We start from the raw sequence: 72,089 nt of genomic DNA, 5'->3' as shown, positions 1-72,089 counted from the left end.
TTCTTAAGAGTTACTAATTCAGATCTATCTTCTTCAGCCTTAATTTCTATATCAATTTTCTCTTCTTAAGATGTAGTAACTCAGATCTGTCATTGTCAAACTTCATCAATGTTTCTTTTATCTCCATCATACAAGTCCTCCTATCATCTTTCATTTGCCTTAAGGCCTCATTAAATTCATTATCTTGTCTTTCCTTACATTTTCTTTGTTTCTCTCTTTCTTTTTCATCCTTCTTGCCTGGAGGCCTCTCACAATCCACGGGCACATTTTCCATGTCTTTCCATAAAAGTATTGAGTTTGGAGTAATACCTGAACATGACACATTGTCTATTCTTCTTACGAGTTCCATGTGTGCTTGCCATTTCGGTTGGTGCCTCAAAAGATTCCAACAATGATCCATATTGAAGTTGATTTTTTGGGTCTCTCGGTACAAAACTTTTGCCTTACCAATCTGAAAAATAGTGGAACAATCAATACGCTCCATCATTGCAAATACTTAATAATTAGAACAATAAAACATTGAAAAAAAATTATACCTTGTCTAGCTCGGTCGCACCGCTTGGATTCATTCCTTCAACTTGATAAAAGAGGGTACAGACCATTCTTGAGTGTTAGGTTTTTTATAGGTGTAGTAGTAATCATAAATTCTACTCCACAATTATGTGGAGGTTTTGTTAGTCTCCCGTATGGAGTCTATACTAATGTTAAGCTAAGCTGAAATGAGGAGAGTATCTTCCTTTGCAGTAAATGACACACCCCACTGAGATTTTTGTTTAGGTGCCTTTTTTCTTTCCGTTGGAGTTGTATTGCTTGGACATCAACATTTGCACTATCCATAGGGGTTGTTAAACCCACCCTCACCACTTTCCAACAGTGTGGTGAAGAAGGGATCCTCATCAATTAAAGTGTTCATCCTTCAACAAAATATTGAAGGACAAAATGTTACTAGAACAACACATTAAACAGTACCATTTGATTGAAGGACAAAATGCTCATCCTTCAACAGTATAAGAATGTACTCATAGTCATATTGGCAATTAAAACATGCCAAATAGTTTCCAAACAGCTCCCAAGTGGCATCCCAAGAACTGAAATGGTGCATACTTCCCATAGAGAGAGAGAGAGAGAGAGAGAGAGAGAGTGGCAACAAATACATATAAACAGCTAAAACTTGCTTAGGGTATTGTTGAAGGCAGGATTCAACTAGCACAGCTTGACGAAGACTGTAATGAAGCAAACTTATCAAGCTACGATAAATTGGCTGACCAGTTGAAAGAAATTGATGGATTTGGTCCTTTTACATGTGCCAATATGCTTATGTGCATGGGATTTTACCACATTATTCCAATTGATTATGAAACTATTAGGCATTTAAGACAAGTATCCTTTTGTTACTTCCTGATATTTTGTAAAAACTGTTGAAAATGTGCTAGATACGATTGAAGTTTTCTTAATAAACGTGCAGGTCCATGCAAGCAAATCCAATAGGCCAAACAATTCTTGGCATACTGGTATATGATTATAATACCAGTTCTTAGCACCATTGCAGTTCTTGGCACACTAGTATATGATTATAATACCACAAATCTAATGTCATTTTAACTATTATCTTCTTCAATTGCCAATAGGCCAAACGGTTTCCAAAAAGGTCTCTAATTACAATGCTAAGGAAAAGAAATAAGACATTACAACCACTTAAGCTTAGCTAACATTTTGATTTCTATATCATTTCACATCATTCTTTGCAGTATGGGATTTTGTGCATGGAGAACAACTTGGAGTAATTCATTAGAACATTCTCTTTATATAGTCACAAGTGTCTGAGGTAGAACAAATCACATTTCAAGGAGGACAGATTTGAACCCTGCCTAGAACTAGTTATGTGGTCAGGGAAAAAAAATGAAATAACATTTCCCCCCAACAAAGTGAGGCACAGGTGAGCTATCAAGAATTCAGCTCACATTTTATTTGATGCTTGTAGCACTTTGTGAGGTAACTATTGCCCTATACAACTAGAAAAATTGTTTAGGATATGAAGAATTGTATAGTTACTCCATATTGGTAGTACACTCATGGGCCACTCATGGATGCAACTTTACAGAGGTATATATTTGGGATCATGGTATTTATGGTGATAAGTACACACATATATAGAGTCAGATGTGTGCATCAAACCTTTGGGATGCTTTCACGTCCTTGTATCATTTCTGCATTCTCTAGGGCTCAAGTAGTGGTTCAATATCTTATTTATTAGGCCAATATTTTTTAGGGTTGCATCTACCTGTGAACACAAAGTGCGCACCCAATTTCCTCTAACTCTGTTTCCTACCAAATTTCCTCTAACTATGTTTCAACAAGTTTAGAAGGCGACGAACATATTTTGCTCCTAAATTCTTGAGAAAAGAACATGAGAAAAGAACTACCATAGCAAAAGACCACAAGTAATCTTTAGATAATACGAGCACATGTACATGAAAGCAAAAAAATAAACCCAAGAATTGTAGCCCTATCCTCCCCACGAAAACCAAATCTCTCGCGAAATTCGAAAATTCAAAACCATAAGAAAGGGTAAAGAATTACTTATCGGAATATGCTTGATAACTCGAGTGGAGGTCTCTGAACGATCGTCCAGGGAGCAAGATTTGGATTTTGCCCTAATATGTGGTATCAAAATGGGGAGAATTTGAGACTGGGAAGATGACAAAGCAGCACAAGTTTTTTATTTTTTTATTTTTTTATTTTTTTATTATATAAAAGAACTGATCTCATTAATCATAAGTCTCAATTACAGCAACTCAAGCTAGATACCGAGTAGTAAAGCTACATCATTTTTTTTGTGACTATAGGTAAGATACATGAGGGACATGTTTAAGATCATAGATATCCTCTGTGCATTCAAAAGCAGTTTTTGCTAGGTGATGTGCTGCCATATTAGCTTCTCGGTATGTATGTGCCACTGACCAACAAACATAGAAATTTAGAATCTCCCTTGCATCTTCTAGGCAGCCACCCAAGCTCCAATTCTGTGTAATGTTTCAATAAATCTACCACTTGCTTTGAATCACCCTCTAGACAAAGATGTGTTATGCCAACCTCTTTGCAAAAAATTGCTACTAAGAGCATACCATAGGCTTCAGCATCAAAAGGGGTTCCTTTGAGGGATCTATGTGCCTGTAAACCTCCAATAAAGTAACCATGCTGATCTCTGATAAGAACTCCAATTCCAATTTTCCCTTCCTTCTGGTTTACAGCCGCATCCCAGTTGACCTTATATGATCCCACATCAGACTTTGACCACCTTGGAGTCCTTACATGGTCTGTGAGCTTGACACCTAGATCCTCTGTTAGAGCTACCCTGTAAGATACCAGTTCTGCCTTGGCCAGTTGGTGAAGAGCATTTGGGTGTTTGAATTCTTTACCATGAATAGTGTTATTCCTTCTAGTCCATATGCCCCTCATGGTAGCTGCCACTTCTTTAAGTTCCTCTAAATTGAGTATCTCTACGAGTCTTGACCAGATATCAAAGATCAAATCACTTTGAAAGGATAGCTTTTGCACCTTTTTCACTCCCTGACCCCACACATCCTTTGCAGCAATACATCCCCACAGAATATGTCCAGATGTTTCTGGCTCCTGCTTACAAGTTAGACATGAGCAATGTTCCACGACTTTTCTCCTTCTCAGATTTGCTAGTGTTAGCAGGGCCTCATTGCATGCTCTCCATAAAAACATCTTGGTAGTAGGGGTTACTCTTAGCTTCCAAATAGCCTTCCAAACTTGTTTTTCTTTTGCTTTGCCTGAGGTCTCCCCTTCTAGACCACACTCCAAACCTTTGCTGAGGTGATATCCACTCTTGACAGTGTATATCTCATTTGTAGTAAATTGCCAAACTAACTTGTCTTCTCTCCCCCCAGACTAATTGGTATTGATTTAATGTCATCTATTTCTTGCTGGGTGAAAAGCTCTTGGAGGAAAGGTTCCTTCCACTGCTACATCTGGGGGTCAATCAGATCATAAACCTTTTCACACCAACAATTCACATCTCGGATGGACTGAATCTTATAGGGAGGGGAGAAAGGTAGCCATTTATCTGACCATATACTGACCTGTTGGCCATTCCCCACCCTCCATATGAGACATTCCTTTAACTGCCTTAGACCTGCATGGATACCTCTCCCCTTGCCTAAGGCCCCTTGAAGGCAAAAAAGACTTTTGAGACTCCCCATTTACAAGTATTGAGTAGGAAACAAAATGGAGACAGATCTGAATTAAGTTAATCCAATGTGGAGGGAATCCCATCTTGGTCATAATAGCTTCGACAAACTACCATTCCACCCTATCATATGCCTTACTCATATCTAATTTCATAGCCATAAAAACTCTTTTACCTTTCATTCTTGAGTTCATGGTATGTAGGATCTCATAGGCTACCAGCGTGTTATCAGAAATGAGTCTCCCGGGTACAAAGGCACTTTGTTTAAGGGAAATAAGCTTTGGCAGAATGACCTTCAGCCTGTTTGCAAGGGTTTTGGAGACTATTTTGTAAATAACATTACACAGGCTGATAGGTCTGTAGTCAGTAACTCTCTTGGGGTTTTTAACTTTGGGTATGAGGGTAATGAAGGTGTCATTAACCTCCTTAAGAGAACCACCCTGGTTTAGGACTTTGAGTGCAAAATTACACACTTGCTCACCCACCACCTCCTAGTGTTTTTGATAAAACTGAGCTGGAAATCCATCATTGCCAGGTGACCCTAGTGGATTCATCTGAAAAGTAGCCTCTGTTATATGTTCTTTGTTGAAAGGGATCATTAACCAAGCCTGCATCTACGAATCCAGTTTTGTTCCCAGAGCAAACAGACAGTTTTCAAAATTAGAGGGTTGTGTGGAAGCAAATAGTGAAGAGAAGTAACCTGTGAATACACCTCCAATCTCTGCCTGCTCAGTTACAATCCTTCCATGTGAGGCCTCGACCCTTTTGATAGTATTGGTCTTTCTTCTTTGACTTGCCTACATATGAAAATAGTGGGTGTTCCTATCTCCATACTTGAGCCAGTGTTGCTTTGCCCTTTGGCGCCACTTTAGATCATATTCTGTCATAGCAGACACCACATCCTCCTGAGCCTGCTTCATGGAAGCTAAATGACTGCCTGAGCTAGTTTCTTGGAGGTGACCAATGCTTTGTAGCCCCTGTGTGATGGTCATGTCCTGCTGCTTTTTTGTTTTCTGCTTCCAAACCAGAAACTCCTGTTGGCAGGCATCTAGTTTTTTCCTCAGAACACTAGCCTCACAACCTGATCTATTGTCCATCTTCCATGCCTCACTAATCACTTTTTGGCAGTCTTCCTTTAGCTCCCATGCCATCTCATATCTGAAACACACTCTTCTTCTCCTTTTCTTTTGACTTGTTCTGCATATTTCAATGAGAAGAGGAGAATGGTCAGATTTAACTGCTGCAAGGGCTGTGCACGAGCCATGATTGAAGAGGTAATTCGATTCCTTATTTCCAAGAGCTCTATCTATCTTTTCCTTTGTGAATTCCCTTCCAAACCTATTATTGGACCATGTAAAACTTAACCCCTGAGAGTGGATGTCATTAAGGCCATAGAAGTCTACTGCTTGCCTAAATTCCTCAATTTGTTTATAGGGTCTGCTTGCTCCTCCCATTTTCTCCTTTTGGTGAAGGATCTCATTGAAATCTCCAGAGCAAAGCCAGGCCATGGGGCTAGAAGGTTTAAGCATCTTCAAAAGTTGCCAACTGCTACTCCTTTTACCAGTATCTGGGTGACCGTAAAAGCCAGTAAATTGCCATGTTGGTCCACTGTCATATTCATGAATTAGTGCACTGATGTGCCATCTAGTGTAATTAATCACTTTGATATTCCATTTTTCTTTCCATAAAAGAGCAATACCACCACTTAGTCCCACACAGTCTACTGCAAAACAACCATCCATCTTTAAAGTTTTACTGATCTCTTCCATCCTTTTATTTCTACTTTTAGTTTCCACTAGGAAAACTAAAAAGGGACAGTTTCCTTAGATAAATTTCTAAGGACACTAACTGATCGAGGGTCTCAAGCCCTCGGTAGTTCCACACCAAAATACTCATTGATTATGGCAGGGCTGGAGACCAGCCTCTGCCTGAACAAGCAAAACTTCATTTGTGCCATCATCTTCCTTAATCTTCTTTGAAATAGAGTTACTATGTGTCTTCCTTCTCTTACATCCCCTTTGGTAAAGAACTCTAGCTGGCTGGTTGGAGATATCAGCCAGAGGTGCACTGCCATTGCCTTCCTCATGGATGGCTCTTTCACGGGCCTTCCTTTTCAACCTTCTGACAGTGCTTACCAAGTCAACCCTACTAGGATTCACATGATCATCTGTACTAGCCAACCTGCCTGTCCCTATACTTTTTCCCTAAACCTACTGCCTAGAAACATCAGGCCTCGTAGTAGGTGCCACGACTTCTGGTATGTCAGACCCATATCCCATGCTCTTTTGAGTCCCTTGTATGTACGTGGCTTCAATGGCTCCCTCAAAACTAAAAACCTCATGCACGTGCGTTGACTGCAGGGCTTCTGGGAGATGATCTCCTATCTGATCTTTTAACTGGTTCCCAAGATAACCATCCTGAACAGGACCATCGCCAACTATTGCTTCTTCTGTTGGTGGTTGAGATTGAACCCCTTGCTTTCTTTTTTCCTCATTTTCCGCTGGGGACGTATCCTGTTTTCCCGCCAAAACTTCCACTTTGAAAAATTTGCCATTGTACATTGAGTCCTCTTGGTCAACACGATCCCTATCTCCTTGTTGTTCACCATTGCGGTGGCTTCCACCTCTGCCACCACCGTACCTACGCCTGTAAAAAATGCTTGTGTTCCTGGGTTGTCCTCGTAACCAGGGGCCAAACTGGTACGAGGCCTGTTCATCTCCTTGTTGCTCAGCTCTCAGCCGTGTACAGTTTCTGCCCTTGTGAGATAGCACCCCACACTTGAAGCAAAAACTCTGTAAACGTTCATATTTGAAAGAAATCCAATGCTGTTTTTCACCTAGCATCAGCCATTTTCCTCTCAGCAAAGGTTTATGGAGATCTACCGCTACCCTTACTCTAAGGCACCTCCCCCAAGCACGTCCATCAGCCTTAGCTTCTACTCTGATAACGTGACCAATTGATCATGCAAATTGCTGACCAAACTCTTCTGTCATGGTTGCTAATGGAAGGTTATGCAGCTACACCCAAAAAGGTTCAAAACGAAACTATAAAGCATAGATAGATATTGTTTCATCCACTTCCATCATGGTCAGAAGGTGTCTATAAAAAAACCATGGACGTCCACTTAAGACTTTCTCTTTATCTATGAGCTTTTGGAATTCAATCAGGAAACATTGCTCTCCCAACTCCTTGAAAATAACCCACCCCTCCAACTTCCATATTTGAGACATTGTGACCCTAAAAGCCTCACTGTTAACACTCTTCTTAGTTAGGGCCTTCCCCACCAGACAGTTTTTGCCCCGTGCATATTCCTTAGTGTAATTTTTCGGATTGACATGGAAAAAAGAACTTTCTTCCTTGGAGAGGTGTAGCCTCTCCCATTGCGTTGCCAAGTCTTCTGCCTCCATTATGAAACTAAAAAACAAAACAAACCAACCACGATGCTCACATGAAGTGAGACGTAAACCTTTGAGAATAAACCCAAGGCAATGGAATCTCACACTTTCTCTCCAGAGAAAAGAAGGCACTCCTCCTCAGTGATTTGTTCGATAATGCAATCTAAAGGAGCATAAGTTGGTGGTATAGAAACTATAAAAAATAATCCCGTTGGTGTCAAGAGAGAGAGTGGGAGGAGAGAGAAAAATTATTAAAATAATATTTGTATAGTGAATAGTGCATCTGCAAACTTGTTAAAACACTGTTTATAATTATGTAAAATTTTAGATATACATAATTCAATACAGTCAAATTAAGAGTCACATTATGCAAATATATGTTAGCATTTTACATATGGAGACACTAATGCCAATGCTCTAAATATGCAAGCCTTTGAAAAAAAAAATATTCCCACTTTAATATAAGTAAATATTTTTTTTTTCAAGTAGATTTCACTTTTTTTTTTCTTTTTTTTTTTTCTAAAGGCTTGTGTCCAAAATTTATAGAAATCATTTTTCACTTAATTACTTAGAATTCAAATTAAATGCTCATTGATCATTTCTTCCTATTTATTCTCCATTTCAACCTTTTCAATAGCAATAAATGGCTTGACTGCCATGCATACCCATCCTCCACCGCGCACCGCCTATCTAGTTGGATTCTTTATCCTGAGATCTACCGTCAAAGCACATGGGCCACACAAGTTTTCACCCTGACTTTTTCAGTCCGTTCTCTCCTATGTCATATTTATTATAGGTGCTGCTGGTCAGCCCCATCATTTTACCCTCTCAAACTTATCACAAATTCAATTGCACTATTTTTTTGTAAATATTTTTTTAAACATCTTTAAATATTTTAAAAATATACATAATTTCAATAATAGTCACTTGTTAAACCATCAAGAAAAAAGAATTAAAATAAACGAATAGTAACTTTGAGAGGCCAAAATCATGGAGCCATGTATCATTTTCTATTTATTTATGTTTTTCAACTTTATTTACATGTTATTTTAGTTTTTCCTTTAAGAAGTATAAAACTAGCTCCAAATGATGATATGTTATTACAACTTTTTCAACTTATCTCATCTAATCATTACAATTTTCTCAAATTTCTACACAAAATATAATAAATAATTCAACTTTTTCAAATCACAAAACAATAATAATATTAAAAAATAATATTTTATTCAAATTTCAAATTTTATCTTAACTCATCACATCTCAAATCGCTATTCAAACGGCACCTTAGTGATTGGAAGTTTTTAGTTAGGTCTTAGGAACCCAATGTAATTCACTAAGCCATTACAACATTAAGAGGTTATTGTTAAATGTCCAACCATTGATTAAAAAATATTAAGACTCTTGGATATTAATTTAATTAAGTCTTTAATCCTTATGATCATAATATTTCATTATGCTTCCGAATCTAATGTTTACGGCAGCCCACTCTTATCGACACTTATCCAATGGTAGTCCTTTCCCTTTTAATGATGTTGCTCATCTATAAGTATTTAATGACTTAATATTATGACCATATATATTGCCAAGACATTTTAACCTAGCCTACAGATTGTCTCCTCCGTGATTTATTCTATTTTATTACTCGATACTCTCTCTCCATTCTCTCGAAGTGCCTGCTGCCATGCCATTGCCATTGAGGGAAACCAGTGAATCTTTCAATCCTTAGTCTCTTGTTCTCTCTCTTATTCTTCTTCTTCTTCTTCTTCTTCTCTCTCTCTCTCTCTCTCTCTCTCTCTCTCTCTCTCACTCTCTCTCCCCATCCGTTTCTCCTACTCTCTCTCGATTTCGCCCTAATTCTCTCTCTCAGTTTTGTCGCTGTATGTGGAGGATCTTGACCTGAGCAGTACAAAGGGCCATATTCGTGATTAGGGTTCGTCAAGGAGCTTATAAATCCTGTATGGATTTGGATGAGAACCAACAACTCGAACAGGAATTAGGTCTTCTTGATTAATTTTGAGGTTTTTTTTTTTGCTTTTTCCTAAATATTTCAGAATTTTAGGGTAAAACATAATGGTCTTTATGCTTATGATTTTGAGGTTTAGTGTTATGGTTTTAAGGTTTTTGTTGGACTACTATACTGGGCGCGGTTAGATGGGGTTTAGCATTTTTCGAGTCCTCAAGATACTGAAAGATTCTACAGTTCATGAAGAAAATGTAAAGGGCTTGCAAGCTTGATTTCAACACTAGGCTTCTGGTTTTGGGGTTTTTGTGCTTTGTACGCTCGTTGAAAATCTTAGGGGAGTAGTAACTTTCATTTAAAAGAATGAAAAACTTGTTTGATGATATCAGTTCATGTTGTAGTTGAGAATTTATCTCTTACAAAGTATGCTGAAACTTATTGTGTAGATAACCATGTTTGTAGTTTGAGAATGGATTGCTTTTAGAGAATGGGTTGACGTTTGAGAATGGGTTAATTTTAGACTTTGGTTTATATATATGCCATTATAGTTCTATGTGCAAACGACCTAGGCTTATATTTTATACTTATAATTTACTGATCAGGTGCATCATCATGTATATAGATATATATGTACGTACATCTTTCAATTATGCTTATGATAATTTCGATATATGTATTTAGGAACAGTTGATAATAGCAAAGAGGTAGCCGCTAAAATCTATGATCTCTCTCATTCTTTCTTCTCTATCTCTTTTTCTATTTTATTCTATTTTCTACAATTTTTTTACTCTTCAAAATCATAATATTTTACTTGAGAATATTTGCAGAAAGCTGTTAATTTTTTCCAGGAATCTTCAACATACGACCTGTTATAAATTCTCTGGCAGGTAACATGATTAATCGATGATAATTCTCAAACTGGATCTGACAACGTTAAAGGCCAGATTCATCCACACGCACCACGTGATGTCATAATTAACGCAACAACAATTTTTCTGTAGCATGATTCCCATAAAAATTTATTAAGTTTCTGATTTTGGGTTAGTTGTTTTTGCAAAATAAAACAAAAATAAGCTCAGATAGCGTTATAAGATCAACAGCGTAACGTACGTACTGCACTAACCAGAGCCAAGCCTTCAGGAAAAGAAACGACACCTGCAAACCAATGTATAATTTATATGTTAAGTGGCCAGCCATGATGCATGGGATTAATGAATCATGTTATCAATCAAATCTCCAAGGTCGACAACATCCAATATCGATGTTTTCATGAATTAGTTACTGTTTGAATGGGCATTCTGAATTAGAAAAGGGTTGTCTTTGGTAAAAAATAGATGATGTAAATCGTTGCATGGAGATAGCTGCATGCATATCCATTGAAACCACCGTACGGTTTAACTATGGAATTATATATTGACATGCATGCCTTGGTTTGGTCGGGCCATTGCTATTGATTATATATATATATATATATACACACACACACACACGTACGAATTAAGCTGCATGCAAGAGTACGTACGTGGTGTTCTATACACATAATTGTTGGCTATGATTTGGCTGGCCGGAGCTAGCTGCTGCTCATAAACTACTGTATTTCTTGCCACACACACACACACACACACACACTACTCTAAATAACCCATGCTAGCTTTATTATCAAATTGTGTTTTTGGATTTAACATGCGGATTATATATAATATGCTCATGATCAATTGGGAAAAAATAACAAACATGACTGAGCTGGTGGCCGTATCCTGCACTGTTTCACAGAAGTATACAGACATGTACTGATGTTCTTATCCTATGATCATATGATACGTACCATGTCAACTAAACTTTGTGCTTGAATAAATAATTTTAGTTATATTACATGTTATGGTAAGATGAGAATCATTCGTACGTACTTAATAATTTTTGTATTGACATATATAGGATTGTACTTCTAATTACAAGGGTACTTCATCTAATTTGGATTGGATAACTTTGAGGTTTGGGAGATTATATATTGAATATGGAGATCGATCGAACCACGCCATATTGGTTATGGTATGCATGATGCATGAGATCATACCCCATTTTTTATTATATACAAAATTATTTGGAAGTTTCAATATTCCCCAAAATTCGATACCTTCAACAATATTCAGGATTTCAACATATATAAAAATGTTGAAAATTAATTAAACACATGATGAATCTCTTCATTCAAGGAAATAATAGATCAAACTGTGAGGATAAAGTTTGACTAAATATAGAAGCCAATAGGACTGAATAATTGGTGGGCGGCGACATATATATATATATATATATATATATAGAAAGACCGATTCATATCATACAGGAGGAGGCTCAGTACCATGCGAAGGTTGAATCATTGAGAGACACGTACCAACTGACGGATATCAGAGCAGTTGATTGGCTGTTAGTTGAGCTGAAACCTACGTGGAGGAACATAGACACAACCTTGGTCCAGATTCATGTTTTCAACCCCTAATATTCACCCACACCTCTATACATATGGGCTCCCCTCTCTCCTTTGTCTCCCTTTCTAGGAGTACCAAACCACCTTTCATTCATCTCTCTCTTCTTTATGGTTGGTCTATGTGAAAGAAAACGCGCACAGTACACACGCAGAGAAATAACATGGAAGGAAGTTCAAAGAAGAGCTCAAAAGGGCAAAAAGAGAGAGGCAGTTTGTATCATATCATACACAAGGTTCCATGTGGCGATAGTCCTTATGTTAAAGCTAAGCATGCCCAGGTGATCTGTGCTTCCCAATTTCATTCTCTTTCGTCCAATCCATTATTGTTTTTGGCTTTCTGATCAGCAAAAAGAGTACTAAATGTGCACATTAATCAATGGTTTCCAGTTTCCCAGTACTAAAAGATCAATGTTAGCTAGAAACGGCAAGTAATTAATCAATGTTATAACAAGACCTTCAGATTACTTCTTACTTCATCATGAACCTGCCTTTGATATGATATATATATATATATATATATATATATATCTATAAGTTTTGCTACGCAGTATATATAAGATTTATGAAGTAATTGGCAAAATCAGCTTGAACAGTTGACCTTTAATTCCCAAAACTTTCCGAGAACAAGTAGAAAGATCTAATCAAGTTAATCTCCATCGGTATATATAGTAAGTGCATAAATTATATATAGTACGGATTATGGACATAGACATAATTATCATGCAAACCAACAATTAGAATAGTGATCTTCTGGTTTCTCGTCATTGTATTACATATACCTAGCTCGGATTCCTCATGACATGATCAACATCAGATCTATTCTTTGAAGATCAGATCCTCTTAGTTTTTAAGGATAATTCTACAGTATGGAATTCATAAATCTGAGTTGATCATGATCAGGAAGGTGTTTTGATCAGGAAGGTGTTTTTAAGGATAAACCACAGTACTGGCCAGTCCCTTCATTTTGTGGAACCTTCCTCTTTCACTGTCATTTTATGCTTGTATTGGTCTTGTAAGGGAGTTTTTCCCCTCATCGGCCCTTAAAGCAAACCCACAAGGGACCACCGGGGAAGTAAGTCAGGAAGCTCGGCCAAGTTCAATCTAGGCCAACAACCCTTCTCCAAATGAGTCAGTAGACCTTTGCAGAGTATTCGGCCCATGAGTAAAATCCACCCCCGAAGTAACCCACGCACAAAGAAAGCAGACGGTAGGGGCAGATGAGACTTGCCGCCCTGATACCATCCCGATGACACCCTGCCCTCTAGAACCTACACATGCAGGTAGACGGGAAATATGGAGAATCCTCGATTTCCTGACAGCAGACATGAAAAGGCTTAACGAGGAACTCCCGTAAGATAAAGTGAGTTAAGAAGCTATGCCGCATTAATGGCACCACTACTATCACTCAATGTCGCATTAATGACTCCGTCCTATAAGCCACGCCACATTAAAGAATTCTGACAAATGAACAGCGGAAATGATATAGGTTTCTCAAAGTGAGAGATGGGCTATCTCCACTCGAAACCTAGTATAAAATTTGATCTCCAGGTATGAAAAACTCTCTCTGATCCCTCTAAACTTACGCACAAACTAATAAGGAGATATCCTAACTTTGGTATCAGAGACTCCATAGCCACCACCAAGGACCCCCATTCTTTGTGTTTGCTTAAGTGTGCAGATTAAAGCCCAAAGACCTGAGTTGCTAGAACCTGACCCAAAGGTGTGCGAAACACGACATTAACAGTGGTGCTGTCTGTGGGATCTCGATAGACTTCACGTGTCTTGCATATGCCTATGACAACTTGTTCTCAGACAATTCAGGGACAAGAAGAAGTGATGTCGAAAAACATGGAAGCAAGGCTCGCCGCAATGGAATAACTGAAGGGAAAACTAACTACCGAGGTGGAGACCTTCCGGAAGGAGAACGAGATGCTCAAAGTAGCCACCAACGAGCCAAAAAATGAAGTAGAACCAAGCAACAACGAGCACGAGGGATCCAGGAATGCAGGAGAAAGAGGTGACACAGAGGAAGAAAGGAAAAACATGCACGATGAGCTACGTAACCTCAAAGGGAAGTACAAAGAGATGACGAGGAAGATGGGCACATCGTCATCAGTAGACCAATTGCTCATCAGTACGGGCCTACCTTACAGCAAGGAGGTGATAACCGTGCTCCTACCACCAAAGTCCCGAGTGCCTTTCATGGACATGTACGATGGGACTAGAGATCTCCTTGAACACCTGGAAACCTTCAGAGCCCACATGACTCTGTATGGTTTCTCGAGAGAAGTGGTCTGCAGGGCTTTCCCGCTGACCTTGAGGGGGCGGGCGAGAGTATGGTTTGAGTCTTTGGCACCCAGGTTCATAGACGACTTTGGGGAGTTGGCCCGCCTATTCCTCACACAATTTATGGAGATCCGGAGAAGGAGACACCTCGTAACGTACCTTCTCACCATCAAGCAGGGGGAAGACGAGAACCTGAAAGCATACATATCCAAGTTCAACGAAGAACGAATGACTACGAACGACCAGGACGAGAACATAACTTTGGTGGCGCTCCTGGGAGGAGTGTGGCCTCGATCTCAGTTCATAGCAGAATTGGTGAGGAGAACTCCCGCCACGCTACGAGAATTCATGGATCAAGCCTACAACCATATCAATGCCGAGGACACGCTTTGGGCCTTGACCGAGTTGATGAAGAAAGAACTATAACATACAGAGAAGAAAGGGAAGGCGCCAACCAGGGACAAGGCCCGCGAGAAGCTGGAGAAAGGGTCGCATGACAACAGGAGAGAAGAAGCCCCTATGAAGGGCCTGTGGCTTCAATTTGACCTATCGGCGCTCGCCATCCAGAAAGACCACTACCAACCTACCCAAGAAGACGATTACAAGAACACCAGCTGCTACTATTACACCTACCACCAGTCCCCCATTCTAACATTGAAGATTGTCTTTCCTTGAAAGAGGGAAGATAACAGGCTGGGCAGTCAAACCTGTGGTACCCTCCCACCCGGAGGCCAAAACGGGAGTGTAGGCAGAGATCCAGGGAAAGAAGTGCGGAGTGAGTTAGAAAGCCAAGGAGGGAAGGAAGCCCAAGGCAAAAGGTGGCTGTCCAGGGACCCCTACGCAATTGTCCCTGTGCACCACATCAAGAAGGGCCACTGCTGGGGGAAATCAGAACCATCGCGGGAGGGTTTGCCGGCGGGGGTGTAACCTTATCCAGGTGAAAGGCGCACGCCAGGCAAGCGAGATACCAATAAGTGTATTCAGCAGAGTGCCGCCCCACCAAGTACAAAAGAAACGATCCAGCCCCCATAATTTCCTTTGCAGAGGACGATGCCCTAGTAGTGACCTTGCTGGTCGCCAACTTCACCACTAAGAGGATCCTTATCGACAACAGTAACTCAGCAGACATCCTATTCTGGGAAGCCTTTACACAAATGAGGATAAATGCCTCTCGACTTAAACCAGCTCCCATGCCACTAAAGGGTTTCTCCAGGGACATGGTCCAGCCGATTGGAACCAACACACTGTCTGTCTTTGCACGCAGCCCCCCTCGACAGCCTCTGTCATGGTCAACTTCTTGGTGGTGAAGGCTCATTCGTCATATAACACCATAATTGGCAAACCCACCCTCAACAGCTTAAGGGCGGTAACATCGACCAATCACTTGAAGAAGAAGTTCCCAACCTCTCTGAGGGTGGGAGAAATTCGAGGAGAGAAGGTCCTAGAGTGGGTGTGTTACTGGCAAGAATTGAAACCGAGGGACGGCGGGGTGCACATTGTCCACGCCCGCAGGACGCCGAGCGTTTATGGGAGTTTTACTCCGAATGAGCCTTATGACTTGTAATTTATATTTCCATGTTGATAGTGTAAACCCCATTAATGAGAATATGGCTTTTTTAGGAATAAAATGTGTCTCGCCTATCTTGACTCCTAATCCATCAACGTAACCTCTATCAACGTTACCTCCATCAACACAATCTCTATCAACGTAATCTCCATCAACAAAATATCCATCAACGTAATCTCCATCAACCTAATCTCTACCGACGTATCTCCATCAATGGAATCTTCATCAACGACACTTACCTCCCTGCGAGATACAAAAGGGATGAGTTACGTTTATGGCTACTTTATCCTTCTTGCGGTAAAGAGCGGGATAGCCCTCGGTTGCCTGACACTTACCTTCCTTGTGAGCGTCAACATGCGGGAGCAGGTCCAGTTCCAAACTGTCAGGTAACTTACCTCCCCGTGGGAGGTAAAAGCCGAGACGCGCATTCAAGCCATCTCATCCTTCTAGTGACAGAGAGCGGGTTTAGCCCCTCAGCTGTTTGAAAACTTACCCCGACCTCTGCTACGATGAATAGTGGGATCAACACTAGCCTAACCCAACACTTACATTCCCTGTGGTGTCAACCAGTGATAGTGGGTCCAGTCCCAAACTACCTAGCTACCTACCTCTCCATTAGAGCTAAAGGGTGGGAAGGCAGCCCAACCACCCTCACGAGGAGAGTGGGTCTAGCTTCTAGGCTCCCCAAACAACTTACCCTGCCCTCATCACAGTGAAGAGCGGATTGGCTGCTTAGCCGTCTGACACTTACTTCCCCCTAAGGTACCAAAAGGATGAGTTACGCCTAAAGCTGCTTTATCCTCTTGCAGCGGAGAGTGGGCTAACCCTTGGCTACCTGACACTTGCCTTCCTTGTGGTCGTCAATAGGCGGAAGCGAGTCCAGTCCCAAATTGCCCGGTAGCTTACCTCCCTGCGGGAGGTAGAGGGCGAGATGCACCTTAAGGCTATCTCGTCCCTCCTGCAACTACAAGCGGGCCCAGTCCCTCGACTACCAGATAACTTATCCCGACCTCCACCATGACGAAGAGTGGGATCAGCGTCTGCTTGACCCAACACTTACCTTCTCTATGATGTCAATGGGTGGGAGCGATTCTAGTCTCAAAATATCCGACAACTTACCCCACCCTCACACCGTGAAGAGCATACCTGCTTCCTATCCATCCGACAAATCCTCCTTAGGGGACCAAAGGGGCAGACTTTGCCTAAGGCATCCCTCCCCCTCCCCCGATGAAGAGTGGGTTTAGTCTTTCGACTACCCGACATAACGCCATCTCCAACAATGGAACACCAAATGAGCGACGCCTCGGACTCTTCGCCTCGCTCCTTCTCCACCAAACAGGACGCCAAACGACTAACGCCTCACGTCTCCCACAAACAACCCAGGTTTACAAATTTTGCACTCATAGATCGAGGATGAATTTTACTAACTTATTTATTTTGTCCAGCGTTACATTAGACATCCTCACTCTCCTCACAACGAAGGGCAGACTAGCTTCTCAGCCATTTGACAAATTACCTCACTGGGGGACCAAAGGGGCGGGCTTGGCCTAAGGCATCCAAATCCCTATCCCGACGGAGAGCAGGTTTAGTCCTTTGACTACCCGACACAATGCCATCTCCAACAATAGAACGCCAAACGAGCGATGCCTCGAACTCCTCGCCTCTCTCCATCTCCACCAAATGAGATACCAACCAACTAATGCCTCACGTGTCTGACGAAACAACATATGTTTACAAATTTTGCACCCAGAGGATGAACTATACTAACTTATTTATTTTGTCCAGTGGTATATTAGACATCCCACTCGCCTCACAGTGAAGGATAGACCACATTCTCAACCGTCTGGCAAACTACCTCCTTGAGGGGACCAAAGAGGCAGGCTTGACCTAAGGCGTCTCGACCCCTCCCTCAATAAATGTGTCGATACAAGGATAGGAATGATCAGCTGGCAGGGTAGGTACTAGTGGGGTTGCCTGAGAGTGCGCTTGGCATAAGCTTCTTCCCTATTGAGGCCCCCCGCTCTAGCGCCGTCAAGTTTGGAGGAAGTACTTACACTCTCAGTACCCTTAAATTGCTTTAGGGATTTAGGAGCACGTAATCTCTCACTCTCGCAAAACCTTCTAGATAGCCGTGATTCCATGCGTTACCATGTCTCTGTGAACTTGTTAGTCTATGAGGTCGACAAGAAGATCAGGGGAGCCAAGCACCATGTTCCCACTGACTTGCCCCACCCTTTGCCTCGGTCTACATCGCCGGTGAAGAAGGCCGAGGAGCCAAGTATCGCATCCCTCCGAATTTGACTTATTCCTCACATCAAGCCTGCCAAGCCGACATAAGAAAAATCAAAGGAAAAAGAACATTGAGGAAGGAACAGAGCAAATGGAAGAAAGATAATTTTATTGACAAGTTAAACGTATAAAAAGCGCGAGCAAATGACCACAAGGACATCTAAAGATACTTGATCAGAATTTCCTACAAGAAAAGGAAATAATGTGTCTAACTTTACAAACAGAGCAATATGAATAAAAACTAATGATATGAATCTGTGGGAATGTAATTCCTTGAACCCAGAATCAATTTGAAAACATACCCAAAAAAGCCAAAATCAAGCCAATGAAAAATTTAGAATAGTTAAGGAACTTGTTTTAAGAACCTAGATTATATGAAAGTTTAGATCCATTGAAGAACTTGTCTCAAGAAACTAAATTATAAGGAAGAACGTCACAAAAGTTGTGATTTACTTTTTATAAGTTTAAAAGTTCATTTAAGAGCAAGAGTAGATAAACACAATTGACAATGAATAAATTCATCAAATTTCATAAACTAGTTAAAATGAGGTTACAAAGAGTATTTAAACCAAAACCTAATTAAAACTCTAGCCAAACTAAACCTCTTTATTCCAAAAATACCTCTAAATGAATAGTGCAGCGGCTACAGTAACTCGGGTGTAGTAACTTTTTGAAACCTTGGTTCAATAAAATAAAACATATGTGGGCCAAACATCTTCAAACCCAATTATTCTAAACTAATAAAATAAATCCTTTAAATGATTTAAACAAATTGAAAGCGTTCAATAACAATAGGCCCAAACAATAATTCTAAGTCATGTCTTCCACAGCTTGTATCAAGTTGATCAAAACTAGTTCTTCTTCTTTGAAGCCCATCTTGTGTGTTGGGCTCTTTCTAGTTTCATCCCAAGTGGATTGCACCAATTCTTGCATTGTTTTCTTGATCTTCTTAGTACTTGATCTTGTAATTGGCTCATCTGGAACTTGTAAAGGATCTTTAAGTCTAGGTCCATATTGGTGCCCATCATTCCCCCTCTTCTCAAAAGAATTCGACCTCAAATCTTTACCTACATCAAAAGCAAACACATTGTACTCACCTAGAAGATCCACTTTATATGCATTATCATTAATTTTCTCAAGAATTTGGAACGGTCTATCTCCTTGAGAATGCAACTTAGTCCGTCTGTGAGTTGGAAATTTTTCTTTGCGCATGTGAACCCAAACCTAGTCTCCTGGTTCAAAGATTCGCCCTTTATTGGCTTGGGAAGTAAACCTCTCATTTTTTTGGGCAATTTGAAGTTGTATCCTCTGATGAAGTGACTTCACTAACTCTGCCTTCTTTTGTCCATCCAAGCTACTCTTGCCATCAATAGGTAAATGCATCAAATCTAAAAGAGTAAGTGGATTAAACCATAAACAATTTCAAAAGGAAAATATGAAGTTGTTGTATGCATGGTCCTATTATATGCAAACTCTATAAATGACAAACAATCCTCCCAAGTTTTTAAATTCTTATGAACAACAGTGCGTAAAAGCTGAGTTAAAGTCCTATACTACTTCAGTATGACCGTCAGTCTTTAAATGACAAGTAGTGGAAAATAAGAGCTTAGTGCCCAATTTTCCCCACAACACCTTCCAAAAGTAGGTGAGGAATTTAACAACTCTATCAGAAACAATACTCCTACGCACACTATGGAGTCGCACTATCTCCCTGAAAAACAAGTCAGCTATGTTTGTGGCATCATCTATTTTATGGCATAGAATGAAATGTGTCATCTTACTAAATCTATCCACAACCACAAAAATAGAATGTCTACCCATTTTTTTCCTAGGCAGCCCTAAAGCAAAGTCCATAGATATATCTATTCATGGCTCACTAGGAACTGGTAAGGGTGTATACAACCTATGTAGCAAAACCTTATATTTGACCTTTTTACATGTAATGCATCTGCCACAAATGCGATTGACGTCTCTCTTCATCTTAGGCCAAAAGAAATGTTCATGCAAAATGTCTAAAGTTTTTTTGACACTAAATTGTCCCATTAATCCCCCACCATATGTCTCACGCACCAATAACTCACACATAGAACAACTTGGTACACAATATTTGCTTTCTGCTTTCTTTAAACAAATAACCATCATGCTTGTAAAACTTACCAATTGCCGCCTTATCACATGCCATATATACATTAGAAAAGTCAGCGTCATCGGCATACATGTCTTTCACATATTTAAACCCAAGCATTTTGGCACTCAAAGAAGTAAGAAGGACATACCTTTGGGATAATGTATTAGCAACAATGTTCTCCTTACCTTACTTGTAACGGATGACATATGAAAATGTCTCAATGTATTCCATCCATCTAGCATGCCTTTTATTCAACTTACCTTGACCATTGAGATGCTTCAATGATTCATGATCAGTGTGGACCACAAATTCCCCAGGCCACAGGTAGTGCTGCCAAGTCTCTAAAGCACGAACAAGAACATAAAGCTCTTTGTCATAAGTAGGGTACTTCAGGGACGCCCCACTTAGCTTCTCATTGAAGAAGGCTATAGGCCGCCTATCCTGCATCAAAACGGCTCCAATCCTTATTCCTGAGGCATCATATTCAATCTCAAAAGTTTTGTTAAAGTCAGGTAATGCTAACACAGGCGCAGAGCACAAACTTTCTTTGATAGTAGTAAAAACATTTTCTTGATCAACCCCCCAATGAAACCCAACATTATTTTTAATTACTTCTGTGAGTGGTGCAGTAATGGTGCTAAAGTCTTTAACAAAATGCCGATAAAAGCTAGCTAAGCCATGAAAGCTTTTTGCCTCAGTGATGCTTTTAGGCGTTGGCTATTCCTTGAGAGCCTTAACTTTCTCTTCGTCCACCTCAATACCTTTTATACTAACAACATAACCAAGAAAAAAAATTCCATGCAAAAGGTATATTTTTTAAAATTGGTATACAACTTTTCACATCTCAATACATAAAACACATATCTCAAATGCTCAATATGTTCATTTAAGTCCTTGTTGTATACTAGGATATCATCAAAGTGCACAACTACAAAGTTGCCTATGAACACACGTAGGACATGATTCATTAATCTCATGAAAATACTAGGTGAATTTGTAAGTCCAAATGGAATAACTAACCATTCATAAAGCCCACACTTTGTCTTAAAAGTAGTTTTCCATTCATCACCCTCTTTCATTCTAATTTGATGGTACCCACTTTTAAGATCAATTTTATAGAAAATACATGAGCCATGCAATTCATCAAGCATATAATATAATCTAGGAATGAGATGACGATACTTTACCGTGATATTGCTGACTGCTCTGCAATCAACGTACATCCTCCACGTCTCATCATTCTTTGCCACTTTTAGCACTAATATTGAACATGGGCTCATGCTCTCCTTCACGTACCCCTAGCTCATCAAATCCTCAACTTGCCTTTGAAGCCATTTGTCTCCTCTAGATTACTTATATAGGCTGGCCGGTTTGGAATAGTAGCTCCAGGTACAAAATCAATCTAATGCTCAATGTCTCTAATGGGTGGCAACTCATTTGACATCTCCTCTGGGAATACATCCTCAAACTCCCGCAACAAAGAAATAGTCAAACTAAGAAGAGACTGGTTAGTTTCATCAAGATTAAGATAAGACTCTTTATAGACTAGAAAAATCGTAGTGCAATCTGTTAAGAAAGTCCTCTTAACCTCACTCTCTTTTGCATAGAAACTCACTTTTGTCTTTCCTTTTCTCTCCGTAGGCTCTCTTTCTTTTTTCTCTCGTGGCTCCACTCTTTTTTCTTAACTCACAGCCACCTCTCTATCTTCTCTTTCACTCTTTATTTTTTGCTCATTTTCACTCTCATTCTTTATTTTTTGCTCAATCTCTTTCACTCTTTCTTTTTTTTTTATCACTCTTACTTCCACTCTTTCTTTTTTTTTTGTTTTTTTTTTTTTTTTTTATCACTCTCATTTTCACTCTTTTTTTTTTTTTTTAGCAACCTCACTTTTCAGTTTCAGTTGGTCCTTATGGACCTATCATGGAGTTAAAGGAGCAAGTTTGATTTCATCATGGGTCACCCTTCTATCATACTGCAATGACCTCCTCAACAAAATATGACCAACATGCATAGACACAACATCACAAAGCACCTCATCCTATTACTTCCCAATTGGAAAAGTAACTAGCACTTGTCTATCCACCTTAACCTTTGCACAATCATTCAACCACTGCAACTTGTATGGTTTAGAGTGTTTCAAGATAGGCAAATTCAATTTCTCAACTAAAGTAGTGCAAGCCACAGTAGTACAACTCTCCCCATTAATGATCATACTATATACCTTGATGTTGACGTGACATCTAGTATACCTTGATCATACTATATACCAATCTTGCATTGCTTCCTAGATCTTCTTCGCTTCTGATTTTGTAATTGGCCCATCTGGAACTTACAAATGATCTTTAAGATTAGGTCCATGTTGGTCCCCATCAACTAAGGTGCGGGAGCATCAGAGTTTTGCTCGAGATCATTAGGATCTGGGTTGGGAGCTCAAGAATAAAAAAAGAAGGTGTCAGGAATCATGTCCCTGCCTAGGGTGCAGCCATACTTGAGCGCGTCAGGGTCTGAAGGGAGGTCAGGGGGCAAGGACTCTTAAGTGTGCCTCTAGGGCTCCTGAATCTGCCTGAAGGTTCTCCAGGATGTGGTCCCACATCCTCTTGAGGCCATCAATGTATTCTTACTACCAAGCCTGGTCGCAGACTAGCACAGCCGACCTCAGCTGCCTTGCTAAGCAAGGAACAAGCTCCTAAACTTGAGACCGGTCGCTTCGCAGATCTTCAATGACCCCGTCTCGGTGGTAGCCTCTTCTGAGCTCCCTTTAAATCGTCGAATGGTTGGTCGGCCTTTATCTTCTCTTCGCAAGCAGCGGCTTGGGCGACCTTCAATGAGTCTTCCCGTCCTTTCAAAGCTACAGAAAGGGACTGTCAATCTTTATCCAACTGCTCAAGACGTGGGCCTGCAACTAGCTTAGTGACTCTTCAAGAGTCGCCATGTGGCGCCCTCAGCCCCTGCTTTTTGCTAGGGCTTTTTGCTGCTTGGTAATTTTTGAAATGAAACGGTTATTGAATTTCATCTTAAATCGATCCCATGAGAGTGCATCTAGATCTCCTAACTCTCAAATCCGCAACTGTTGTTTAGTGTCCCACCATATACTGGCTTTTCCATGGAGCAGGTGTCCAACATACTGGACTTTTTGTTCCTCCATGCATCCATTGATATTGAAGGTTCTCTCCAAGTCCACCAGCCACTAATTGACCTTCAAAGGTCCTTCTAATCCCATAAATTTAGGGTATTATAAACTAAAAATTTCTCATACAAACACCCTTGATTTCCTCCTCTGGGCAGTTATTGCCTAACGTTCTGCCCTTGTGTTATCTGACTGCGCAGTATCTCAGTTATTTGGCAACTAGCTTCTATAATTTCTTGTCCTCCTTCCAATGGAGGGTTTCTAGCCTTCTAGTCACTACGTCTCAGAGAAGTATCCTCACGCCGATTTCGTACCATAGTTCTTTCTTTCTCTTGAAACGTACAAAAACCAGCGTGGATCAACCTTCTTATTAGAGATAGGCTATTTTCTTCAATTGGCATTCACTATTCTACACGCACACTTTCCTTTTACTTCTACCTCCTCCAAGATTCAAGCCTATAACGATAAGATCCAAGCCTATAACTCCAGATCTCAAACCTAGTTAAGTGGTACCATGTATTCCTAAGGCAATGTGTGGGTTTACCCTGAGACGTTGTTGCTCTGATACCATGCTCTGTAGCCCCTCCAGTCCCTGCTTGGATTGGACGGTGACTGAAATGACGGGACATGCAACACATAGCTGCATACCCCATGTACATTAGAGATAATATGCAATGCTCCTAGGCACACTAGCAAAATGCAATAATTAATGCAGTGGAAAATATAAGATTCGTGTGAAACTAGGCAATGCCTAAAACAATTGCCTCAGCACATGGTACTGTAAAACTATGCATAACCCAAACATTACCTTCAACATAGAATTTCATATAAAAAATACTCAAATGAAGGATATGTTCATGTCTCCCAAAACAAGGGACCATCAAAAAATGTTTTCACAAAAGTAAAACCTTAAGTCATGTCTTTTCACCACAAAACATTTTAGGTTCCCAATCTCTACATTACTACAGCTCCATATTGAGTCAAGCACAAAAAGATCCAATGTGACTTTTGAGGCTTAGGTGCCAGAAGTCCTAAGTCCTTTGCTATCTCTTTTGCCTAAACCATAGTCTTAGAAGCTCGCTTAAGGAAACTTGACACTTGGTCCATGTTCTACCAAAATCTTAAATTCTTCGTTGGGCTAGTAAGCATAGTACCAATCTCGACCTCAGTAAGACTAGCTAATATTTTCTTGAGAAGCATGGCTGTGTACTTCAAGACGTCTGCAGTAAAGTCGTGACAAGCCTTTATGGTAAACTTGTCCTCTATCATTGAGCCATCTAGGTTCATGGTTCTATGGTGTCTGGGGCACCCATCACAACTTCTACCATTCCAGGTGGGCAATGGTAGTGGAAACTACCATAATGAGAAATCGAGAAATCTCAGCAAGTAGACATACAACATAAAACGATTAACATAAACATACAAGTGGCAAACTATGGAATCCGTGCATGAACATGTAATTGACATATGACGTGACCCAAAACTTGACTTATACACTTGACCTTTTCCAAAAGACATGTAATAGATTCTTTAGGCTTTTCAAAAAAATATTCTTTTGACATCATTTCATATCTTATTATATCACGTGATCCATGTCGTATTGTATCGTGTCGTATCATATCATATCACGTGATTCGTATCATATGAGCTCATTGCCTTGTTCTTAAAATACATGGTGGACACATAGCGGCTCCCCAATGCATCGGGTGTTCCTACTAGTTACTGCACCACCAACGGTCTGTACACCGTGGTGAATAAGTCTTATTCACATGAGATGCCGTGCATGAGTGTGTGAGATTTTCAGGGTTGTCACTTGTTCTTGGAAACTTCAAAACCATTCGGTTCTAGGGTTCTTAAACATAAAAACCCTTCAAATTTCGTGTGACTCATGGCTAACTCTTGAACGTGTGTGTAGTTCATGTGGGTGCCCAATTGTGTGGAGGATCTAAGCCCTCAAAGCCTGGGCTCCCTCTCCTTTCTACCTTTAGGTTACTTTAAAATGAAATAACCTTGAACTCGTGTGTACTTTACAAGAGTCTAGAACTCTTTGGAGATTACGTCATCTCCTTGAGTTAGGTGTGAATAGTGTGAAGAGAAAATAAAAAAATATACAAGATCCTCACTGTGATTTCCTCCTTGCTAGTATCGTGGTCCTCTCTTGAGTGTAGAGAAGAGTGGTTTCTCTTGTTTGGTTGGAAGGATAGTGAGAGAAAGTGAGAAATCTTCAAGTGTTTGTGTGAAGTGGTATGGAAAATATTACAGCATGAGCAATTTTGAAAATGGCAAAGAAAGAAGAACCCTTGTGCGTGTGTTTCTCTTCCCCTTTTATAGAACTTTCCTCAATCACTCTTTGGTTCCTTGTGATCCATAATACTAAGGCAACGGAAATAATTAAGGATGAAATCTAGATATGTTTTAGGTTATCACATCCTCCCCCCCTTAGAAAAGATTTTGTCCTAGAAATCGGCATCGTGATCATCAACCCAAGTTTGTAATAGGCAGGGTTTGGATTTTTACCTCTCCTACTCGTAGCCATCGAGTCTTCAGATGATGATGATAGGGTTGGTACCTTATCTGTTCCCTCCGTTACTAAATCTTGTGAAAAGTAGAATATCGCGTCCAAGTTAAAATCATAGTACATGTTTACTCTCATTTCATTCAGCTTATGTTGTATTGCCATCTCAGTGTCCTCAATGGGTTGCCATTCCTTACGGAATTGAATCCGATTTGTAGAGGTGTCTGATGTCTCAAATGAGGTATACCTACTTGCACGAGCCTCTGCCACACGACTTGTTTTAGCTTCTTAGTTTAATCCAAGAAAACACGTCCTTCTAGCTTCTTTCCATATTAACGGGTCTCGTGGGGGTTGTTTTTCCTCATGCGGTAATGCTCTCCACAAGAAAATATTTTCTTGAGAATTCGCATCCATAATGTCCCTGCGATGGTGCTCGAACTTCTCCAATTGCCGCTAGTGTGCAGCCATCATACGATCTCGTCTCTCATGTCGATTTCTGCGACTGCGTTCCTGTCTTTCTCTAATTTGAGCTATGGATGCAATAGACAGACATGCACCAACCATTCCTTGTCCCAAGGGTATGGTTGGTGCATATAACATCACTACACTTAAGCTAACAACAGTGAACAAACAAGAATTCATATTAACAAATCAGACATACATTCTAACAAACATGTGTATTTCATCAAATGCTTAGTTCTAAGATACAAATAAGTGAGGGTATTTATTTCTCATTGAATCTTCTTGTTCCCAAGTCACTTCATGAAAATCTGGGTTATTCCAGAATACTTTCACTAAAGGTATCTTCTGATTCTTTAGCTCTTGCTCCTTACGATCAATGATTTGTACTGATCATTCTTCATATGAAAAATTTGGCTGAAGTTGTATACTTCAGGGTTCCATTATCATTGGTTGTCTTTCTTCAAAGCTTTTCTTCAAAGTTGACACATGAAATACATCATGTATTCCCTGCATCTCAGCTGGTAAGTCCAGTCGATAGGCTACAGAACCCACTCTTTCTACTACTTCATAGGGTCCTACATATCGGAGACTTAACTTTCCCTTCTTGCCAAATTGTATGACTCCTTTCATGGGCGATACCTTGATGTATACCCAATCTCCTACTGCAAACTCCAGACTTCTTCGTTAGTTATCGGCATAACTCTTCTGTTGATTCTGAGCTGCTTCCATCCTCTCTTGGATCAAAGTTACTTGTTTTCAAACTTCTTGTATGTATTCGGGTCCTAGTATCTTCTTTTCTCCCACTTCATCCCAATATAACAAGGATCTGCACTTCCTTCCATACAATGTCTCGTAAGGTGCCATCTGTATCGTGGCCTGAAAGCTATTAGTATAGGTGAACTCCACTAATGGTAGGTGACCTTCCCAATCACCATTTAGATCCAGTACGCATGCTCGCAGCTTGTCCTCCAAAGTCTGGATCATATGCTCGGTCTATCTCTCAATCTGTGGATGATATGCACTACTAAACCTTAGTTGTGTGCCCAACATCTTTTGCAAAGTCTTCCAAAAGTGTGAAGCAAAGCGCGTATCTCGGTCCAACACTATGGTCCTTGGTACTCCATGTAGTCATACTATCTCCTTAACATAAATTCGAGAAAGCTTATCCATAGAGTCCATGTTGGCTATGGGCAGAAAATGTGCACTCTTTGTTAGTCTGTCGACTATGACCCATATAAAATTCTTTCCTGATGATATCCTTGGCAAACCTATCACGAAATCCATCGACAAGTCCTCCCATTTCCATTCTGGAATTGGCAATGGTTGCAGTTCTCCCGCTGGCCTTCAGTGTTCAACCTTCACCAACTGGCAAACTGAGCGTTTCATTATGAACTCTGCCACATCTTTCTTGATTCCATCCCACCAAAACTGCTTCTTCAAATCCCGATACATTTTAATGTTGTATGAAATAACATTATAATGTAGCATCTCATCCCACCAAAACCGCTTCTTCCAAAACTGCCACATTTTAAGGGTTACAATGAAATAACTTTTCTCTCCTTATAATGTAGCATCTCATCTCTCCCGATGGTGAAATGTTGTGGTCCTTCAGACTTCAAAATCTTCTATCGAAAGTTTTCTAGCTTGTCATCCTTTTGTTAGCCTTCCAAGATTTCTTTTTCCGTCAAGGGTACAATCTCCTGAATCATTGCTACTATAACATCTCGAGGCTGGTTTCCAATCAACAAGCTGCTTATTTCCGTCAATAGAGATGACAATTCGATTTGAGTCTTGCGACTAAGAGTATCTGCTACGATGTTAGCTTTGCCGGAGTGGTACGTAATCTCGCATTGGTAATCACTAATGGTCTCAACCCATCTTCTCTACCACATATTCAGATTCTTCAGACTGAATAAGTACTTGAGGCTTTTGTGATCTGTCTATACCTTGCATTTTTCCCCATACAGGTAATGTCTCCAAATTTTCAAAGCAAAGACTACTCCAGCCAACTCTAAGTCGTGCATAGGGTAATTCTATTCATGGTCCTTGAGTTGCTGCGAAGCATAAGCGACGACTCTTCCTTCTTGCATCAATACAGGAGCTGAGGCTAATATTTTCTTCAGCTCCTAAAAACTTTTCTCAAATTCTTCACTCCAAACACACTTGGTATTCTTCCTTGTAAGTGCCGACAAAGGGTTAGAGAGTCTAAAAAGTTCTTCTATGAATCTCCGGTAGTTTCCTCGAATTGTAGTATCCTGCTAATCCGACGAAACTACGTATCTCATGTGCATTAGTTGGCCTTTACAATTCTGGCACAACGTTGATCTTAGCAGGGTTTACTGCCACTCTTTTGCTAGAAATGACATGTCCAAAAAATTTCACTTCTCTAAGCCAAAACTCACACTTACCAAGCTTGGCGTAAAGTTAATTTTCTTGCAGTGTTTCCAACACAATCCTTAGATGCTCCTTGTGTTCTTCATCACTTCGGGAATATATCAGTATGTCATCTATGAACACCACTACAAAATTGTCTAGGTACAACATGAAGATTTGATTCATCAAATCCATAAGTACTGCTAGAGCATTTTTCAAACCAAAAGGTATGACCAAAAATTCGAAATGATCATAACGGGTTTGAAAGGAAGTCTTGGGCATGTCCTGATCCCTGATCCTGAGTTGGTGATATCCTAACCGCAGGTCAATCTTCAAGAATATCGAAACTCCTTGTAACTGATCCAACAAATCATCTATCCTCGGTGGTCTGACCACATGTAAAGCAAGCTCCCGTAGCCAGTCGACACTCTCCATTGTGCCATTTTTCACATTGTCGACAAGGTGGTGGAGTGACAGGTGCTGAATTCCCAACTACGATACCCTTTTCCTTTGTTTAGAGTAACAGGGACCATCCTTTTCTCCATACTTCCTCTAGGAGAATAAGGCAATCATCTCTTTCAATATGCTTGGACCTGAGCTATTATTCTTCATTGTTTCGCTTTTGCTATTGAAGCTAGATCGACCAATTCTAGGTAATTTTCTAATTGCAGGCAGGCTACTTGATTTTGAATACGGGGTTGCAAACCGTTCTGAAACTTCTTCGCTTGCATCTTCTCCGTACTGATGAGATGAGGCGTGAATCTCCCCAATTCCATGAAATGAGCATCATATTGATCGACCGTCATGCTACCTTAGGCCAGGTTCACAAAATCTAGGTCTTTCTGCAACTTGGCTGTTTCCAAAAAGTAATAGTTATTGAATTTTATCTTAAATCGATCCCATGAGAGTGCAGCTAGATCTCCTAACTCTTTAATCAGCAACAATCGTTTAGTGTCCCACCATATACCGGCTTTTCCTTAGAGCATGTGTCCGGCATACTGGACTTTCTGTTCCTTCGTGCATCCACTAATATCGAAGGTTCTCTCCAATTCCACCAGCCACTTATTGGCCCACAAAGGTCCTTATGTTCCCATAAAAGTAAGGTATTTTTATAAACTAAAAATTTCTCATATGAACACCCTTGATTTCCCTCTGGGGGGTTCTTGCCCAACGTTTTGCCCTTGCGCTATCTGACTGCGCACTACCTCAGTCATCTGGCGAATAGCTTTCGTTATTGACTGTCCGCCTTCCAGTGGAAGGTTTCCAGCCTCAGGGTCTCTACGTCTCGGAGAAGTATCCTCACGTTGGTTTCGTACCATAGTTCTTTCTTTCTCTTCAAATGTACAAAAACCAGTGTGGGCCAATCTTCTTTTTAGAGATAGGCACTGGCATTCGTGATTCTACACGCGTACTTTCCTTCTAGTTCTACCTCTTTCAAGATTCAAGCCTATAGCTATAAGATCCAAGCCTATAACTACAAATCTCAAACCTAGTTGAGTTGTACCATTTATTCATAGGACGATGTGTGGGTTTACCTAGAGATGTCTATGGTTGCTCTAGCCCTCGCCTGAGATTAGATGGTGACTGAAACGTTGTGACATGCAACATATGGCTACATACCCCCGTATATAATAAATAATATGCAATGCTCCTAGGCATACTTGCAGTATGCAATAATTAATGCAGTGAAAAATATGAGGTTATTGTGAAACTAGGCAATGCCTAAAGCAATTGCCTTAGCACATAGTACCGTAAAACTATGCATAACCCAAACATTGCCTTGAACACAGAATTTCATATCAAAAGTTCCTAAATGAAGGATATGTTCATGTCTCCTAAAACATAGGACCATCAAAAACTATTTTCACAAAAGCAAAACCTTAAGTAATGTCTTTTCACCACAAAACATTTTAGGTTCCCAATCTCTTCATTACTACAACTCCATCTTGAGTCAAGCACAAAAAGATCTCATGTGACATTTGAGGCTCGGGTTCCAGAAGTTCTAAGTCCTTTGCTATTTCTTTTGCCTAAACCATAGTCTCAGAAGCTTGCTTAAGGAAACTTGACACTTGGTCCATGTTCTACCAAAATCTTAAGTTCTTTGTTGGGTTGGTAAGCATAGTACCAATCTCGGCCTCGCTAAGACTAGCTAATATTCGCTTGAGAAGCATGGCCGTGTACTTCAAGATGTCTGCAGTAAAGTCGTGACGAGCCTTCCCGGTGAGCTCGTCCTCTATCATTGAGCCATCTCATCGTTCTATGATGTCTGAGGTACCTATCACAACTTCTACCATTCCGGGTAGGGGATGGTAGTGAAAACTACATACAATGATTAACATAAGCATACAACTGGCAAACCACGGAATGCGTGCATGAACATGTACTTGACACATGACGTGACCCAAAACTTGACTTATGCATTTGATCTTTTTCAAAAGACGTAACAAATTCTTTGGACTTTTCGGAAAAATATTCTTTTGACATCATTTCATATCTTATTGTATCATGTGATCCATGTCGTATTGTATCATATCATATCATATCATATCATGTGATCTGTATCATGTGAGCTCATTATTGCTTTGTTCTTATAATACATGGTGGACACATCATGGCTCCCTTATGCACTGCGTGTTCGTACTAGTTACAGCACCACCAACGGTCCGTACACCATAGTGAATACGTCTTAATTCATATTCATTATAACACGACAGTACTTCGTTGAATTATTAGCCTTAGTCATGGCACTCACTAGTGTTAGGTGTTGTCTCACTTCGGCATCCTTTCCAAAAAGATCCATTCGAGGCACGGTAACGGTTCTTTGTCGACCCAGGGGTTAACATTATATTGTTAAGCACTCCAGAGTGGACTAGGAGTTCCATCAAGACATTACACCGTCTTAGCATTTAGGATTGTGATAAAACATTTTTATACACTTTTCTTTTTTCTTTTAAAAAGACCATTTACCCAAATGCATATGACATCAAACTTAAGACATGTTCCTTCTTACACTAGACATGTGACACATGAGATGCCGTGCATGAACTCATCAAGCATTACATATTCAAGTCATGGCATGATAACATAGGACATGTGAAATATCAAAACAACTTCATGAACATAAAAGAACATGACTTGGCTGAAACATCAAAGGCATGATGTAACGTAGAGAAATTTCATTTTAACATGTTCTAAACTTGAAGCATATTAGGTAAAAATCATGGCAAGGGTGAAACAAACAAGAGATCATGGAAACATTTCAAAATTTTGAAAGACATAATATCACAATAACCGAATCTTCATGATATGTGAAACGTCAACATAACCTCAAGCAAAATCGAAACATATGCATGAGATTCTTGGCATTTTTAACACAGATCCGAAACATATAACCTCTTTCATAATCTTACACAAAGTCAAAACAATATATTAAACCAAGCAAAACATAGATTAACAATCAAAGGTAACGATAACAAGGAAAGATTTACACAAATATATATGTATGTTAACCAAACTAAGTTGAGTTGTACTTACAAAAATATTTCGGGAAAACAAATAACAAGCTATAAATTAGATGTACAACTCGTTAGAACAAGGGTTTCAAAACTCTAATCCGTGTGCATGAGTGTGTGAGGTTTTCGGGGTTGTCACTTGTTCTTGGAAACTTCAAAACCATTCAGTTCTATGGTTCTTAAACATGAAAACCCTTCAAGCTTTATGTGACTCATGATTGACTCTTGAACGTGTGTGTAGTTCATGTTGGTGGCCGATTGTGTGGAGGATCTAAGCCCTCAATGCCTCGACTCCCTATCCCTTCTTGGAAAACCCTAGGTTACTTCAAAATGAAATAACCTTGAACTCGTGTATACTTTACAAGAATCTAGAACTCTTTAGAGATTTCATCATTTCCTTGAGTTAGGTGTTAATAGTGTGAAGAGAAAATATAAAAATATACAAGATCCTCACCGTAGTTTCCTCCTTGTTAGTGTCGTGGTCCTCTCTTGAGTGTAGAGAAGAGTGGTTTCTCTTGTTTGGTTGAAAGGAAAGTGAGAGAAAGTGAGAAATCTTCAAGTGTTTGTGTGAAGTGGTATGGAAAAGATGAGAGCATGAGCAATTTTGAAAATGGCAAAGAAAGAAGAACCCTTGGGCATGTGTCTCTCTTCCAGTTTTATAGTACTTTCCTCAATTTCTCATTGGTTGCTTGTGATCCATTGTTTGAACGACAAGTGTACTCTCCTTCTTCCTTCTAGCTGAATGCCTCTTCCCTTTTTAAATCATTGGATTGCCTTGGGAAGGTGAAAATGCTTGTGGTGTGTGGCCCTTGCCTTGGCCAAACCCTTTGTCCTCTAAGCCCCTTCCATTTTCATTTAGATGCAATGTATCTTAGAGTAGAAAGGTAAAACAATCGCCAAGTCTCTTCATCTTCCAAAAGTGTAGCTTTTCATGTATGACACATGGCATAGGCGTGTGCCTTGCCCTAGCTGTCCACTTCCTTCTCAAAATCCTATGATGATTCTTCATCTTCTAGTGCCCCTTCCCTAGGTTACCTTTCACTTACCAAAGATTCCTTTTGTAACCCTAATGTGACAAGTGGCGTGTGTGAGTGTGTTTTCAGTTTTTGAGTGTAGTGGTTGAAAATATGAGGGTAGGCTGGTCATTTTGTGTAATTGTCCATTCTTATTCCCTTCTAGAAACTCTTTGCATGGTTGACAACTGAGAAAGTCTTAAGAAAACACTTGAGTGGATGTGTGGTGTAGGAAATTGAAACCTCTCTTTGTCCCTTGGGCTTCCTTATGCAAATCCCTTGAGAGAATCCCCTTTGTCTTCCCAAGGCGCCACTTCCCTATATATGGAAATCAATCTTGGAACTCAAACTTTTGCCAAGTGGCATGGTGTACGCGTGTTGGGTGAGTTGGCCGAATGGCTTTTGGCCTTCTCTAAGTCATCTCCTCATCTTTTCTTCTAGAAGGTTTCTTGCATGTAAGACATGTGGAAATTCAAGCTAGGGTTGGTGTGCATTTCCTTTGGCTTCCCAAACACTTTTCTTTCTCTCCCTTAGCCCACTATCATGTCTAGATACATAGTGCTATGTATGTATGACACATGACACTAGTAGCAATGGCTATGGTCATGGGCTATACATTTCTACGGTTTTTAGGCTTGGTTTTTCTTATGATAGCTGAATATACATGGGCTTGGTTGGCCTTCTCTTGGGCTTGGGTTGCTAACTACAAATCCAAGGCCTTTATCCAACTAGATCTATTCTCACAACCCTAAAAGAATACTAAGGTAATGGAAATAATTTCGGATGAAATCTAGCTATGTTTCAGATTATCACACGCCACCTTCACAGTCAGTTCATCAACTAACCCCTTGGTCGAGTTGTTCGCCATCAACGTAGTAAGGACACCATTACAAGCCAACTTGGCCCGCTCTTTCACCGTGACAAGTTCGACTTTTAATGTCTTCTGCCGACGACGGAGCTACTTGACTTGCCCCCGACTCTTTTTGTGAGCAAGCTGGACTTTCACTAGCTCCATTTCTAGCCACTCCTTCTCCTCCCTCTCCCCCCGAGCACATCGCAGGGTTTGTCGCGGCAGCAAGCGGAGAGCCTAGTTCTCTCATTCAATGGCGGCCAGCTGAGATGCACCCTATCGCCAACAAGAGCAAAAATGGTAATAGTCAGCGTAGGATTCCTAAGTGATAAAAAAGAATAGAAGAACAAACCAATGCAAAAGACCTCGGAGAAGAAGCCCGTCAAAGATTTGCCCACCTATTTGAGGGACTCTGCTTGAGCTCCCGCACTGTGATCAAATGGAAAGAGGAATGACCTCCACGAGGCTCTCTTCGGGTGATGGCCAAGTAGTCGCCCCCACATCTTCACTGACACCCATGGCCCTCTCAGTAGGGTTGATGGAAGGCTGGGAGAGAAAGTAGGCCTCGGTGGCAGAAGGAAGTTCGCCGTCGGAACTTTGAGGCCCCTATCTCTCATTAGAGCTCCGCAACCTATCTCCCTCTCTCCTCGCCTCCACAGCCACCTTAATTTCTGCAGCTGGCGACCTGGTGATAGGCATGGGAGAGAGAGCAACAACCATCTTCTCTACGACAAGGTCATAGACCATAACCAACTTTGGCTACACCCATTCCCCTCCAGAGGTTCTCTTGACAGGCTCTTGAGTGGAGGCCATCGGGATCTCAACAGCGGCGGTGGCAAGAATAGGGCCCTCTAGTGGTGGCTGGGCGTGGAAGGGCTCAGAGGAAGACATATTCTCCACACCTGGACTGGAACACCCCTATGCAATCCTCAGTAGCACCCTAGAAGACTTGACCTTCAATGGCGGACTATGCTGTGGATGGGGAGGAGGAGGCTCCACTAGTGTTGACAGACGAGGAGCTGGCCAACACCGCAAGGACCAAGATCGTGACGGGCTCAGTGGTCAAAGTGTCTGCGGAAGGAGGAGTGGTCAGTGCCTCTGGGATTGTAGGGCTTTTTCCTCCCTAGCTCCTTGGTGGATTCAATTGATGGATGGATGGAGTCGGCCGTGGGGGAGGCACAAATGGTGGAGGACATCATACCTCAATCAACGCCAAGGACTACCCCAAAGGAAATCGAGGAGGGGAAACTGGGCTACTTTCGGCCCTAGCAGCCTCTGTGCAACCTTTCTTCCCCTTGCCTGCGAGAGGGGGGCTCGCCAAACGCTTTCGAGCCGGGGTGGCTCTGGGCTGGATGGGAATGATGTGGTTATCGAAAACGGTGTGACCGAGAGGAGGCAAGAAGGTACTTATGTTTTCCTCCTCAAGGAGAGCCTCCGAGAGGACATCGACTGGGTGTTTCTATACTCATTCTCGAACCAGAGCAATACAACGCAACTCCTTGGGAGAGGCCTTCGGCCATACCGCTTTGTCGTCAGGAACTACTCCTATATGGCCCAAACGGGGAACTCGCGGAGGTTCACCTGCCCAACCAAAAATTCTCATCCACAGCCAGACACGAAGAAAAACTTGGGAGTCCAATCCTTGACTTTGCGATAGCGCGTTCCGAAGAAACAAGGGCATGCATCGCCTTGAAATTGCAAATATTACCTTTATACTTTATGAGGTTACGAGTCAGGAGAAACTTGAGACCAGTAAGGTCAGCGTGCTCCGAATCTGACTCCAACAAAGCTTGTTGCTAGAGGATGCAGCAACACATCAAAATCCTCCAAGCGTTTGGGTGGAGTTGAGAGGGGCCAATGCCAGGCGATCCAGTAGGTCGCAAACAGGACGAGGGAAGGGTAACCTTAACCTGCAAGAGAACATATTTGCAATATCAACACTTGCAAATACTTGCAAATATTTGAACAAGAAAGAATGAAAATTCTTTTGATTACTGATATTATTTGCATGTTTTATAGGTAAATTAGCTTATCACACATTCTGAGCATAGTTTTGACAAGAAAATTTATATTTTCAAACCGGTGTGGAAGACGCACTCGCCACAATATTGTTGATGTGACATGATTTAAACTCCTCCTATAAATCAAATTCTACAATATCAACAGTGTGTAAAGTGTCTCTTTACACCATGATCTAACATACCATATGAAGTCATGACTCATGATATTAATTTGTGAGTTTAATTTTGTGAGATATCTTAGTGGCTGTAACACTTCTTATTTTATATTGGGTTTCCTCTCCCCCCATCTATTTAAACAACATATATTTATGCTAAACATAGAAGTCATGATATCTATTTGTTAAATTTAATCAACTGATTAGAATTAACATGATCATCATGATCATCACTAGCTAGCTAATTAATTAAATAATATTGGTTAATTAATTATTTTCTTCAATTGGCATGGCAATTTGATCATGATCAGCTAGTCGAAAAGGATCCAGAAGCAGCCATAGTATTGTTTTGGAAGGCAATAAATGAAGGAGATAGAGTGGACAGTGCCCTAAAGGACATGGCTGTAGTGATGAAGCAACTTAATAGAACTGAAGAAGCCATTGAAGCGATAAAATCTTTCAGAGGCCGTTGCTCCAAACAAGCCCAGGAATCCTTCGATAACGTTCTCATTGATCTATACAAGGTATATACCTGTATATATATGAATGTATGTAATATTGTATGTATGCATGCACATATCAGTATCATTGATCGAGCATGGTTTTCTATGTATGTATTAATAATGCAGAAGTGTGGGAAAATAGAGGAGCAGATTGATCTGCTAAAGCGGAAGCTAAGACTGATCTACCAAGGAGAGACCTTCAATGGAAAACCCACAAAGACTGCACGCTCTCATGGCAAAAAATTCCAAGTCTCCATCAAACAAGAAACTTCAAGATTATTGGTATGCATGCACCTTAATAATTTATTAATTACATGCATGCATGCATGATAACTTCATTAACGTGTCTGATGATCACTTTTAACTTATTGGACTGCTAGATCTTTAATGAATATCGTAGCTTGACATGCATGATGCTTAAAAATATGCAGGATATTAATATATAGCATTAATGGCATAGTTGAAAGAGGAAAGATCCCGATATAACCAGCTTATAAATTCATTTATACAACCATGCATTTGTATAGCTCGTATCTTTCATGGTTTATAAATAAATACATGACCTTCACACACAAACACACACATATACATACATATATATATATATATACATACATATATGTATATATATATATATACATACATATATGTATATATATATATATATATATATACAGAAATTCCTAGCCATGCATGTTTAACTGTCAATATATATAATATATATACATTCAAATCTGAAGTACTTGAAGGCATTGTCGTGATTACCTGGGATGTTCACCTCAAGTTCATTTTCTCAAGTGAGAGATAGATAAACACATAAAAATAATTCATTCCGGAAGTGTTAATATTTCTCTTCTACGACCCTGAAATTCAGACAAGAACTTGAATTGATATTTTTCCATATCAACTAAAGTACCCGTGTTTCTTTGCCTTTCATTAAGTACTAGTTACATGAAATGATGACAGGGAAATTTGGGTTGGGCGTACATGCAGAAATCAAACTTTATGATGGCAGAGGTGGTGTACCAGAAAGCACAGATGATCGATCCAGACGCCAATAAGGCCTGTAATTTGGTATTTTGCCTGATCAAACAGGCTCGATATGATGAAGCATTTCCTGTTATTCAAGATGTATTGCAAGGTAGACTTCCGGGTTCAGATGAGTGCAAGTCGAGGAAACGAGCCCAGGAACTGATAATGGAGCTTAAATCCAGATGGCACCCTTCGCTACCATTAATGGAGTCATCATCAGATGATCATATAGTACCAGGCCTTGATGATGATTTTGTTAAGGGACTTGAGCAGTTGATGAATGAATGGGGTCCATTGAGATCAAAGAGACTGCCCATCTTTGAAGAGATCTCTCCCTTTAGGAATGATCAGCTGGCATGTTAGATAATGTTTGTTTCTTTTTTTGTTCATATTGTGGGGGGGGGGGGGGGGGGGGGGGGGGGGGGGGGGGGGGGGGGGGTGGGGGGGGTGGATGTGTTGAGTTCTATTGAAAATAAATGGGCCAAAAGAAAGACTATATATGAGGCTTGTTCTGTACAAAATGTTATTCTCCAATCTCCACACAGGAGTTATCTGGGAAACCGATTACCTGTTTTGGGTTTCGACTAAATTGGCTTTTCTTCCAAGTAAGAAAGCAATATATATATATAGAAAATCTGATAAGATGAAGAATTCATATAATCATGACTGAAATCTTGATTATTTAGGCAGTTGAGAAATTCTGCCTTTATTAATGGCGCCTCCCACTTGTGAAGTTTCCAAATGGACAGATGTAATTTGTCCTTGGGATAAATATTTTTCGAAATTAGTGTGCTAGTTACAAATTTCTAAACACCAAACTGATCTAGAAGAGGTTGTGTGACGGCAATCATGTGTAGGAAACAAAAATATATGAGGGTTGTTAGGGACACAAAAAGATCTCACACACTAATGTGTCACACTGCTAGTGTGTCATGTCTCCATTCTTTCTTTTTCCTCTCTCTCTTTCTCTCCCCTCTCCCCATGCCTCTCCCCTCCTCCCCCTTTCCCTCTCTCTTTCTCCCCAAGGTGGTTCCTGACCACCACAGAAGGTCAAAGGATAGCGACGGTTGACCACGCAAGCCGTCAACTCAAATCTCGATCACCTCGGCCACCTAGCGGCGGCTACACACATAATATACAAAATGTGCACCAACGTGCACGACAAGCAACCGTGAGCTCCACGCTGGTGGTGCCACTTGGACTGCCAACATCTTCTGCCCACCCTGAGGTGGTCCCCGACCACCATGGCAGGCACGGAGAGAGGGCAGGGGTGGCGGGTACAGGGGGAGGGGGAAAAGAAAGAGAAAAAAAAATAGGGGGGAGATGTTGCACACTAGCAATGTGTCGCATCAGTGTGTGGAATCTCATGATTCCTTTGCAAAGGGATTCTTTTGAATCTATAGTATTTTTCAAAATATATAGATGCAAAGAAGATGCATTATGCCTGTTTAAAAAATAACTGACCCACCCCGGCCACCCAAACACACTTGGCGCGTGGTTCCCACATTCCTTCGCAGCCACAAATGAGTACTTCGGCCATTGTCGACTCAAGTTGGCTGAAGTAGGTCTTTCTATCAACCAACTCAAAACAACAAAATGTAGTGCCACATGACTGGCCAGCCACAGTCTCTAAATATGGTACCATAGTTTACAAGTAGAATTGTTAAAAGAGTTCTGATACATACAGTCACTTTTGTTTATTTTTTATGCACTCCATTTATGTGATTGATCAAAGTAATTATTTTATATTAAAAAAAGTTATGCAGCCAATTATATTAATGAAGTGTATAAAAGAGTACACAAAAGTGACTATACTTGAGAGTTTTTATGGTAAAAAAATTCATTTAAGGTGTCTAGCTCTCCCTTAAATATTTTAATTATATAATATCTTGTAATAAGATTTAACTGCTAGGAGTTTCTAATAATCTTCTTCCTGGAAATCCCGAAGTTGTGTTACGTTTTTATTATAAAGTTGTAAACCTATACTATAAAAGATTATGAAAATAAACAGTTAAGACACAGCAGCCTAATGGATAAAGATAGAACCAATGTAGTACTGTTTGTACTGATGGGGTTGATGTTCTGAAAATGCAGAATTTTACAAGAATAAAATGTAGGCAACAATATTACAAGAGATGATAGCCAATGATCTTTTCATGTTGGTTGATGTTCCGATCAAAGAGTAATAAAACTAAATATTCCTACGTTTAATCGAGTTCTCTGTTTGTTATTAAACTGGGTTGAGTACTGCATGTGTTCTTTTAACTTTCTTACGTCTAGTTAACTAAAAAAACAGTTACATTAACAGTATAGAACTTTGTAAAACGAGATTGTATAAATTAATTTTCATTAGATAGCTGTGCAAAATTGGCAAAAAACAATCTAACAAAATCATATATTCCCAGTGGACTCTAAGGCCTGGTTTGGATAGCAAAGTACTTTATCGGCTTTGTGATTGGGGCCTTCACAACGGAAGCAAGTAATGCGACCTCCGCGGCCAGAAGAACGACCACCTCCTCGAGGTGGTGTGTGTTGTGTACGACCAGCAGGTGCACGAGTGGGAGGACGACCACTGCCAGGATTTCCTTTGTTTTTGTTGTTATGATTCTGTGATCGTCCACGACCAGAGGAGTTGCTTCGAGGGTGAGTGGGAGAAGAAGCATCACGTTGAGTATATAAAGCAACAGGGGAATTGGTCTCTTGTGCAGTAGATATACGGAGCTCAAAATCACGTAGTTTGCCGATCACGGCCTCAAGGGATGGAAAGCTATCACGAGTGTTAATGGCTGCAACAATTGGGTCAAACTTAGAACCCAGACCTCTTAAAATAGAGATGATGAAATCATCATCATCTAAAGGTTTTCTAGCACCTCTGAGAGCAAGAGCCAGAGACTTGGCGTTGTGGAGATACTCGTCCATGGAAGAAGTCCCTTTGGTGAGGGATTGGAGTTCAGTTTTCATCTGAAGAACTCAAGTCACGTGTATGTCAACCATACAATGTTTCAACGACCTCCCAAGCTTCATGGGATGTCTCACAATTTATCACTTGTGAAAGGGGCACATTCGAGAGAGAACTATTGAGAATCAACTAGTCAATGCGGATCCACTTTAGTTGCAGCAGCGTTGACAGTGGGGATTCCATTCTCATCAGCAATGGAAATCGGTGGACAAGGCAACTCATTGTTTACATAACGCAGCAGACCATAGCCACGTAGAACCGGTACCACTTGAGCTTTCCGTAGTAGGTAGTTTGTAGAGGGAGTTTAATTGAAATTTCTAGCAGATTTGTTTTGGAGGAAACAAGATAAAATGAAGCAGGTTCTCCCACAGGTGGGATCGTTGAAGTGGCAGAGGAGGAAGCCGTGAAAATACCGCTGTTGGCGACTGATACCATGTAGGGAGAATAGCTTGCCTTGAGCATAGCTTGGAATCCATTTATATAATGTTTACAGTTGGCCTACGTAGTGGTACAGAGAACTAAACAAGGAAATATACAACTGGAACAATTACTAGATAACGGATGAGCTATTTACAGAAGGTAAAAATACTGCAATGCAGAAATAAATGGGAGAGATTGCCGCAGTCATTGATGAGGAACGATATGGGCAGCAAATCAGAAGATACGTCTCCTCCCCCTCAGTTCATTTTATCTCGTCTTAATATCTAAACACAATAAAAATAAATATTTTTTAATTTCAAATCTAACTTTTTTATATAATTATTATCTAATCATTGTAACTTTTTTAAAATTTCAAATAAAATATAAAAAAAAATTCAAAATTTTTAAATTTAAAAAATAATATATATTATAATATTATTTTAACTTTATAATATTTTTATTCAACTTCTTATCTTTTCTTTTTAAAATATTATATAATATATTAATTTAAATTATTTTATTACTATCTATAAATTATTTAATTACTATTTACAATTTTATCTGTAAATATTCTACAATGGATGTCAAATCTGTTTTTTTAAGCTAGAATTGCTCAAAACAAATGGCAATATCTTTGTTTGGTAGAAAAGAACAAAATTAATTGGAAATACAGAGGTCAAAATTAAAATGCAAACAAACTACATCTTCTTCGGTCAGCACAAAGGATGCGACTTTCGTACAATCCGCCACATATGGTTCATTTCTGAAACAGTTTACAGTTCTGTTTTCAACTCACGAGGTCGCCAGGAACTTTGATTTCTCCTTTCGTAGTTCTCTACAGAATTAGTGCATAAAGCATCCTCCTAAACTTCCAACATCAATTCCCGTCTCTTTCAGTGTATAATCTCAAGGATAGCTTTGGTCCGAAAGACCCACAAATCCCACGCTTTGAGGAAGGAGTACAAAACCGTCGCCCGATTTCCAATGGCAGGCAGAGAACCAGAGATAATAACAGAAAAGAATCAGATGAGGAAATGGTCAAGGGCCATGAGAGCCAAAGGCGAGACCATAGGCTTGGTACCCACCATGGGTTACCTTCATGAGGGCCACATATCACTGATCAAAGAAGCGCACAAGCGCACCAGCCTGATAGTCGTCTCGATCTATGTGAACCCAGGTCAGTTCTCTCCCACCGAGGACCTTTCCACCTACCCATCTGACTTTCATAGTGATATCCGGAAACTCATGGCTGTCCCTGGTGGCGTTGATGTGGTCTTCCATCCCCACAATCTATATGATTATGGAAAAAGTAAAACCACTGGATTAAAGAACGGAGGTAGTAGCAGTAATTGTGAGAACTCAAGTGGTGGTGTTGATGGTGAGGTAGAGAAAAAAGGGGTGATGTCCTGTGTGGAGGAGAGAGGGTTGGGGCATGAAACATGGGTAAGAGTTGAGAGGTTGGAAAAGGGTATGTGTGGGAAGAGTAGGCCAGTGTTCTTTAGAGGGGTTGCTACTGTTGTCACGAAGTTGTTTAATATAGTGGAGCCTGATGTCGCTGTATTCGGGAAGAAGGATTATCAGCAATGGCGAATTATTCAGCGGATGGTGAGTTTACAGAGAATCATCAAATTCTTGTTTGAATTTGGGAAGAATGATTGAAAAGAAAAGGAACATTTTCGTTATTGATCAAGAAATGAAAGGCTTTTTTTAAAAAATAGACCCCTTCTTTTTCTTTTGTTCTTTGCGAGAACCGTTTTGAACTGTTAAATGCAATTGACTGTATAATATATTTGATGGAGTAATTCAGGTTAGTTTAAGGCCTCAAAATTATTTATGCACCGTGATACTTTGAACCCAATCCAGATAATGGAAATCATAGCCTTTCTTTACAGGCATATGATATTTGTTGCTTTGGGAGAAGAACTTGGAATCTTGTGATTTATGTGAGGCACGAATGCTTGTTATAAGTTGACTTTCTGTGTCCATTTGTTTTCTTGACAACTGAATTGAGGGTAAGTTTCTAGTAGAAGAACATTGAGTTTGTTGGTTTGTGAGAAAGAAGAGCAACTATGCAATAGTTACTTCATTTTTTGTTGTAATGGTTGCTGCAGAGTCCAATCTTCCCTTTCTTTTCCTACGCTAATTGGAGACCAAATTATCTATATTATTCATGTTTGGGATTATGGTTGTCATTTACCTTACTTTATCAAAAGAAACAATCTGGGAAATTTGGGAAAATGATACAGAAATGTTTTATCTTTACCAATATTTTTATTTGTATGAAAGAAAATGGAGTTTGAACAGCATGAGGCTTAAAGGAATCATTAATTCACCATGACCTGTACCCGCTGTTCAAGGGTTATCTAGTTTTGGCATTGTGAAGAGAGAGGTCCTTCCAATGTGTCAGTATCTCCCGTCTTGGTTACTTGATGTATAGAAGCGGCCTCGTTTGGATGTTAAGATGAGATGAAAAATTTGTGAATAGTAGTCAAATAGTGTGTGAATAGTAGTGAAATAGTTTAAGTTAAGATGTTTTATGGGGTTTTGGGAGGAGAGAGAAAAAATTGAATAAAAATATTACTAAGTTAAAATATTATTAGAATATAATTTTCTAATGTTATTTTTGTTTTGGGATTTGAAAAAGTTGAATTGTTTTTTGTGTTTTGTTTGGAAGTTTGGGAAATTTGTAATAATTATGTAATGATTAGATGAAGAAGTTGAAAATTTGAAATTGAAAAGTGTTTGTGTTTGTGGTGTTTGAATGTTGAGATGAGATGAGACTATCTTGCAATCCAAATAGGGCCTAAGACAATAAGGGACTTAAAAGCATGGAAAGTGGAAGAGCTTTAGTCATTAAACTTTTATGCTAGGCATATTGCTTTTAATCTTTAGGTTTTTCTATTGTGCCAGACTCCGCTTAATTTCAACTTATGCAATGCAAATGAAATCATAATTTCAGTCAACCATTCAGTTCTCAGGTTGGAAAGTTTGTGTTGGTCCAGTTCTGACCTTGAAAAAATGGGTTTTGGGATTGGGTTTGTACTGTTTCCAGAGCCCTTAATTTGGTCTTGTTTCATTCTTTTAACTTAAGTATTTCTACTAATATATTGCTTGATAGTAATGAAAAAAATGTCACCTAGGTTGTCAGAGAGTGCTGTTCATCGTTTTATTTTCTGGTTGAATTCTTACAGGTTCGAGATCTTGATTTTTCCATAGAAGTGATAGGTTCTGATGTCATGCGTGATAATGATGGCCTCGCAATGAGTTCACGCAATGTGCATCTATCACCTGAAGAGAGGGAAAAGGTTCTCTTAATGCCGTTATTCCTTTTAACTTTTAAATTTTCACGAAGCTTTGCTTCTAGTTATGCATATAGATATCTTTTCTCTTTTTCAGGAAAATGATTTTAGTTATTTTCTGAATAAAAAATTATCAGAGTAGGTAGCATGCATAAACCATTGCCCTTTTCTTTTTTTCTCACACAGAGTCTACTTTCAAGACCTGCATCTTATCGAAAGTAGCTAAGTATCAGTATTTTATATTCACAGCTCTGAAAAGCCATCTTATGTTTTATTGTTGTACAACTGCTTCTTTGTATCCTGCAGGCATTATCTATAAACGGGTCATTGTTGAGAGCTAAGTTTTCTGCAGAAAAGGGTCAAGTAAATTGTAGAGAATTAAGAAACTTGGTGACCCAAGCAGTAGATAAAGCTGGTGGAAGAATTGATTATGCTGAGGTGAGGTACCTTACCTGTTGTCTGTTTTGGACAAGTTATAAATTTAGATATAATAAATCAGGGATTTTTATTTTTCCTCTTTCTATTAGAAAGGTTGTCAAAAGTTGAAAATTGAGTTTGATTGCCGGAGCCTGGGTATTTGCAAACGCCTTGCTAATTAGATAGAAAGGGCTTGTTTTGCTAGTAATATTATGAGTACAAAGTAAACTTCTTTGGTGATTTTATTTCTCTGGTCATATGTAATGAACAAATGATCATCTCCACTAGTTTTATCAAATATTTCTCGGCTGTATACTCCTTGATTATCATTGGTTTGCTGTTGGCCATAAGTGAGTCAACCTTCAAGGTGTTTTGCCGATTTACCTGGTGTGCAGGGTCTGTTCTAACTTGAGATTGTTGCTTTATTAGGGGTGGGACTGGCATTCAAATGCACGGACCTTTTAACTCGAGTGTAAATATCTGAACATAACGAAAACAAGTAACAGAGAGTTCTTGATTTCATCCTCTCCTACTAATAAGGAGCCAGGCCGTAATAAGTCAGTGTAATTTATGGCTGCAGTGCACGATATCATTGCTTCTGGTGAGTACTAGAGATTTGAGTCAATTGTATGATAACATTCTAAATTTTGCTCTTCAAGTACAACCTTGAACTGCAAAATCAAGAAATTTTGGAGAGGATTCTGAAGAGGATTTTAACTGCCCGTTTGTTAAAAAAGCTATCTCGTGGATATAAGGACAGACTATGCCCATTTGGGCTCTCAAGAACAAAGTGGGACAGGCATAGATTGCCAAAGCCTGACCAAAAAAACTGGTCGGACTCAGGAATGGGGGTACTGATGGGCTTGTGGACTTTTGATCCACCTATCCAAGGGTTGTTGCTCTCTCCAAAGTCCAAGTATCTGACATTCATGAAGGGAATATTTGCCCTCTCCACTTATGATTTAAATTATGTTCACTTTTTTCTGGTCTTTATTTTGGAGCCACTTGACTATTGTCATTGTTTTGCAACATATGCACTATATAGTTTATGCTAGCTCCACAAGAAACTGGCTGGGCTGTATTACCTAATGATGGCGCTTATGCATGTTTGGAACCCATGTCTCTGATCTGAGTGGGTGCATATCAATCAACATCATAAATAGAACCCTAGCACTTATATATTGGAGTTTAACAAAGTTCAAGTTACAATGTGTATTGATTATGTATGCTTCATGCTATCAGATTGTAGACCAGGAGTCTTTGGAGGCGGTGGAAGAGATCAGGAGCCCCGTTGTATTCTGCATTGCTGCCTGGTTTGGGAAGGTCAGGTTGATAGACAACATGGAAATAAATATATGAAAGCAATTGGTTTAATCCGCATACGTTGACAACTTGTCACAAATTTCCTCTCCCAATTTTAAGACAATTGGGCAGTTCCGCAATTTTGTTGGACAGATTCTGTCATGGTAGATGTATCGTACGTACAAAATTTAATTTATATGATACCCGTGAAAGGAAAGACTATAGTTAGAATCCAATTTTGTAAGGTGCAAGACAGATTACTGATATCTTCAACTTGTTTGAGAAAAAGAAAAACAAGAAAAAATTGTTCGAGGATGGAAAGAGGGATTACCAATAGTCTTATAGCCTGATTGTATTCCTCTTTGTAAAGGAGGAGATAAGATTCTACTCATCGTAAATTTGAGAGAGATTATTGGTGATTTGATACCAGAGTAATTATGGCAGGTAAAGGGTGTATGAAGATTTGTTTTTCCCTGCATGGATTCAAAACCTCCTGTACGCGTAGACGTTTAAAAAGGTTTTCAAGTGGAATATTGTTATTAGAAGGCTTTTACACCCCCACCATTTTAGAGTAAACTTTGATCCTGTGCACCACATCCTGAAAGTTTTTCTATACGAAACAAGTTAAATCGTTGATTTTTTACTAGAAGTGTGGCCCCAAAAGATTGTTTATACTACACCACACTACATTTACATGATTTGATTTGTAAGATTCAAATTTTAAAATTTATTTTTCAAATCAAATAAAATTTATCTTTTATACTTTGTAGATATAGTATAAAAATTTTCAAATAGAATTATTCTTTAAATATATATAAATCGTGTCGGCTTGTGCTTAAGTCCATTATATTCTTAAAAAAATGTTCAGATGTCAACACTTTTCATATGTAAATTGTTGATACCTTAGACGGTGTGTCATTAGAGAAGTTTATAAATGGATTTATTCCTCCCACAGTTGCTATGCAAACATGCCATTTTGGGAGAATTTGGACAGCCTGCATTATGGGATTGTCAAGTCAGGAAACATTGCCACAGACACCATATGTCGAGCTTTTATCTGGTTTTTCAGCTTTCTACCAATACTCAGTTCGGTGTAATTACTTTGTTTTATCTGATATTTTACGGCATGCATCTTCGCCTCGGTTTACGCACAAAGATGAATGCAACTTTGCAAATTTAAGATGGAAAGTTGCAGATAAAGGCTCCAACTGCCATTCGAATTTTAAATGCAAGACAGTGGTTGATTGTATGGTAATTGCTTCGACCTCCACACCAATAGTGATTGTCAACCAGAACTATAATTCAAGACATGAATGGCAAGCTTAACACGTCATGCGGCAGCAGAATCGTTTCCAAAAAAAAAAAAAAAAATTTCAGGAATACAACCTATACAAGCATCATCGTACAACATACAGTAGAAGTGGACTGCGTAACCAAAAACACTATAGGTAAACCGGCATTAATGAAATCGTGAAGCATTCACTTTTTACCGCAATTGAAACCACCACAAACGGATAGAACTATGATGAGAATCAAGGCAACCAGGATACCCAGAACTATCAGCTTTATCTTCATGTTCTGGAACCACATTTTTCTCCTTATCTGGGTTCCTTGCTGCCTGAAATCTTGTGCCTGCAACACCAAACAAGCAACCACAGAATTATTTTAAATGTAACTAGGAAATAAAACAATTCAATTCAATATTCACAGAGGCCAAGGATAAAGAAAATAAAACCCTGCCCAACAATGAAGGTCATTTTTAAAGAGTTACTATTGTTTCCCAAGCAGGGAAAAAAAAAATGTAGGCCACTTCTGAAGTACAGTATCCATGTCTAGATGCTCGGACTAAACAGATAGTTACCCTGTGAATTACAGGGCTGATTCTTGCATTTGTAGATAAGACATCGATTTTCAGATCTAAAATAAAAAATGCCATCAATGCCCACTACCAAATACATCCTATATTAGATTGCTCATTCCATAAACTATATAACAAAACCTTGCACCCTTGAAACGCATGGGCAAACTAGAAACAAAATCATCTATAATTCATTTCTGGGTTCTTTATTCTTTTCTATAATATATATACCATCATCATTCCAAGATAGGGAGGTTAAAAAAAAGGGAAAACAAGAAAAAAGAATCAACAATACAAAGTCGCTAACCTGAGAACGAAGGTTCTCTGTTTTATCCACCAGAAGCTCAATCTTTTCTCCACGGTCGAGAACCTATACGGAAAAATCAGACTTCTTGAGTTTCACTGACAAGACATTCAACCAAAGAGAATATAACCTTTGAAACTGACATTTTTTTACAGGTCTTTCTAGCTGACATATAGAAGAGAAAGCAGCACTGCCTTACCTTCTCTATATTTTCCATCATAACTCCTTTGACTTCCGAAACCTGAGCTTTCACTTTAGCCAGCTTGCTGATCTCCTCTGGATGATCTACACAATATTGCATCTGCTCCTTCAATTTGGGCCTAAATCATCAGGACCAAATTTTTGGCATTAAAGTAACTCACAAAATTTAAAATGAACATCCTATTTTACAGCAACAATATGACATACTTCGAAAAGATGAAAAAGGGATAAGTAGAAGAAGAGGAAGAAGAGAAGATTACCCAAACTCCTTGTTGAAGCTATTGGCAACTGCTGTTGCAGCTTTTCCTCCACCATATCTCTGGGTGAAATCCTCCTTGATTCGCTCGAGGAAGGCAATTGGCATCTGCCGCCCAACAGCCTCAACAGCAACCACACAGTAAGCTGCAATATTCAAAAGATGAGGTTAGCACCACTAAAATTATTGTGGATACAAGTCCATAATTGAGCAAAATGGGGGAAACAACTTTAATAACCCAAATCATTAACTCAAAAGGAAAACTTAACAGAATGGGGTATTTCTACCTAACTAATGCTTATGATGTATCAAAGCTTGCTTCCTCTTTTCACATGTTACATCTCATTTATTGAAAAACTACAATCTAACTTCTCTAGCATGAAAAAGTGGGTTGGGGAAGGTAAAACCACGAACCATGTAAAACCCCAAAATGAGCATAAGAGGGTGGGGAATGAGGTCCTACATTATCTTAGGAATGGAAAGATCTTGTCCTTTATAACGATTTTAATGGGCTCTCATTATAATCTTGATTAGTCCTTTTGAAGCTTAACTCAAATATGACTTGAACTTTCATTGAGTTGTTACAAATGGCATCAAAGACTCAGATTTAATCCCCAACCAGATGAGTGGGATTTGAATCATGTTCCCTAGAACAGAACGTCCTAACAAGGACGTAAGGGTAGTGAATGTGACCCACATTGCCTGCAAAGGAGAATTTCTTGGCCTTTATAATGATTACAAGAAGCTCTAATTATAATTTTGAATGTGTAATTTCCGTGAGTAGTTATACCCATCTTGCTAAAGCATGAAACCTTTACAAGAGAGAACCAAAAACCTGGACAGCAAAGCATTTGAACAAATCCATCAGGGGGAATGACAAGAAAAAGAAAAAATCTTTGAAAAGGGAAAAGGCTACCTACTTAAAAGAGCATTCTGAAAAAGTCGGATCAGTAGGGAAATTTGTTCTCCTAATTGTTATAGCATTAATACTCTTTCAAGTGAAAAAAAAATAGTAGTCCAAAGAACAACTCCAAATGACCACTTTTAATTTCGTGAACTCCACATGGCCAGATTGGAATTGGCAAACGCTAAATGACATTGGTGGCAACGAAACAGCAACAGGAGTAAGTGTTCAACTATGATAAAGCAAAAACGGAAGCTAGCAGAAACGTCTGTTGAACAAATCAGAAGTAGAGCCCAAAAAGAACTCAAGAAGAACAAAAAATAAATAAATAAAAAGATGTCTCCACATAAAGAAATGAAAAAGAAGACAAAGACATAGGTAGCAGATCAGAGCGAAAAGAATCGGGATGAGGGGTGAGGGAGGGGGAAATACTGAAGCCGTTGTCGACGAGGTAATTGAAGGTGTGGCCGTCGCAGTTGTAGGTGAACCTGTTGTTGGAAGCAGGGAGTTTCTGAAGGCACTGCGAGGCGATGCCGGTGAAGTTTCCGCTGAATTCCGTGTATTCGGCCAGGATCACCGTCCCTCGAGCCACGAAGCTGTAGATTAACGACTGCTGCCCCATCGAATCGATCACCTCAACCCTAACCCTAGGAAAGAGAAATGAAAACAAAAAAAGAGAGAAAAGTCTCGGAGGGAGATGAACTCGATATCAATGGCTTGCTTTGCTCCCTTGCTTTAGATTGGAAGGCAGAGAGGTAGCGTGATTTTGTTTCTTTTACCTTACCCTCCAATTCTCCCTAAAATAACTGAAATGCCACGCGGCCTCACGCGACGTGCAGCATGCCAGCAACACTGCAAAAGTCTTCTTGGTAGGTGTGTTTCGACGTAAATTTTCTGGTAAAAGTGGAGTACAGAGCAATTATATTTGAAACCCTACAATAATTTAATTTAAAAATTAATTTTTAAATTTTATAAATAAAATTATGTCACTATATTGAAAAAATTTTAATTATTATTTTTTAATTTTTAAAATTTGGTGGAAGAAATAAATTTTTATTAAATATTTTTATGACTTTGTGAGATTTTTTTTTTTAAAAACTTAGATTATAATGTGCAACCTTTTTAGTTTTTACATTCCAATTGTTTCATTAAAAGAAATCAAAATACGAAAACACAATAGAAAAAATATACACATAATTATTTACATAATCCTATTTTAATAAAAAAACTAATCATTTTATAAAAATACCTTTAATTTAAAATCTAATTATAAAAAATATAAAAATAATTCTACTTATATTATTACTCCAAAACAATAATGCTGCAAGTGATTGCAATTTGATAATGTCTTCTCGTTCAAAGCAGAGTGCATTCCTTACAGCCTAAGTTTTGAATTGGGCTTTCAAATATCGAAATTGGATTTTTGAAAATTGCAATCACTTGCAGCTTTATTGTTTTGGAGTAATTTAAGATCATATAAAAAATTTATTTTTTTTAATGATGACTCTTTAACTTTTTTTAAAAAAGACGGAAATTACTTTTTTTGTAGTCAATATTGTTATCCACTAGGATAAAGAACATCTTCTTGATCTCAGACTTTGTTTATTTTTATTGATGAGATGAATTGAAATTAAAGTTAAAAATAAAATAAAATATTATTAAAATATATTTATTTAATATTATTTTTGTTTTGAGATTTGAAAAAATTGAATTATTTATTTTATTTTAAGTAAAAATTTAAAAAAATTATAATATTTAAATAAAATGAGATGAGTTGAATTGTAAAAGTAAACAGAATTTTAATATCCTCTGTATATATCTTTTGTTACGATAGTTTGGAATTGTGATCAGAATGTGCTTGGTAATTATAGAGATCTTTTGCTCATCTTGTGAAGTTTGAACAATGGCACAGAAAAAAAAAGGAAGGTTGGATGTGAAAGTGGTGCCAGACTGGCTTCAAAAGGACGTCAAGATTATCCCAAGTCGAGGTTGAACTTCTTGTCCATTCCCTCTCATTATAATATATTAATATGGCGTGGGAAACGTATACAAAGACTACAATGCCGTAAGATAATCAGTTGATGTCTGCGTACGTCGTCGTATGCTGGCCGATTTTATTTGTTGTATTTTTTCTGTGTTCATATGGATGGATGTATTGCCATTTGCTTGCTTCGTTTTCATAACATATAGAAGCTTCCCTTTGTGTGAGGAAGAATCTACCTCCCTCATACGTACAATGGCAGATAGGGATACATTTATTATTCACAACTGCAGAAAATTTACCTGTCAACCATCCAGAAATTTCATGTTGGATGTGTTTCAAAGCGTTTAATGTTGTTCGAGAAATTCGATCAAGCAATAATAAAGAGTGATTTGAATTCAGAGATGAATTAAGATGGATTAAAATGATTTGTAAATAGTAAAATAAAAATTAAATTGTTTATTATATTTTATATAAAAATTTGAAAAAATTATTTTAAGATTTAAAAAAATTGAATTGTTTATTATATTTTGTGTAGAAATTTAAAAAAGTTGTAATGATAAAATGAGATGATTTGAGGTAGATTTTAAATGCAAACGAAGCCTAATTAGGGTCTATTTTCATGTATCTGTTTCTCTTTTACTCCGATCCCTAAAGTTCGGATAGAAACCCTAGAAGACATGTCTCGAAAAAAAACTCGTCCCTTTTTAGTTTAACCTTCTCTCTCACCCACTTGTTAGCATTTTAAGTGGGCGCATCTTGGATTGTGACTGGATATAAGAGCAAGGGAGAGCATGTACTTGAAACTCGAAGGCTTCAAGTTCAAAAGCTTATGTGCTGGGTTTTTAATCATACATATCTGGCAGCATAAATGAAAATTTGATATAGGAAATATGAAGACTAATTTGTTGTTGAAAGGGTCGGCCTATGTCACGATAAAAATTCATTGCATAGATTCCAGCAAACTCACAAATCAGTCATCATTTACAGTTTCCTCCTTGTTTGAGACATCCTGCTCCGACTGTGCTGTTGGCGTGGTCAGACCCGAGGGTGAAGTAACTGAATTAACAGAATTTGTGACTGGTGATGTATTTACTGTAGAAGACTTGGAGGAAACGATGCCTTGTGCCTCCATGGCCTCCAATGCTGCTTTCTCCTTGGCTCGTTTTGCTCTTTCCAGCACCTCATCCTGCATTCAATCGATAATTGGGCTCGTTTGGATACAGAAACCAACTCACTTCATCTCAATTTTTTCAAATTCTCATACAAAATATAATAAATAATTAAACTTTTTCAAATCTCAAAAAAATAATAATATTAAAAAATAATATTCTAACGATATTTTATTCAACTATCTAAAATTATCTTATCTCATTATTCAAACCAGCTCTAAATAATAAATATCCTCTATTTCAAACTGTACGGGAATGAAGAATTACAAAAGTTTGGCAATTATGATTAAAAAAAAAAACCGTCCTCAACCAAAATAAAATGTTGGTGATTCTAATCATAAAATTAAGGGACCCCAAAAAAAAAAAAAAAATCAAATCTTGAATCCAATAACAAATTTTATTGCATTTATCATTTCCCTACTGAAGTTCACAACAAATCTAGAACCACCTAAATATATTTGTCACCACGATAATGCTAGATTTGTTGTAATCAGTTGACTTTATAGGACAGGCCACTGTGAACTGAAATATGAAGTCATGGTTGGACAAACATCAAATATAGATACAGAAATATCTAAACTTCAACATCATTTTGAGTCTCAATCAATCTAAGCAGGGGGGAAAATCTTCTTCTTGGGAAGTTAAAATACTAGAGTTATAATATATCTAGCAGTGTAATCGGTCTGGTTCCCCGGGGGGGTGGGTCACGGACCAAAAATTTCGGTCCACCCTTTTTCCAAACCGGACCGGACTGATTACCCCTATAGACCAGACTAGACTGTTAGTAATCAGTCTGGTAAGTCCAATCGGTCCGATTCAGTCCAAATGAGCTAGGAACATTTTTTTTTCTTCTTCTCTTTTTTTAGCAGATTAATTATTACAAAAAATTAATTAAATTAGTAAAATTAAAATTAGTGAGCTATTTAATATGGATTATGTAACTAATTCATTAAAAAAAATAATTAATTATAATTATATTTATGATATTAATAGTTACTAACCTAGTACTTAATATTATGTAAATTGTATTATGATGTTTAATGCATAATGGCCTATATTAAAATTTTAACATTTTATATATGGTTAATGAATAATTGTAATTGACCATAGATACTTCATACTTACTTGCAACTTAGGTATCTTACAAAATTTACTTAATTACTTTAATTAGGTGTATCTATACTAGAGTACGTATCTTTGCATATAAAATTATGAATTTATGATTTATCATGATTCATATAATATATTAGTTAATTGACAACATATTAATAATTATATATTTAACATTTTATATTGTCAATGGTGATAGGTTAAATGAAAATTATATAATTCACTTATATAACTACTATATAAAATAATATATATATAATGGTGATAGGTTATAGGTTATGATTCAGTCGTTCCGGTCCGGGGTGAAAAAACCCCACCTCGAGACTGGACTGATTCCCAAAATTTTCTATCTATTAGGACTGAAACCAACCAAACCCCATTTTGGTCCAGTTCGGTCGAGTTTGTGTGTGCATGCATTCTTATGTCTAGCAGTGGATATATGGTGGATCTCTCCCTAAGCTTAAATGTCATGTTAATGATGGTATTTTTTTAGTGCAATTACTGTTGAGTTGAGTATTTTTTAAGTGCGTTTAGGGGGATTATGGGGTTTCTGAAACATTTGGTGATAGAATCCAAGGCGTTTGCCCTGTCAAAGGAAGGGAAGTTCTTGTTCATTACTGAGAGGAATAGGAGGGTGGTAAAGGAGATGAGTTTAGGAATACCCATGGTGCAGTGGTTTGCAAAAACATTGGAGGATTGCCTGAAGGGTGAAAAGAAGGAATTTTACACAACAGCAAGGGAGGGTTCTAGAAGCTTTATTGCGCAAAGGTGTTCAAATGCTTAAGGCCGTTACATGGCCCTGGTGGAGTAAGGTGGTGGTGGCCGACAAAGATTCATCTTCATACTTAAAGAGTTGGGAGGTAAGGGCTGGAGGAGAATGGCAGATGCATTGTGGGAGCCCATTATGGAGGGTGGATAAGAGTTTCACACCAGAGAAGTTGTAGTGCGGAGGCCAATGGTGGAGGTGAACCACCCTCAAAGTCGCTCATATAGGGAGGTTCTGGTACAGCAGAAGGTCCCGAATCATGGAGCTGGTGCAGCAGATTGTGCCGACAGGGATGGAAAGGCTCCACTTACCTCTGGGAAAGCAAGTGCACAGTGGAGAGGTGGAGGTGGTAGGCTTGTCGTGGGACTGGCAGAGGAAGATATGTACAATACCTTGCTGGAAATAAAAATGCAGCTGTCAGATTTACAGGAGAAGGTTGAGGCTCTAATACAGTGCGTTAAGGAGGAGCGTAATGGGCCTAACAAGATGGGCCTGGAAAGAGAAATGTGTGGATTGGGTAACGTAAGGGCTAACAAGATGGGCCTGGAAAGAGAAATGTGTGGATTGGGTAACGTAAGGGGCATGGGAAATGAGGTCCGCGTGCTTCTAAACGAGGATGGGCCAGGCTCCAAGCAAATGAATTTGGGTCCAAACCAAGTAAACACGGGTGGAGTGAGGCTAGGTCCAAACCAAAGGCATCAAAAGGCTGGGTTAGATCCAAACTTAATGGTCCATGAGAAGGGGGTGCAAAATAAAGAAAAGTTTGGGGCGAAAACCCAGCTTGTGTGGAGGGTCAGGGAGGGTGGAGAGGCGGGGGCTTCTGCCAGCAGGAATCAGCTAACCTCACTAGAGAAGGAGCTGAGGTATCCATCGGACCCGCGAGACACCCATCGGAGTCACAAAAAGAAGAAGATGGTACAGAGGAGCTCTTTGATGGCGATGGAGGACTTGCGAAACGGTGACGATGAAGTTGAGGTGCTAAGGACCATAGGTCAAAAGCCACTCAACCCATCGAGACCGCGAATGGCCAAGGAATCATCGAAGGTAGCTCAGAGGGTGATTGGGGAGTTGCTGACAATCGATCCGGAAATGGATCTTAACGTTTTCTCATTGGCAGATGTGGGATCTCCGGCACAACACACACAGATAGGGCCTATGGGTAACAGGGAGGAGGCTTAGGTGCTCTCTTCTCCGATGAGGGTCTTTGGGCAGTCTCAACTGGTCCAAGAGACGGTAGTGGGGGTAGAGGACACGAATTATATGCTTCAGTTGGCACACAGGGAGGTCGAGGTGGACCCAGAGCCGCTACACACCTTGTCTCCCTTGCTTACACTGGGAGGCTCACTATTAGACTGGGTGGTTCAAAATGTGAAGGATATTCAGGAGTGTGGGGATCTCTTGCGACGGGTTTGAGGAGCAGTTCAGGGCATTACTTATCGTCATTGAGGAGGGTCGAATTCAATCCCTTAAATCTGCTTCTAGGAAAAGGAGGGAGCTAAAACATCTCACTTGTTCAATCAATTATGACGGAAGGGAGGGGAGTACTAGCAAATGAAGATCCAAGGGAAATGTTATTTCTCCCTATGAAGCCAAGAATTCTTTGGAACATTCGGGGTCTTAATGATCCCAATAAGCGTATGCAGGTGAAGATTCTTTTATGTCAATGGAAGTTGGATATTGTTTGTTTGCAGGAAACTAAGATGGAATTCATGGATCGTAACTTCATCACTAGCATATGGGGCTATCCATTTGTGAGATGGATGTATCTTGCCTTGGTGGGGGCATCTTTATTATGTGGGATTCGAGGGTGGTTGAGTCTATTGAGGAATGTGATGGAAATTATATGGTAGCGTGTTGATTTAAAAATGTGGAGGACGGTTTTTGTTGGGCTTTCGTTGGTGTGTATGGGCCAAACATGGACACACATAGGAAGATCTTATGGGAGGCATTAGCGGGTTTGGGCAGCTGGTGGAGCTTACCATGGTACATTGGCGGTGACTTTAATATCACTAGGTTTCCTAGCAAAAGATCGGGAGAAGTCCGACGTAGCCAGACAATGAATGAGTTCTCTGAATTTATTTTTTATATGGATCTGGTGGACTTACCACATGTTGGTGGTGTACACACTTGGTCTAATAATCGAGCGTGGTCTCGTTTAGACAGATTTTTTGTGTCTTCTTCATGGGAGGTACATTACTCTATCATGTTACAGAAGAGATTGGATAGAGTTTGCTCGGACCATTTCCCCATTGTACTGGATTGTAGAGGCATTCACGAGGGTAAACAATACTTTAAGTTTGAAAATATGTGGCTGAAAGTTGAGGGTTTTGTGGAGAAAGTGAGGTCATGGTGGACCTCATACTCTTTTGAGGGTTCACCCAGCTTTATCCTAGCTAGGGAATTGAAAGCACTAAAGAGGGATTTGAAGAGGTGGAATGCTGAAGTCTTCGGACACATTAATAGTCAAAAAAGGTCTCGTATGGAGGATTTAAAGGACTTGGAGGTAAGGGAGGTGAGCGCTCCTCTTTCTGAAGAGGACTCTTGTAGGAAAGTAGCTATCACTTCGGAGATGGAGAAGGTGTTACTAATGGAGGAAATCTCATGGAGACAAATGTCAAGAGCCCTTTGGTTGAAGGAAGGGGACCGTTGTACGAAAATTTTCCACCGGTTAGCTAATTCTCACCGTAGGAATAATGCTATCGAGGTACTTCAGGTCGAGGAACAAGTATACTCTGATTATGATGCTATTAAGAACCATATTGTCACTTACTATGAAGATCTACTTGCTGAAAAATTCCCATGGAGACCCAAACTGGATAGTATGCCTTTTGAGAACATTGATCAAGTAAGCTCTGTGTGGTTGGAGAGACCTTTTGAAGTAGAGGAGCTTCTTCGGGTGCTTCGTGGAATGGCCAAGAATAAAGCCCCGGGGCCAGATAGGTTTTCGATGGCCTTTTATCATGATTGTTGGGATGTGGTGGGAGAGGATATCATGCAGGTTTTTCAGGAGTTATACAGTTTTGGTAAATTCGAAAAAAGCATTAATGCGTCTTTCATTGCTCTTATCCATAAGAAAGTTGGGGCAGTGGGGGTGAAAGATTTTTGGCCTATTAGTCTCATTAATGGGGTGTATAAGATTATTTCAAAGGTGCTTATCAATCGCTTGAGTAAGGTTTTTAGTAGAGTATTATATCAAAACTCCAAAACGCGTTTGTAAAGGGGAGACAAATCTTGGATTCAGTAGTGTTGATTGCAACGGAATGCCTAAATCGTAGACTCAAGGAGGGTACACTCGGACTCTTGTGTAAGCTGGACATGGAGAAGGTCTATGACCACATTAATTGGGATTTTCTGTGTTATTTACTTGGTAGGTACGGTTTTGGGGAGAGATAGATTTCATGGATTAGGCATTTTATAACTACGGTTCACTACTCGATTTTGGTAAATGGAGCACCAGAAGGATTCTTTAACAGCTTTAGGGAATTAAGACAAGGGGACCCCCTCTCCCCTTTGCTTTTTGTCATTGTTATGGATGCATTGAGTCGTACGTTGAGTGCAACTGTTAATAGAGGCTTTATTGCTGGATTCTCTGTGGGAGGTGTCACTATATCTCACTTTTTTTTTTTATAAGTAAAAATATTATATATATCAAAAGGAGTAACCAAGTACACTGAATGTATACAAGAAAACATCTTGCCCATAATAGAAAGTCCCTAATGACCCAAAAAGCCTTGATGACACATTGTTGTTTTGTGAGCTGAACAGTGATCATATGCAGTACTTGAGGGCTGTATTACTTTTTTTTGAAGTGGTTTCAGGCCTGAAGGTAAATCTCTTGGAGTCTGAAATGGTTCCTGTGGGTGGTGTGAACAATATTCAAGGCTTGGCAACTATCTTGGGTTGTAAGATTGCTTCACTGGCCTTGAACTACGTTGGTCTTCCACTGGGGGCTGCATTCAAGACAAAATCTATTTGGGGTGGTGTGTTAGAAAAAATCGAAAGAAGATTGGCCGGGTGGAAACTGATATATTTGTCCAAGGGAGGTAGATTGATTCTCATTAAGAGCACTTTATCTAATCTCCCTACTTATTTTCTATCCTTATTTCCGATACCTGCAAGTGTGGCTTTTCGTATTGAGAAAACTTTCCATAGCTTTCGTTGGGAAGAAATGGGGGATGAAACTAAGTTCCATCTTGTGGGATGGGATAAAGTTTGCTCACCAATAATATGTGGTGGGTTGGGGGTGCATAATGTAAGGGTCTTCAACAAAGTACTTTTGGAGAAATGGTTGTGTTGGTTGTGGAGGTATCATAGGGAAGGAGAGGGCTTATGGAGAGAAGTCATAGAGTCTAAGTATGGGAGCATTTTCCGCCGCCGGGGGGGGGGGGGGGGGGGGTGTTGGTGCTCTAATGAAATGAAGTTAGGAGGACACATGGCGTGGGATTGTGGAAAAACATAAGAGTTGGATGGGAAAGATTCTCTCAATTTTTCAGATTCGCAATTGGAAGAGGCAACAATGTTTACTTTTGGCACGATGTGTGGTGCGGTGACATGGCTCTTAAGCAGGTGTTACCTATGCTTTACCAAATTGCTTGTGACAAAGAGGTTGTTGTGGCTAATTTATTGGTGCTATCCATTGGAATGCGAGATTTTCGAGAGCAGCTCAAGATTGGGAGTTGGACATGTTTGCTAGTTTCTTTGATCATTATATGCAATGTCGATTGGCAATGAGATGAGGGTTAGGCTGTTGTGAAATCCGAGTGGAAATAAAAAATACTCAATGCGCTCTTTCTATAAGGCACTATTGGGATTTTCTAATGATCATAGCTATCCTTGGAAGGCTATCTGGAAGTGCAATGTACCTTACAACATTGCTTTCTTCGTTTGGATTGCATCTCTTAGGCAGATTCTCACCTCGGATAATTTAAGAAAATGTGGTCTCATTAATTCAGATTGGTGCTTTATGTGCAAGAGTGATGGGGAATCAGTTGATCATCTTTTGTTACATTGTGAAGTGGCCCGGTGTTTCTGGAATGAGATCTTTAATAGGATTGGGGTGGCATGGGTTATGCCTGGAAGAGTTAGGGATATTATGTGTTACTGGAGAGGTATCGGGGGAAATGTCCACATCGTTGCTGTGTGGAGAATGATCACTCATTGCATTATGTGGTGCTTGTGGCTGGAGTGAAACAAGAGGTGCTTTGAAGACATGGAGCATTATGTGGATGAGCTGAAGCGATTTTTTTTACAATACATTACTTTCCTGGGCTTTGGCCATTATTTGTAATATGGACAACCTTCATGATTTGCTTGTAACTCTCACTAGTGCTTAGATGTAATTAGGCATGTTCATTGTACGCTACTAGCGTACTTGGGTGATGCCTCTTATATCAATAAAATTCTACTTTTACCTATCAAAAAAAAAAAAAAAAAATAGAGCTCCAACAGATTTGGAAAAGTACATCCTAGAAATGAATCAAACGATATTTCAAAATGCTTCTATAGCACAAGAATGAGACTGAATGTGAAGAACAATCAATTTCACCATAATGATTAAAATAAAATTTTTCATCATTTTTACATGCGGTTTTCCGTAATCAAACTAACAATACTAGTAGCAAGCATAATAGCAATATTGTGGTTACCTTGATATGCACTTCATCCAAGGGATGATGTAATTATTTTTCAGATTTTCCTTTCCAACAAAATACTATAGCTTTGAATTAGTAATGAATTTATTGTTGATTTACTGCAAGTTGAATTGCTCATTACCTGGAAGTCCTGCACTTGCTTTTGTTGCTCAGCTTGCAGCCTACCAATTGAACTCAAGAACTCCCCAACTGTAGATTCAATACGCTCATTTAGGGCTTCTGCTACAGCTTTTCCCAAGAAAAATGCATCCAGAATACTCCTGCTGTCGCTATCACCTACAAGATTCAGTTCCTCACTTGTTTGCAAACAACAAAAGTGCTATTGTACACTTGAAATGTTCATAAAAGATCAACATCATTTTCTTTCATAAGTAAAAAGATATTTATAAAGCAAAGAAAAATTCTTCCAATTAATTGAAGTTTCCTTCTTTCTTCCATCACTACCTCTCTTCCTGGGAGGGTAATCATGTAAAAAAATACCCCAATTTATTAGCCTGAGACAGTAAATCACTAACAACTTTCTAAAAAAATTTAAAAAATTAAAAAATTAAAGAAATCTGTCGAAAATTTTTTTTTGAAAAAAAACAGTTCGCCATATGGGGTAATTGGTAAGGTCTCCTCGCCACCACCCAAATCCCCACACAACGGCTAAAAAAATGCATAATGGTAGGCGAAGAAACAATAATAGAAGATGGTGACAAAAGAAATAAAGAAGCCGTATAATCAAAATCAGCTAAGCGCAGTCTGGAAAAGTGTATAGTAATGATCCTAGTAGGCCCTTGTACAAATCCACTTCCTAAAGAAATCCCAAGTTCTTAGTTCTGTGACTTTCTTTCTATTTAGTGTTTTCCGTATGTGGATTTTACTTGATTATTCCCCTATCAAAACTGAGAAAGCAAAACAAAAGTGACAGAAGCTAGAAGGACCCAATAATAACAAATGCTTTCATGGGCACCGCAGGTGCTCTTGCCAAATCTTATCCAGGATATCCAAACGGTTGTTCCCTACAAAGGCACTTTCTAGGGATTAAGTTCCTCAAGCCATGTAAGCAAACTACTTTGTGACTTTTGTTTTTTTTTTTTTGGTGGGGTGGGGGGATGGGAAGGAGTTCCCAAACCAAAAAAACAGAAATGACTATGCATTTACAGAGTTAATGGAGTAAAAAAAACCTGTTTGGTTGTTTTAAGAGAGAATAAATCCGACACTTTGATCAAATATATACCACCTAGTCACAATCAACAGCACACAATGTTTCTAAACTCATTACCAAGTCTAGAAATGTTCTCGAAACCCAAGATTCTGTTATTATTGCAATTTAACTGCACGCAGATGCAATGCCTAACAAGCAATTAAGTTCCTGATCCCCAAACAAGCTTCAATCCAATCAGATAGTACAAAATATGGTAAGTGCTCCAGCATTCACGTGTCCCTTCATCATTAGTCCACCAACTTAACAAGGCAGATCTGCATCATAAAAAAAGCATAACCAAACTATCCCCTAACAAGCTGGTTGCTGGAAAGACTTAATCAAAGCTCTCCTCAATCACAAGGGCACATAAGCATTTATTCACTGGAATTGATCATTCACATTGGTTATCTTCAAAACACCCAAGTAGTTCCGACTTCCATTCGGGAGATCTCTAATTTCATGGTGTGCACATCCACCATGCCATTTTTTAAGTCGAAAACCATGAATTCTTTCTCGCCAAAAGAAATTTATGCATTTTTTTCAAAACATTTGAAATATATGGATTAACTCCACATTGATATTCTAGCTTTCCCATCTGGTATCAGCAATAGCCAATGTCAAAACCCCACCTACCTACTTAAATACCCATATCTTCAAAAATACAATATTTGCAAACTCCATATAAAGATAAGCTTTCAATGAAACATACGTTGACTCCCCAGTTACATTCAAAAAGCAGCAACGGATGGGACAGACGCATGTTTCAGATATGACACAACAAAGTAAAGCAGAAGATAAATATCAAACATATATGCGAATAAAGGATGAAATCTAAGGTGGAAGCCATAATGAACCTCAACCAAATCGTAAGGCTCAAAATTAAGATATAAAGAAATATATCCATCCTATCAAAGAGCAAATCCCATGTCATTATCGAACACACATGAAGAATCGAGTTTATTCATTTCTTAACAAAGTCATCCGAACACCTTCTCTAAGATACCCACTTCACATATTCTAACAACTAACCACTCTCAGGCCATTTCACCACAATATAGCAACCTATAACACTTGAAAAGAGATACAAATTTTGAGAAAACGGGTACTGTACCAGAGCCAGAACCGCCAGGTTGGGTGCTGCTATTGCAGCATATTCTGACTCTATGAGGTCCTTCCACTCCAGAAAATCTGAGACCTCTAAACTCGAGATTCGAGAAAGATAGAGTACGAGGAAAGAGGGAGTTCGATGCATGGTAGTAACTGGTAGTTTGGCGTATAGACGGTGGAGAAGAAAAGGTAGTTGGGGAAGCTGAAGCGGAAACCCCACTCATTTTTTCCTTTCCTGTATCTCAAAATTTCATCGTATCCTTTCCTATGTGTAACTCGATTTTTCCCGTCAGTCAAACGCAATAAAAAAACTTCTCGAAAAAAGAACAAAGGCAGAAAAAACAAAGAGTACTGCTAGCTGCCGCCCAGCAATATCGCTGCCGGCATGCCGGCCAGCACAAATTTATTTTATTAATTTATTTTTATATTTTTTTAATATTTTTTAAAAATTAAAAAAATATATATATCAAGGCATTAAAATTAATTTATTTATTATTAAATAAAAAAATTAAAATAAAATAAAATGCATAAATAATTAAAATAAAGAATAAACTCATATTAACATTTCTATAAAACAAGACAGCGACCAGCGGATTTGGATGAAGCGGAAAGTTATTCGGGTTAAACGGCCCACCAAAAATGACCAGTATAAAGCCCAACCTCGTTAGGAGATTGATAAAGGCCGTGAGCATAAAGCACAGAATGATAGGCACAATGAGTGACAGTGACACAGCGTAGACTACCATGAATGATACTCATGAGTCCACAAAACCCAATCAAATAAGTAATAATATGGACATAATTATTTTACAATTTATTTAACAATTTATCTACTTTAATATTTATCAAAAATATTATTTATTTTTTCAAGTTTGAGTTTTCATCTGATTTGAATTTCAAGAAGTGTCTTTCCTTTCGTATAAAATTATATAAAAAGTTCTAAAAATAATTATGTACCTATCACTCATGTTTGTTATTTTCATTTACATGTTGATTTTAGATCCCTAGCTTTATTTGTTTTAAACTAGCTTTAGTGAATATATATACCTTTGTTGATATACTGTCATGTTTATTTTCCCATGCAAAAACAACATTAATGATCCAACGTCGTGTCTTAAAACCAAACTATTTTGCTTAAAAAAAAAAAATTATTTTATACATTTTTTCTAAAACAAAAAAGAAACCCCAATTTTATTAATGATCAACCCTCGCTTTTAATTGGAGAATGTCGTTTACAAGTAAAAACCAAGCTTGAAAAACTATAAATATAAGGAAGATCATCAATATATATACATATATATATATATATATAGAGAGAGAGAGAGAGAGAGAGAGAGGTAAGTACTCTGTATTCTTGATCAATTAACTTAAAAAAAAATTATATACACTATACTACCATCCTACTTTCATCCCACTAAATAAGACGTGACATATTTATTATTATTAAATGATCATTTATTGCATGCTTCTTTATTATTTAATGGTGATGAATGTGTCACATACTACTTAGTATAATTAAAATAGGATGAGAGTGTGATGTATAACATTACTCACTTAAAAAACATGGGATGCTTGTTTTATCCAAATTAGTGTAGCTAGCTAGCTAGCTAGTTGGTGCCTAGCTACTGTATATTTAGGGAGCTGCATGCATGCATGGGAGATGGTAGAAATTAAAACATTCGTTATTACCCAAATAATTATAAGCACCATTATTATAAGATGCTAATTCAGCTATAGTATGTATATATGGTCAGGAACGTCATCATAATTTCGAATCCTTCTCAATAAATATGGGCAAAAGTCATGATCTATCGGAGTGGAATAATTTCGATCCTTCATTTTTAGTTGTAATTAATTAGCAAATATTCTCAAACTTCGCATGAATAATGTATTCTATCGGAGTTGAATAAAAAATAGGAAAAATCTAATTGTAAGCAATTCTGCACACTAATACGCGCACCCATTTAATATGATTGGTCAGAAAGTAGATTTTATTAAAAATAGTGCTAATTTGAATTTAGAATCTGAATGCAATAACATTAGTACGCAGATTGGTACGCAAACTTACTTGTACATAGCAAAACTCAAAAAAATAAGTCGCTAGTATATATATCTAATCATGTTCTTGATCTTCTTGTGATCATCAGATATATCAATAATTTGCTGTAATATTTTCAGATAAACATAACATTTTGATTACCATAAACTCTCTTATAAGTGGCATCGATCTCTCCTAGAGTTTTGCAATCGTAACTGATATGATCACATCTTGTGATATGATACAAATATCAGTACGTCACCTCTATTTCAGAATTAGTATCTAATTAATAATTTTTCTCAGATAAATAAGGATGTTATATATTTTGCGTTATATATATATATATATATATAAAGATTATTGATCATTAATTCTTTTATATTTACTCTTGTTCCCAGATTTTAAAACTACACAGAGCCCTGCTTTATTTTTTAAATAATGTATATAATTGATCGCTCACATTTTTTAACGAGTTCAGTCGAAAAAATAATAACTAACATATATATATATATATATATATATGTTGTAACATTTACAAGGATCAATGTAAGAATAATTATCTCCACATTTAAAAGAACCCGATAAACTACATTACTCCATCAATCATAACTAGACTAAAGCTAGCGAAAATCCTCGATTTGATGAACGAACTTGATATGATATAATTAATTAGAACAACAAGCTATAGTTTATCTTAAGAGTTTATATATAAGACGTAGTTTTGTTACCCATAAGCTAGCTTGCTATGGACAATTTATGGTTGATCTCTAGAAATAAGGCAGTGCATGACTAAGAAAAAATCCCCCCCCCCCCCCCCCCCCCCCCCCCCCCCAACCTTCCCACATCTTTGTTACTAAACTTGAAAGTCATACTCAGAACACACAAAAGCATGGACCCAGATATTAAAAGTCCCAAAAAATCCCAGAAAAATCCCATCCAAAGGGTTTCATCTTCTATCTTTTGATGTGGCGGTTAGAAAAAAAGGCAGTACTCTTGCTACAATTTGTAGATTTGATTCGGCAAATGTAGTAATGGTGAAAACAAACGTTATTCAAAGCAGCAACCCCAACATAGGACAGGCAGCTGCAACCTTGATGATAATAGAAGAAGTTGACAAACTTAAGCTCAAGAAAATCATAGTCCAAGATGATTCAAATATAGTTGTTCAAGCAATAAACAACAAGAAACAAGCCTCAGATTGGACTATGCAAAACATCACCAGAGACGTCAAGCACCTTCTTGGCAACTTCGACGTATGAAAATTTGAAAAAAATACATCAAAACAAAAATGATGCGCGCATAATTTGGCGCAATGGACAACTTCAATGAAGGCCTATGAAAATATCCCTCTTTTTCTACTTTCTTCTTGCATGTTAGATTTTCATAGTGGAAAAGACCCACCTTAAATTAGAAAGGTGTAAATAAAGAGCATGGACTCATTGTAGTTGTTTTTCATTTTTTTTAAAAAAAGGCTAGCTATATACTCAAGTAATGAACTTTACTTTGTTCTCTCTCCCTAAGAATGCTACATATAATGCAAGGACATGATATCATAATAGATCACCCTCTTAAGTTCAAGTACTTTTAACGAGAGAGATCAGCGCATTCAGCGGGATAGAGATATATATCAAAATAAATATTTTTCGAACCACTTCATATGTTTATTTTTATTCCGACCCACAAATATTTAGAATTTGCCACCATAATTGTCATCTCCTCATGACTAACTCCATGTTCCATTATGGAGACCTTTATGGTCACATGATCATAGCATTAGTAGCTCACAATTTTATATATATATATATATATATATATATATATATATATTATTTGGATTTTTTATTCTAAATCAAGGGGTTGTCATTTGATCCAAAAGACCATGGCCATATATATATATTATATGTGTGGGTAAATAATATTACCTGAACTGACAAAAGTCAAGATCGTACACGACTAAGCACTTTGGTTGAATGAATCTTTTTCTTTTCCGAACAAAAGCAGTACTGCCATTATATGGCATATGATTAATTTGGTAACAGATTATTATTGAATAGTAGGAAATGATGATGATACTGTTATTATTATCAAATCATGGGGGAGTGCTGCCTCGTCACTTTGATTGGTTGGTTGGTTGGTATCGGCTAGCTTTTCTTGGATGATGTGTATGAAAAGACCAAAAGCAAAGTCCAAAGGCACGAAGAAATAATTTCTCTGCAAAAACAAAGTGCATGTCCTCTCAATGAACATGACTTCAGCTGCGCCCTGTACCTCAGATTCCGTTCTTATCTTCCTCTTTTTCCTGCCATGGCTGATCTAGATCTGGATGGAATGAAATGAAACCCAGACAGTGCTTGAGGTCTCCCATGACAGATGCATCGATCGATCTTCTTCCTCGCTCTTAATTTCTTGATTTGGAAGTAGCTATATATAGGTACTAAACTCATCATGAAACTAACAAAGAAACTCTTGATCATTTAGAACATCTTGATGACTAGTTTGAGATTATCATCCCTTCCATCATGGTTAATTTTTCTTTATCTCACTAAGGTTTTAATCAGTCGCAAATTTATTAAAAGCTCAACCTATTAAGAGCTTCTATACCTACCCATGCAGCAAGAATTCTCTCTATCCCCAACCCAAACTACCCCAAGAAAAGAAAGAAAACAAAAATCTTTAATATGTCACTGGTGTGATCTGCTTTCTTCTGATCAATCCTTTACCTCTCTCTCTCTCTCTCTCCGTCTTCATTCTTTCCCTGTTTCCTTCTTATTTTTTCTCTCATTTTGTTGGACATTGGAAGTCAAATTTGTCCTCGTCCGTTCGCCACCATCATACACGCGCCCCATCATTGAAATATCCATACCCTTTCCATCCACTTAATGCCACCCTTCTTTGGATACACAGGATCAGTGTGAGACTCAGGCCTCATCACAAATGTGTAGGAATTCACATGCCACCTTTCACGGCGACACTCAGCTGGCTCTCTTATTCCTTCATAGAACCAAGCAAATCGTATATGCATTTTTTGGGCTCCCTCGGCTCTAGATTTTCAGGATTTTGACAACCATAGATTTAGCCAAAAAGACTCTTTTGAGATCAGAGCCATATAAGCCTTACTAATCAGAAATAACATACTATGTGGCTTTTTATTTTGTAACTTGCATACCAAAGATAATCACACAATCCTCGTCCTTATGTGAAACAAAATAGATGGAAACATACAGTACATAGTAAAATATATAGAGTATCTCTTGCTATACATGATTTATAGCCAAAACAAAGGAAGAAGATAAACCAAAAAAAAAAAAAAGAAGGAAAAAAAGAAGAAGAAGAAGAAGAAGAAGAGAAAAGGCTAATGCTAATTTATAACTATTATGAAGATGACAACAAAGAAAACGAACCTCTCCTGAGGAGAAGTAGTATTAATAAATGTGGACTCCAACAGCAACCATAGAGATGAGAGTAATTAATCTTAATTTGCCGTTACATACTGATCTATCCCATCTTTTTCCCATATGTGGTTCATGATGCTTCCGACTTTCTAGTTTGATATGGGGTTTGGACCACTAGGAACTTCGTGAGCTTCAGCTCCAAACTCCCTCTTGGTAGTACTGGAACTTGAGGAGGAAGAAGAATTATGCCTGTTTCTGGTTTGCTTCGGGTACAAGTTTGCAGTAGATGCAACAGATGCTTGCTGGGGTTCCAAGAGAAGCCTTTTGACAGGGGCCGAGGAGGCCATGGATGGATTCGTTGGGTTGGATATAAGATTAACGAGCAGAAGGAAAATGAAGAGAATTGCAATAAAGAGAACAAAAGGGTGAGATTTTGCGTGGATTTCAGAGATCGATGGTGATGATGTTTTAGGCACTGCCATGCAATTTGGAAAAATTAACCACCCCCCAAGAGCCCACAAGGGTTCAAAATCCATGAACCAGCACCAAGGCTAAGATAAGAAGGGATACAAACTGTCAAAGAGAAGAAAAGCGAGGAGAGAGAGGAGAAGAAGCTTCAGCAAAAGTGAATATTGGAAAGGAGGGTTTGAAATTCGATACACATTTGTCTGAGAACAAAGAATGAACTTAACATGGAAGCATATATGAAAGGTGATGGAATGGGTGGGGGATATTTACCAGAAAGACCATGTGTCAAGGTATAGCGTTATATTAATATTGGAAATATATATTTAGATATTTCTATTGTTAATATTTAGAGGAGTACTAGCGCTACAACCACATCTAAAGAAATCCTATAAAAGTAAACTTGCAACTTAACGTGACTTTATATGATACGTTAGATCTACTTTACAATTAAAAATAACTTTACAGTTTATATGTTTATTTTTGTGAGATTTATTTGTAGCTTAAACATTTTTCGATCTTTTGTAAAACATATTGATTCACTTATACCACAATAGTACTCGATTTGTCTTTTGTTTTTTTTTTTTTTTTTTTTTTTTTTTTACCATTCTACTGGTCAAGCCCACAACTTTTTCTGCAGGGAACATGCAATCTTATAATTCTATTATATTATAAAACATTTTTTAGATTACTACATTGGAGAATTGCAATGATCATGAATTCTTTCTTTCTTATATTTACCATTAGTACGTAGTACGTACTCATGCCGCATTGTCTTTGTTTATATTCTTTTCAGTTATTATTAATGATAAAAAAAAACTTTGCACCCATCAAAGGTTTTGTGCTTTGACCCCAAACCATCAAACTGACATGCACATTGCACTCTCAGACGTTACTAGAAACTAATTAGAATTTGTACCATCCATTAAGATTTAATTAAGTACTATATACTGTCAAGATTAATGCGCCACATCATCTATTTTTCATTTATCTCAACTGACTATATATAATTAATTTGGAGAGAATGGTAAAATTAGTTTTTGGTAGTTTGAGAGTATCTGCAACATCGTATCAATTTTAATAAACCAAAATGCAAAGTATAAAACTACTGGTAGCTAGCTAGTTCGAGGCTACACGGCTGCAAATTTAAGTCACCTTTTTCTTACAAGAAATGCTACAGACACAAATTATAGATTATATAAAAGTAAATCTACAAACTGTTGTAGTTTAAGTGTAATCCGTTTGAATGTTGAAGTGAGTTGAGTTGAGATGATAAAATATTGTTAGAATATTATTTTTTAATATTATTATTATGTTAGAATTTGAAAAAGTTGTAATGATGAGTTGAGATGAGTTGAGAGGAGTTAAGGATCCAAACGAAGCCTAAATCTACTTTACAATAAAAGTAACTTTACAATCCAACGTATCATATAAAGTCATGTCAATTTATGTGTTTATTAATGTTGTTAGTGTGAAGTACTGGGTGATCATCATCATATATATATGTTATTATCGTGTGTGCGCGCATGTACGCGGGTGTACCATATAGCATGCTTGTAATTTTCCTTATTTTATGTTTTATTACATATTGATCAACTAGAAATTTTGATAATTAGGCCATAATTTAAGAAACAAGCATTAATATTTAACGATGGATCGATTGAGGGCAATAGAGTCATATCTTCAAACGCTAGATAGCTAGCTAGCTAATGCGCCATTTAAAAATGGGCCATGCTGCATCTTACTTACTTGTAAATCAAACAATATTTAGAATAAAGTATATATGTGGGAATTAAGGAAAAGCCAATATTGGCACCAAATTGAAAGAAAGAAAGCTTATAGGTTTGTGTTGCCTTTTCAATTGCTTGGCCGGTTTTCCCAACAAATCTGCATGCTTTCTTTTGACTTGAGAACCCTAGGTAAAGAAAAATAGGCGATCTTGTTCTTTGCTTTTCTTTTCTAAGAAATATATATAGGTTTGTTTCACACCTGCCTTGATATATATTCTTTCGGTGCGTGATGTGCACGTTATACGTACGTACAACATGAGTACTCAAATCACACATGCATGAGAATTAATAAAGAATTATTAATTAATTAATTTAACTGATGATCATGATCATCAATTAATATTAATGTCGAAATTTTACGAGATGATCAAAACAAGGCTGAATTTTTTTATTTAAAAAAATGATCAAATAAGTTTGATAAGATCAAGAATTAAAATAATTAAAGATTTATAATTTCCTCCAAACCAAGGGATTAAATTATCACGCGTCATTTGAGTATATGTTTATATACATATATATATATATATAGATATATATTTATATATGATTGCAATTTAGCTAATCATCATGAACTAGTTGAATAATTTCGAAGGAAAACTTTGTGATCCAAATTATCAAAGTTGTGATAATATTGTTATTTGTTCAAGATCACTAAATGAATATTATTCTTTATGAAGAAGATTTTAAGGAAATTCTACGAATTTCAAAAGAGTTTAAAAAAACTTTGAACAATATTCATGTGAACTTATAGCAATTGAAACCGATCCCACATGATATAATATTATACTTATAAGTTACTTTTAGACAAGCCAACAAATATATATAATATATATATATATATATATATATATATATATATATATATATATATATATATAAAAGAAGAGTTGCTGCGCTTTATCTCCCCATTAGCAAAGAATCTTTGAAGACTTTAATTTGGACGGAGAAAGAGAGCAGCAGCTGCAGAGATCAGGTGCTCTCGACTTTCACAAAATGCAAAAATATGCTTTATTTTGAAAGGGAGCCCCAAAATCCATATGGTGACTTTTAAGAATTTTATTCCAAGCAAAAGATAGAAAGCAAAAAAATAAAAAAATAAAATAAAAAAAAATCCACAAATTAATGCATGCTTTTATATATGTGGATGGATCAGAATTAAGGAGAGTACGTGATCGATCGAGCTAGCTAGCAAAGCATCTGAAAGGAGATCGAGTGGGTGCAATCTGCATATATATAATGGCATTTTTAATTTGGTTTTCATGAGGCAATTAACTAAAATCTGGAATTAATTAATTGAAAAAAGCACATGTCGACGGAAATTAATTAATTACGCAAAGCATCGTATTCTTTTGTCATTCAGACGCATGCAGCTGCATGCTCTCTGCGTATATTGTGAAAAGAAGCCAAAGATATTTAGTTTCATCATGTCTTCCATGATGGGTGTGATGATGCATGCATGCCTCATGATCAGTAACCATATATATATATATATATATATATATATATATATATATGGAACGTTAAGTCCTTAATTTATGCACGTAAATTCATGATCCTCGATCTCTCTCTCTATATATATATTGGTCTTGAAAAAGGAAAAAAAATATATAGTTTTGGCAATA

The 72,089-nt window shown here is 38.4% G+C and overlaps 4 protein-coding genes across 5 annotated transcripts; 2 read left to right on the top strand and 2 right to left on the bottom strand.

The window, feature by feature from the left end:
• Window positions 1-12,090: 12,090 nt before the first annotated feature.
• On the top strand, window positions 12,091-38,468 carry LOC121253014 (protein SULFUR DEFICIENCY-INDUCED 1). 2 transcript variants are annotated; one of them, XM_041152889.1, is made up of 4 exons: window positions 12,091-12,331; window positions 36,663-36,875; window positions 36,981-37,136; window positions 37,848-38,299. In XM_041152889.1, exons 1-4 carry the CDS (start codon window positions 12,215-12,217, stop codon window positions 38,247-38,249), a joined length of 888 nt encoding a protein of 295 aa, XP_041008823.1. In that variant the 5' UTR covers window positions 12,091-12,214; the 3' UTR covers window positions 38,250-38,299. The 2 variants fall into 2 exon arrangements, with proteins under 2 accessions (XP_041008823.1, XP_041008822.1); XM_041152888.1 differs by having other exon boundaries at window positions 12,093-12,331; window positions 37,821-38,468.
• Window positions 38,469-41,964: 3,496 nt separating this feature from the next.
• Window positions 41,965-46,712, top strand: LOC121253011 (pantoate--beta-alanine ligase). The gene is made up of 4 exons (XM_041152886.1): window positions 41,965-42,870; window positions 44,457-44,570; window positions 44,871-45,002; window positions 46,224-46,712. Exons 1-4 carry the CDS (start codon window positions 42,250-42,252, stop codon window positions 46,338-46,340), a joined length of 984 nt encoding a protein of 327 aa, XP_041008820.1. The 5' UTR covers window positions 41,965-42,249; the 3' UTR covers window positions 46,341-46,712.
• A 764-nt stretch (window positions 46,713-47,476) lies between these two features.
• On the bottom strand, window positions 47,477-50,543 carry LOC121253012 (vesicle-associated membrane protein 722-like). The gene is made up of 5 exons (XM_041152887.1): window positions 50,239-50,543; window positions 48,907-49,048; window positions 48,645-48,765; window positions 48,449-48,511; window positions 47,477-47,915 (listed from the first exon to the last, which is right to left on the bottom strand). Exons 1-5 carry the CDS (start codon window positions 50,426-50,428, stop codon window positions 47,763-47,765), a joined length of 669 nt encoding a protein of 222 aa, XP_041008821.1. The 5' UTR covers window positions 50,429-50,543; the 3' UTR covers window positions 47,477-47,762.
• Window positions 50,544-52,584: 2,041 nt separating this feature from the next.
• LOC121253010 (uncharacterized protein At4g13200, chloroplastic-like) lies at window positions 52,585-63,140 on the bottom strand. The gene is made up of 3 exons (XM_041152885.1): window positions 62,787-63,140; window positions 60,608-60,762; window positions 52,585-52,976 (listed from the first exon to the last, which is right to left on the bottom strand). The coding sequence occupies exons 1-3, from the start codon at window positions 63,004-63,006 to the stop codon at window positions 52,761-52,763; spliced, it is 591 nt and encodes a 196-aa protein (XP_041008819.1). The 5' UTR covers window positions 63,007-63,140; the 3' UTR covers window positions 52,585-52,760.
• Window positions 63,141-72,089: the final 8,949 nt, after the last annotated feature.

The sequence above is a fragment of the Juglans microcarpa x Juglans regia genome, chromosome 2S (genome assembly GCF_004785595.1).
Source record: "Juglans microcarpa x Juglans regia isolate MS1-56 chromosome 2S, Jm3101_v1.0, whole genome shotgun sequence".
Taxonomy (NCBI): Eukaryota; Viridiplantae; Streptophyta; class Magnoliopsida; order Fagales; family Juglandaceae; genus Juglans; species Juglans microcarpa x Juglans regia.
The sequence above is the reverse complement of the archived record's forward strand: the minus strand, read 5'-3'. Positions and strand labels throughout refer to the sequence as shown.

What these genes read in the sequence shown, in the direction of transcription:
- LOC121253010 (XM_041152885.1), bottom strand. Translation starts at nt 63,006, where the DNA reads ATGAGTGGGGTTTCCGCTTCAGCTTCCCCAACTACCTTTTCTTCTCCA. An exon ending in ACCTGGCGGTTCTGGCTCTG is followed by an intron (nt 60,763 to 62,786) that starts GTACAGTACCCG and finishes TGAATCTTGTAG; the next exon opens with GTGATAGCGACAGCAGGAGT. An exon ending in AGCAAGTGCAGGACTTCCAG is followed by an intron (nt 52,977 to 60,607) that starts GTAATGAGCAAT and finishes GATTGAATGCAG; the next exon opens with GATGAGGTGCTGGAAAGAGC.
- LOC121253012 (XM_041152887.1), bottom strand. Translation starts at nt 50,428, where the DNA reads ATGGGGCAGCAGTCGTTAATCTACAGCTTCGTGGCTCGAGGGACGGTG. An exon ending in CCTCGTCGACAACGGCTTCA is followed by an intron (nt 49,049 to 50,238) that starts GTATTTCCCCCT and finishes TGAATATTGCAG; the next exon opens with CTTACTGTGTGGTTGCTGTT. An exon ending in AGCTTCAACAAGGAGTTTGG is followed by an intron (nt 48,766 to 48,906) that starts GTAATCTTCTCT and finishes CTGATGATTTAG; the next exon opens with GCCCAAATTGAAGGAGCAGA.
- LOC121253011 (XM_041152886.1), top strand. Translation starts at nt 42,250, where the DNA reads ATGGCAGGCAGAGAACCAGAGATAATAACAGAAAAGAATCAGATGAGG. An exon ending in CACCTGAAGAGAGGGAAAAG is followed by an intron (nt 44,571 to 44,870) that starts GTTCTCTTAATG and finishes TGTATCCTGCAG; the next exon opens with GCATTATCTATAAACGGGTC. An exon ending in GAAGAATTGATTATGCTGAG is followed by an intron (nt 45,003 to 46,223) that starts GTGAGGTACCTT and finishes TCATGCTATCAG; the next exon opens with ATTGTAGACCAGGAGTCTTT.
- LOC121253014 (XM_041152888.1), top strand. Translation starts at nt 12,215, where the DNA reads ATGGAAGGAAGTTCAAAGAAGAGCTCAAAAGGGCAAAAAGAGAGAGGC. An exon ending in TTAAAGCTAAGCATGCCCAG is followed by an intron (nt 12,332 to 36,662) that starts GTGATCTGTGCT and finishes GATCATGATCAG; the next exon opens with CTAGTCGAAAAGGATCCAGA. An exon ending in TTCTCATTGATCTATACAAG is followed by an intron (nt 36,876 to 36,980) that starts GTATATACCTGT and finishes TTAATAATGCAG; the next exon opens with AAGTGTGGGAAAATAGAGGA.